Below are 71,524 nucleotides of genomic sequence, written 5' to 3' on the forward strand. Positions count from 1 at the left end.
CCACAGCCACCCTGGGGCGCACTGACAGAGGCGAGGCTGCCGGATACTGGCGCCACCGGGCCCTCTGACCACCACCAGTAGGCAGTAGGTGAAGTGTCTCGCCCAAGGACACAACGACTGAGACTGTCAGAACCGGCAACCTTCCAATTACAAGACGAACTGCCAACTCTTGAGCCACGATCGCCCATTTTACTTTGCAAGTATAGTTTATATTCTATTTCTACTAAGAAAGTATTTTTTTCACATCTGGTTTTAGTTTTTAGTTTAGTTTCAGTTAAGAGAGTTTATGTTTACCCATGGACCCTGAAGGCAGCACCTCTTATGCTCACACAAACACGTGAAACACATCAAGGCCTCAAACAGTGAAGCAGTTAAAGACAGCAGCCTCTTTAAAGGTAAACTGAAGGGTTTCATAGTTTTTCCATCAGTGCTGAAAACAAGGAAACGCAGAGATCGTTAATCGACTCGAGATCACAAACCGAAACCCCCCAAATACCTTCCTGTTTTCTAAAACAACAGTTTGCATCCATGCAGTGTTTATAAGAGACACACAGCCTCTGAGTGACGACCTAGACCTGCATTGTTTGCAACAGCCAGCAGGGGGCTACAATAACACAGAGAAAACCTCAACAATCACGCAACCCCTCTATGAGCAAGCACATGGCCACAGTGGGAAGCAAAAACTCCCCTTTAACAGGAAGAAACCTGGTAATCATCTGCTGTGGCTGGTCAGGAGTGAGAGGAGGACGTCTATGAGACAAGGAGCCTCACCTCAGCTCAGTGAACACTTACCTGATGACTTTGGTCTCAGTGCCTTCAGGTTTGTAGAAGCTATCTGCATTTCTACACCTGTGGTCATGGAAGTGATGGAACACATCCGGATGGTTGAGTGACAGAGTGCGAGCTTTAAAGGACCGACACTTGGAAGCAAAGTCCATGCTGATATTAAGCAGTCAGACTTGGTGTCACGAGGTTCATTTCCAGTCTTTGGGATGACCATTCTCAGAGGAATGCTTTTGTTTGCTTAAACCTCTTAATCCCAATCTATGAATCATTCAAGCATAAAAAGGCTCCCAACTGAAGGGATGAATTGGTGTTGTGTCGACACGTAACAGACAAGTTAGCAAAGAACCTGTTTGAGCTTCAGGCTCTTTGTTACGAGCCGCCTGTCACAGAAACACATCACTGACGGCTAATAAGTTTCTTAATTATTTTGTGGACAAGGTTGCTAGTTTGAGACCTCCGACTCTACCTATTGCTGACCCAGCCATGCATGGTTCTTGCTCAAGTTTGTTCTCTGCTTTTCTACCAATTGTTTTATCTGATTCAGAGAAACTTGTGCTGAATGCTAAACCGTGTGGCTCTCCAAATGACGTTGTTCCTCCCCGTTTTCTTAAAAAGGTATTTCCTATCATCGGACCACACATTCTGAACATTATTAATACTAGTCTTTTGTCTGGTCAGGTACCTAGGTAATTTAAGCATGCAGTCATGCATCCTTTACTTAAGAAACCAGGCTTAGACAGTTCAGTCATGTCAAATTTTAGACCCATCTCTAAGCTTCCCTTTCTTAGTAAGATTCTGGAAAGGATTGTTTATACTCAGTTGATGGACTACTTGAATGACTCTAAATTGTCAGAAATCTTTCAGTCCGGCTTTAAGCCATTCCACAGTACGGAGACAGCCCTCGTAAAAGTTATGAATGACTTCCTGATAGCAACAGACTGTGGTAAATATGCAGTGCTGGTCTTGTTGGATGTGACCGCTGCATTTGACACAGTGGATCACGATTTGCTGATCTCCAGCTTGCAGCACTGTGTGGGAATTTCTGGTTTGGCACTTTTGTGGTTAAAGTCCTATCTCTTAAATGGGACCTTTTGTGTTAATTTGGGGTCGGCTTCATCCTCTGTGGCCCCTCTGCTTTGGGGTGTGCCACAGCGATCTATTCTTGGGCCGTTATTGTTTTCGTTGTACCTTTTGCCTCTTGGCGCGATTTTCCGAAAGCATAAAGTGCCATTCCATCTATACGCAGATGACTGCCAGCTCTACTTACCTCTTAGTCATTCTGATAGTCTCCCAACTGGACCTCTGCTTGACTGCCTTACTGATGTCAAAGCATGGATGGCAAAAAACGTTTTAAATTTTAATGATCGGAAGACAGAAGCAATTTTATTCGGCCCAAATCGTTCTTCTCATACTCCGGATGTTGATCTTGCAGCTTTGACTTCCCAACTAAAGAGTTTGATCACAAATCTCGGAGTTAAAATTCTGCACTTCTGTACAATCAGCATTTTATCAACTCAGACGTTTATCAAAGGTTAAGCCCTTTCTTTCCAAGCGTGACTTGGAAAGTGTTATTCATGCCTTTATTACCTCACGTTTAGATTATTGCAATTCTCTTTTAACAGGGGTTGGGCAGGGCACTTTGTCACGCTTGCAATTAGTGCAAAATGCTGCAGCACGATTTTTATTTGGCAGAAGGAAATTTGATCACATCACTCCGATTTTGGCCTCTTTACACTGGCTTCCTATTGAATTTAGGATCCGTTTTAAAGTCCTTTTATTGGTTTTTAAATCTCTAAAATGGTCTGGCACCTGTTTATTTGTCTGACAGCCCCACGTCCCCACTCGTTCCCTTCGGTCAGCTGAGCAGTTGCTGCTTTCGGTCCCAAAGTCACGGCTGAAACTTAGAGGAGACCGAGCGTTCTCTGTTGCTACACCAATGCTTTGGAATAACCTTCCTCTCCATATTAGACAGGCTGCATCAGTGCCAGTTTTAAGTCTTTGTTAAAAACCTATTTTTATTCCCTGGCTTTTAACTCTGTGGATAACTGATTCATTCTTATTTTTTATTTTATTGCTATGTCTGGTTTTATTACTATGTGCATATTGGCAGCAGCTTCATTTTCAGCATAACAATGCCGTAAAAGCACACCTGGTCTATCGGTCATGGGTCGGCCTCCCCAGAGTCGGACCTCAGCGTTACTGAAGCAGTGTGGGATCATCCTGACAGAGAACAGAAGGAAAGGCAGAAACACCCAAAGAAGAGCTTTGAACATCCTTCAAGAAGCCCTGAGAATAAAGGTGCTACACCAAATATTCGCTTTAAGCTCACCGGAGTCGCGCAAACTCTGATTTTGCCTTTATTTCCATGTGTGTTTGCATGTTTCCCTACAAAATATGAAGAAATGAAATGTGCAGCAATCTTAGCTGAAACACAGACGCTCGTTATAATCATTTTATTTACAAACTGGTTTTTAATTCTTACAGTGACGTCGTTGCTTCAGTACAAATACAATAAAACCTGAATTCTGAGCCAAAGCAGCACTGTCACATGTTTCTTCTTCTACTCTCGACAATCAGCAGTAATCACGAAGCTTCCTGTGCTGCATTGTTTCTGTTTTCCCGCCTTTTTCTCGGCTCGGCCGACACAGTTTCCTGCGCTTCCTGAAGCTTTTCCTGTCCTGTATAAACACTGCAGCAGCTCTGTGGGCAGGAGCTTCTACCCCCAGGCTCTTTATCCTATCATAAAGCTCAGCAGCGCCCTCCAGCAGCTACAGCTAAAATGACTGTAGGCTTTATTGTATTAAAGCTTGCCTCATGATTTCATTTTTAATTGCTTATTTTAGATTTTTCATGTGCGGTTTTTGTTATGAACAGAAGCTTGTTTCAGTACATTTTTGACATCATAAATTCAAAATTTCAGGTTCAGTATCCCCAAATTTTATCTTACTTAGTCAAACTTTTTGGGCAAATTTTGGTTCATAAATGGCAGAAAATCTTTTTTTCTATGATAGAAACAAGCTTCCAGAGTTCAAACAGTGAACCATTTGTTCTAACTATGATATTTTTTACTGTGTTATAGGAAAAGCAACATGTTCAGACATTAAAATATATGCTGCACTTTTGTGCGTGCTGATGAAGACCTCATGACTCAGAGGTCCAAACTGACCCGCTAACCCTGAACCGTCATCCTGGTGACCCTGAATGACCTGGAAGCTGCCGGCTAAAATCATTGGATGTCCTCAGAGCTCAGCTGATGTCAGACAGCGTTATCGAGCAGCTCTCGGTGGAAAATCAATCAGCGGCTGTCAGATCTCTCACACGCCACAAATACATGTTCAGTCTGTTTTTACATGAAGAAGACGCAGCTCACGCCTTTCTTCTTCTTCTTCCGGCTGCTTCCTGTAGTTCCCAACACATGCCTCTAAAATCAGCTGAGGGAGGGCCCCAGAAAGTCAGTGGTTAAGAAGCTGCAGGACAGAAACCGGGGATTCTGGGAAAATGAGTTTCTTTAATCATTTCTGTTACAGACACACTCCTCCTGCGTGGTGAAACAGCGCCCCTCTGGGTTCTAATGGCTGGTACATGCAAGTCAGTTCGTGTGGCCAAAGACGGTACTGCAGCCAGACAGTAACCTCCATGAGATCAAAGTTCTCTGAAGCTCTGAGACCTGAAAAAACCTGAATTAAGGTGGGAGGAAGGAAGAAAAGAAGGAAGTATTCTTTCCGTCCTTGCTTTATTTCCTGCTTCCTTTCATTTACATCATTCTTCTCCTTCCTTCCTGTCATGTGACAGTTTAGATGAAATGTGTTTTTCTGTGACAATAAAATCCACCACAGAAGAAGAAGCATGTCCTACACCTGAGAGTGTCCTGTTTCCTCCTTGGAGCAGGTGGAGGGCAGCAGCTTCTTGTCAGCTCACTCCTTTGACGGCTCCTCTTCCTTCTCCTTCGTCTCCTCCTTCTCCTCCTTCTCCTCCTCCCCCTCTCTCTCCTGCCTTCATCTCCACGGTGAGAACCTCCTCCCCTTTGTGCCGCGGCGTCATCCTGATGATGACCGAGCTGTCGGCTGTTTCTGCCACCGTTTCCTCTCCGTCTTCCGGAGCTGGACTCAGGGGTACCGGAGACCGGCGGTGCATTGGAGAAGGGGGCGGGATTGGAGAAATGGAGGGAGGAGCCTGAAGAACAAAGAAGGAAAGGACAGGATGAAAGATGGAGGACAAAATGACTTTCCTTTGCTGCTGGTCTCTAAGGGCGTCTCCAAAACACACAGGAAAAATCCAAATCCTGAAAAACCCACGATTAATTTTTGATCCCTTTTATCTTCCTTCCTTTCCATCTTTCCTTTACAGTCTTTCTTTTTACTTCCTTCATGCTTTTCTTTATTCCTTCTTTCCTTTCCAACTTTCATTCTCCTGTCCTTCCACCCTTCCTTTCTTCCTTCCATCTTTTCTTTCTTCCTACCCACTCTTCTTTTCTTCTTTTTACCTTCCATCCTTCCTCACTTTCTTCCTTTCTAACTGCTCCTTTCCTTTATTTCCTCTTTCCTTCACAAACATCCTTCCTTCCTCTTTTCCTTCCTCCCTTCTTTCCTTGCTTTCTTTTCTTTCCACCTTTCCTTTCTTCACTTCTTTATTATTTCCTTTCTTCCTTGCACCGTTACTTCCTTCCTCACCTCCTCCTTGCTTTCTTTCATCATTTCTACTTTTTTTCTAAAATTCCTTACCGCCCCCCACTGTTCCTTCCTTCCCTCCTAGTTTGTGCTGTCTCCCAGGTGCTTTGCTCCTCTACAGAACTCCATGGCTAACATTAGCTAACATTAGCTGACATGAGCTAACATTAGCTAATGTTAGCTACCTCTACCTAAGAAATGGAGTCTGCTAATTTGAGAAAACTCTATGTGGGCACAAAAATAAAAGCTGATCCAGGTTCTGAGAGCGTTTAACATTATCAAGTAAGTTAAGGTCAAGCAGTTTTAGTGATTGAGGTGAATGTTTCCCGAAAACAAACGAGCAAATTAGCTTTTATATGAACATTTCTATCAAGGGATGATGTTCTAAATCTGTTTCTTACCAATCAGCACGCATTAGGACATGAATCGTTTCATTTCAGTTTTGACACATTACTGATATTCCTAATATGGCAGTGGACGCAGTAGCCCCTCCCACCTGCTGATCAAACCTTCTGTCCATGAAGAAGACCCAGTCAGAATAAAGCTGGTTTAAAGAGGAGGAGTTAAACAGCTCATTTCAGACAAGGGATAACGTGAGGGCCTCCACAACAGTGCAGCATCAGATTAAGGTGGCTTATTATAAACTGTGAATCATTCAAAGCTGCTCTGGTGGAGTCACTGAATAAAGCACTGAAAAGAACCTTTCAGTCTCCTCACTTTATCTATCTATCCTTCCTTCCCTGCAGCTGCACAGAGGTGATGTGGTGATGCTGGCCTACCTGTGCCTCTCCCGCCTCAGACGGTCTGTATACTTTCTTCAGCTTGGCGAAGGTTCCCTCGATGCCTGCCTGCTCCGTCACCTTCAGGGCGGCCTTGAACATTTCTGGTGTGTCCGGTCGTGGCGGGATGACTGTCTTTGCACCTTTACCCTCCTCCTTCTCCTCCGGCTTCTTGTCCTTCGTCAGCATCTTCCTGCACAAAGACAAACACAGGGCGGCAGTCCAGACAAGCTCAGAAACTGAAAACCTTGCTCCTACATCTCCAAACCTCCACAATCTGACATTCAGCAGCTCCGGCGGCTGCCGCGGCTCCGGCCGGTCTGCTTCAGCGCCATGGCCTGACTGAGCAGATAAAGGAAGGTGGATCACCTCAATGAGCTGACCCGATTCTCAAACACAAACTAGAGCGAGCGCCGTAAGCTGATTAGAGGTGAGTCTAATCCTGTCCCGGACAGAGAGATCAGACAAACGAGAGGAAGGCGAGCTGAGGAAGCAGCAGAAACAATCAGCCTCCTATTAACTGATGGTTGTTATTAGCAAGTGGGGCTGCTTTACTGACATGCTGGATCCGCCTCCAGCCGGATGGTGACCAGAGTCCGGCTGGTTAAAGTACAAATCTGTCCTCAGGTATTCATCTGTAAACTGTGGTAACATAAGTGTGTCTCTACAGACTCTGCAAGGTCATGAATGCAGTGAATCAGTATTTATTAATAATAGTGTTCCTACTGTGACAGGACAACAGGACCTAACCCTTCCAGCTCAGTGTGAGAGTCTTTACTGCTGTTTATAAAACAGAGCTGGTGGGACGCAAACACTAACCTCGTTGTCTCTCCACCCGACGGCCGTGGTTTGGACAACGTGTTGCAGGTTAGCAGGTTCTGTAATAGTTCTCCACCTTAACTTCCCAATAAACCCTGACAATATGCTTTAAAAAATGCCAAGAAGGTTTCTTGGGGTTACGATGGCAGCCATAAACCAGAAGGTTGTAGCTGAAGTCTTTGCTGCTGCGAGAGTAAAGATGCTGACTCGAAGACGAGCTGGTTGTGTTTAAATGTCGTAATTCGGTGTGAAAGGACTCGCATTTGGATTAAAATAATTAAACTGCGTTCCGCTCTAACAGGGTCTCGGTCTTACTTGGCCTTCTTGCGCAGCAGTTTTTCGGACTCGGGGTAATGCACCAGGATCTCTGCCAGGTCATTCTTATCCAGGATGAACAAATTGGCAAATCCGTGGGCCTTCACGTTGGCTGTGCGCCGGTTTCCTCCGCCTCCCGCCAGCAGACTGACCAATCAGAGACCACAGAGAGTTTTTTCAAAACATCCTTTATTATGATTATTGATCATGAAAAACTAATCTACTGACATGATTTCACTTTTTTGAAACATTTAACACCCTGTTGGGTAAATTTCATTCTCCCTCTGTGGTATGAAAGTTGTCTTATTTTTATCATTTTAACAAAACATAATCACAGTATGATGATATATCTATAATATATTTCAGTCTGGCGTGCTGCCCAGCCGCACATCCTGAGAACGATTGAACGTCTTTATTTGCAGCCGCCACGTGCAGGTTTTTAATTGTTTAACAGGATGACGGGAAGCAGCTCTGACCTGATCTCTCCAAACACCGAGCCGGCTCTGATGGTGACGAACACCGTCTGCAGGTCAGGACCGCCCACCACCTGAACCTCGCCCTGCTTGATGATGTACATCTCCCTGCCGATCTCCCCCTGAAACACAAACACACACACACATACATACACACACAGAGTCTGTGTCACCATCAGCTCAGTAACACCTCTGCCGGCTCGACAGGTGCGTTCTTACCTTTTTACAAACAAAGTCTCCGGGCAGGTACACGACAGACTTGAGCCTCATTAGCATGTCAAACACCATCTGCCTGTCACAGCCCTGAGACACACACACACACACACACACACACACACACACACACACACACACACACACACACACACACACACACACACACACACACACACACACACACACACACACACACATTTATGCATTCATGTGTATAAAAATGTTTTTATTTTTTATTCGCCGTTTCTGACCTGAAACAGGGCGACTTTACTGACGATGGCGTAGTTAACGTCCACGGCGATGTCCATCCTCATCTTATCGGGAAGCTGGATCAGAAGCTCCTGCTCATCTGCACACGGGACACCACAATGCTCACTGTTACTTTGAACTCGAGGCGTTCAGGGACCAGGTCTCAGACAGCTTCTCTCAGACATTTCTTACCCAGCATGCCCTGGCTCTTCCAGGTGTAGTCGTACCAGGTCTTGATGCGGTTCTGGACCTCGCGAGGGATGTTGTAGGAGGTCATGTACTTAACCGTGCTGTCCATACAGGCACGGTAGTAGTTCTCCCCGGCAGTCGCCGCTCCAACTACATCCCTCATCTGACACATTGCACCAAAAACCAAAGGGGGCGGAACCACGTTAGGTCATGGATGGCCAAAAAGAAGCAGAGCTGTAAATGGTGGTTTTACCGACCTGACCGATCATGATGGAGAAAGCAAAGACGCCAACAAAGTAATTAATGAGTTGGAAGCAGATTTCAAAGACAGTGGTTGGGTCGGGCAGTCCTCCAATGGTGATCAGCGTCTTCACGGCAAAGTAGTAACAGCGGATGTACCTGCAGGAATGAAAACAGTCCATCGATTCATGAAGAGCTTCAGCTTTAGTTTAGTGGAAATGCACTTTTAAGATATTCTAACCTGATTTGAAGAACCTAGAACATTTTAAAATTCAAACTTCTACTGGGTTTTGATTCCTTCAAGGATTTCAGCAAAATGCAACATAAAGCTGATGAATCTGTGATAGTTAAAATTTAATTATATGGGTAAATTCAATCAATAACCCAGCCACAGCTGTGAGGCCAAACTAACCATCACCTGTGGATCAGAGACACAGTATAACACATTCACATCAGAAATTTCCTGTCAATTACAGTGAATAAAAGGTTTTGTTACAATAAGTCGGTGACCCTGATGTTAGTAGATCTGTCCACTGATGTCTGAGCTACAACTATAACCAAATCAGACACAGTGAAAATGAAGCACGATCACACTGCTCCAGTTTTACAGATGACGTAACTGCCATACAGTCTGTTTGCCCTGTTGAAGAGCAAACAGTTATGGCTCTTCTATATTCAGATTTCCTCTTTCTTCCTCATTCTGACATCCAGAAACAGACAGAATCAGTCTCACATCGTTAACATTGAACCCTTCTTATTGCAAAAATATAAATCTGAATTCTTACGCGTTGCCTTTTCCATTGTAGACCCACTTGGTGGATCCCAGTCCTTCATAATCGGAGCCCCAGTAGAAGAGGCAGGCGTTGATGTGCAGGGAGTACAGCAGGTACATTGAGGTTCGGATCACCCTGACATACAGCGGCAGAAACAAAAATAACATCAAAAATTCAAGAACAGCAACAAGAAAGAGATCTACTGAAATAAATTATATTTAACCTGGGCGTTCCTCAAGGATCCAAACTGGGGCCACTACGAATGCATTTAGGCTTTTTGCAGATGGTACACTGTTTTTGTTGCTCTGGGTAAAAACTCTTTTGGCCATTTTTTGGTGCCTAAATGACAAAACCTTCTCCCATCAAAATAAAACTAAAATGATGACCATTCTTATCAGCTGAAAAAACTGCACCATGTCCCTGAACCCTGCCACTGAAAACTAAACTAAAGTAAAAGAATAAAATAGTTTTTCTGGGTGTGTATTTTATATTTTTATGCTGTTAAATGTAATATTTTACCATTTTTATGTTGCTATTTTCATATTTTCTATGATCTCTGAGGTAAATATTTCTTACAGGGCAGAGTCAAAAAAACATTTATCCTGATCGGAGAAAAGAAGTTCAACGAGGTTTGTGACATCATCACTTGTCAGTTTAGATGTGTGAAGATTCATATAGAGCTAGAGACAAGACTGGCAACCTTCTGGGAACCTCCGGTAATCAGAGATGGGCAGTAATCTGATTACTTTTTTCAAGTCACGAGTAAAGTAAGGGATTACTATTGCAAAAACGGTAAATAGATTACCGTTACTTTCCCGTAGGAGCGCTGCGTTGCTGCGTTACTAAAACCATGATTTTTTTTGCGAGAATGTCTCATGACAGTGACGTAAGCGAGTGCGACGTTCGTGACAACAGCTGTGTGCAGATCAACAGTGGATCATATATCGAGTGCAGGAGAGAGTATGAACGTGCAACGTTTAAAGCGTGGAAGTACTGACCTTACTTTGAGTTTGATTCCATAAAAAGTGACAAAAACATTAGTGTCCGTTGCTCACTGTGTGGGAAGAAAACTTCTTTTTACAGCGAAAAAACCCCCAAACTTCCAAGCAAGCACCGAGTAGCTACGACGTAATGGGAAACTCACAGAGGAACTCGCGGATTAATAATAATAATGGATTGCATTTATATTGGGATACCTCAAAGCGCTTTACAATACCACTATTCATTCACTCTCACATTCACACACTGGTGGAGGCAGCTACAGTTGTAGCCACAGCTGCCCTGGGGCAGACTGACAGAGGCGAGGCTGCCATATCGCGCCATCGGCCCCTCTGGCCAACACCAGTAGGTGGTAGGTGAAGTGTCTTGCCCAAGGACACAACGACCGAGACTGTCAGCCGGGGCTCGAACCAGCAACCTTCCGATTACAAGACGAACACCCAACTCTTGAGCCACGATCACCCCCCCCCGGATTCTTCAACTGACCGCTGCAGCTCACCTGCACCAGGGTAAACCTCCGCCTACCCCACTCCTGCTTTACAGGTGAAAATAGAGCAACAGGACCGCTGAGTCTTTGATTTGATTTATTTTCTGCAGTGTTTTACTTACTTACTTTGAAAGTAAACACAAAAAATATTTTATTTTATGTGCTGGAATGTGCAGAAAATAGGTTTAAATGTTAAACAAATTTCTTCCAGTCAGAGAATGTTGCATATAATTAAATTTTTGCTTGATGCATAAAGTTAAAAGATTAAAACTAATAAAACAAGTTTTAAAAAGAGACTTTTCCATTTGATTACATTTTGTATGATGGATTATGCAGAAAAAGTAGAATTGGGCTGAAAGATCTATCGCTTCATCACCTATTCAGGTTGTAAATCATGTTTTTAAAAAGTAACTAAGTAACTAAGTAATTAATTACTTTTGAAAATAAGTAATCAGTAAAGTAACGGGATTACTTTTTGGGGGAAGTAGTTACTGTTAGTTACTGATTACTTTTTTCAAGTAACTTAACTTAGTAACAAATATAGAATGTGCTTCCCTGACTGGTTTGTGAATAGTTCCTGGTGTTTCCTGGTTATTGCTCACAGTAGGACTGCATGTGTCTGATTGTACACATCTTGGCATTATGGGCTTGGAGGCAAACGTTCTCCATTTCTTGCACTTTTTCAAGTTTCACTGCAGCTAAGAATTCAGTTAGTGTTTACAGACAATTCAGAGTCTTCCATCAAATAACAGACGACCGCAGCAATCCTATGGACGGTTTTGGTGCATCGCACTCTTTGGGACTGATGACATCCAGCAACAGCCAGCAACCACTCACCAGCCAGTCAGGGAATATGCTTTCGGTAAAGACAAAAGGCTGCTGGATGGACTGCAAGCCTGTGTGACTGAGACCTAAACGACTGATAAACCTGCTGAAGGTAAACGGGACAAACTACACCCTCAGCAATGAAGTGAAACACTTCCAGGGTGACCATCGTGCCTGTTACGTGGAGAAATTGAGGGCTTATGTTTACTTACTGCCTCCGGGCGTGTTTGATGCTGTGATGACGATTTCATTATGTCATCAACAACGCCTCAAATTATACGGGACAAGATCTGAAGACCTACAAATTTTGGGTGCGTCTTGGTATTTTGTGCCAGGATGGGTTCAAACATCAAACACAGGAACAGGAACAGGTGGACACCGGTCACTGCTGAGGTCTTTAAAACATTTTCTTTACATTTTCACCTTCACACCTCCAACCTGAACAGTGATCCTGAGTGATGTTATGTCCAGGACAAACAGTGGAGAGTGAGGCTGGAGACCTTCTCACCTATAGATGTACGCTTTCTTCATCACAGATTCCATTCTGTCGTTGAACTCAGAGAAAACCATGTACTGAGAGAGGAAAACAGAGGTCAGCTGTTCATCCCGACCACAAAGATCAGCTGTGAACAAAGCAGAAAAACCTTCTGACCTTCAGCAGGCGAGGGAACCTCAGCAGAGAGTTGACTCCAGTGAAATAGTAAAATACCTCCAAAGGAAACAGGCTGATGATGTCCATCTGCAAAGCACACAGCAAACACTCACCAGGGGGAAACCAAAGGGTTAAAGAAGTTCTAGAGATCTGAATCAATCCGTACTTTATATTCAGAGAACCTGAATATAAAGTACGGAGACAGCTGAGGTTGTGCTGAGTTTAAAAAACTGTGTGCACAATGTAAAGACGCAAAAATATCAAAGATGCAGACTCGTTTGTTTTGTTAGGATTCATGAATCTATAGGATTATAACATCTTTTTTCCAGCAGCGTACACATATTTTAGCATCCACATTATGACCATTACCAGATACATCAGCCATCACTAGAAGCCACATTTTATAAACCGGTTTATATTTATACATCTTATAAACCCACTGGTCCTGTTTTTAAGACTTGTCCATTGGCATCTTAGATTTTTGAAGCCAGACCTCATAAATGTGCTTTATCACTTTTCCCCTGTAATGTGACCATGATTCACAAAATAAAGATCAACTTTAATGTACTAATATTTAAAACTAGAGACTGAGACTATAAACTGTGTTTACTGAGGTCAGACTTTACATTCGCCCCCTGCTGGACGTTAGAGAGAATGCAGGCTTCCACAGAGAGTTATGGTTTTTATATACAACAGCAGATCCTAAACCTCAGATGAATGCAGCAGTTTTAGAAATATGAAAATCTTTTCTATCCCAGCCGAAGCTTTAGTGACAGCTGTGTTTCTTTATTATTATTTTTGATCTCATCATTTTAGTTTTTCCTGCTATTTGAAAAAAGAGAGTTCCGGGTTGAGAAAAGGTCAAAGGGAGAATAACGTTTGTTATTTTAAGTGATTTGATTTGTTTTTTAAAAAGGGAATATTAAAATGTAAACCCAATTAAAACATAATTTTTTTTTAAATTATTCATTGTATTTTCTAACTTCCTGTGGCCCGCTTGCAGTACCTTTACCATCCACCAGGTGGCCCTGGCCCAAAGTTCTCACCTTAAATCTCTCTGTGGTCATGTAGTGCTCCCTCATGTCCTTCTTGTCGCACTGTGGAAAAGAAGTTCCAGATCAAAGGTGTTTGTGAGAGTTTATGAGATAAAATCAAAGTTTTATTTATCGTTTCATTTCTGCTGACCACGATGTCTCCTCCGCGGACGAACTGCAACCTGGGCTGGAAGACGAGGATATCAATGATGTAGATGAAGTCGAAGGTGTAGTCGGCCAGCAGCCACAGGTGGATGTTTTCGGGGGTTTGGTAAGGAAACGCCCAGCGGACGGGGATCAGCCATACGTTCCAGTTCCACGCCGCCACCACGAAGAACAGCCAGATGACGTAGATCAGGTCTATGGGGCAGAAATCCACAGTCAAACGTCTCTCTGACCTCCGTACATGACGGAAAAAGAAGAACCCATAAAAAAACCCTGGTAGCAGAGAGCTGACTATCATTTAACTTCATGTTCTTACTGCAGCGCCACCTGTTTGTGGTGACCTGAACTTCAGATAACCAAGAACCTGATCTTTGTGTAGCGCATCGTAAATTCGTCCCCCCCGGTGACAGTCTGACCCGGGGGGATGACCTCACCTGACGCGTCATGTTTCATCTCAAACCAGCTCAGAAACTTTTTGGCCACCAGCGTGACCTTTGCTCACCAGATTTCACTTCCTCTGACTTCGTCCACGTCCCACAAATAAAAATCAAGTTCAATCAAATTTCGATCCAACCTTAAAACTTTATGGTCAGTGCGTCAAGTGTGACATCATCAGATCCCTGTGACCCCTGATACAGGCACTTACGGTGTTCTGGCCTCTCTGCACCTTCTGAGGTGTCTCCTCCACAGGATACATGAGAGACTGCACAGCTTGTGTTTTACACTTTGCTCCAGAAGGTGCCCTGATGCTGCTGCAGCATCGCCCTCTCACTCGTCTGGGACCCTCTGAGCTCCTCACTGATCTATCTCTGAAAAGATATTAAAGACCGAGCTGCACCTGCTGGGCCAGAGTTTGAAGATCCAGAGGTGCACGACAAGGTGAAAGGACACCAAAGCAAGGTGCGCACTGCCATTCAACGGGGAAACAATCTACTTCTTTGTCTCTTGGCTCCTCCCTTTAGGGGCCACCACACCAGCTCTGTCACACCAACCCCCTGCAGTCCTCCTTCACTACATCCATGAACCTCCACTGAGGTCTTCCTGGCAGCTCCGTCTTCATCCTCCACCCTCCCTCCTCTGCACATGTCCAAACCATCTGAGCCTCTCTGAGCTGTCCCCCTGATGGACGCTCGCTCCCAATAAACATCTGAACATCTTCAGCTCGGCTTCCCGTGTTTGTGTCTGTGCCAACGAATCACAGCAGGTCTCACTGCCATCCTGTAAACCTCCCCTTCCCTTCTGTCACAAATTACCCCTGAAACTCATCTCCACCCAACTCCAGAAGCTGAAGCAGTGGGTGAATATGGCTGTCCTGAAAAGTGCGGTGATGGAGAACTTGATTTCTCACCGGTGAACGGGTCGATGCTCGAGGGGAAGCGGAACTCCAGGATGGCTCGGAGCCAGCCAGGCATCTGGGGAAGTTTGGGCAGATTGGGAATTTTGACCTCATATCCCAGAAGCTCAAATTTAAACTCCTTTTCCTCCTCCTTTTCCTCTTCTCCTTCTCCTGCTGCTGTGTCTTTCTTCTCCTCTCCTGGGGGAGGCGGGGGAGGAGGGGGAGGCGGAGCTTTGCTTGGAGCTGTAGGGATCAGACAGGAAGCGCGAGAACATCATTTTGATGGTTTTACACTGATGCAGCTGAAAATCATTCAGTATTTGATGCAAACTGTTTAATCTCATCATTTATTCAAATCCTTCATGCACGAATATTGTTAAACTCATACAATCACTGAGCAAACCACTGCAGCGGCGTTTTGATGCAGGATTTGGTTCTATCTTATCAAAGCTTCTGACTCGACCTGACTCGTGAAACCGGTTTCTACGTACAGGCTGCGGGACTTTCTTCCTCCGATTCGTCCGGGTCGATCAGCCGTTCTTTCTGCCGCTCCGTCCGACCTTTGAACAGTCTGACGAGCTCGTTGAGGCGGTCCTGGACCACCACGCTGCCGACGCTGGTCGCCGACAGCGGACGTGTCCTGCAGGAGGAAGAACGGGAAGGTAAACATGGTGGACAGACAGATGGAAGCAGGGAGCTCATTGTGAGTCTGTGGGGTTTCTCTCACTCGTCGTCTGCAGACAGGTGGTCTCCCTGAGTGGACCAGACTTTCAAACCGACCCTCAGCAGCTCGGGATCGTCCTCGTCTGCAGACACATCACCTGCAACACTACAGACATCAACACGGACACGTGGAGAGGAAACAATAAGATGTTCCAGCCTGCATTTAGTCCAGATTCAGAATGGCAGAACACATTAAAGCTGTCAGAGACTGATGCTCTTACTGAGGTTAAAGGAAGTCCCTCCATCCAGAACACAGCACGATAAAAAATGCCTCTAAAACGTTAGTGAGCTCAACAAATCAACAACAGCACCAATCACAATACTGAAGAGAGCTCAGTCAAATCAAGAAAGCTCAAACCCAGAAACTGTGAATCATTTTCAACATTTCCAGGAGACGCTTGGTGTTTCAAGGCCCACAGAGAACCCGAAGCTCTTGTGAGTTCAAACACAGACTTCAGACTTGCTTTTATCTTCATCAGACAGGGACCAGACGGGAGTCCGGGACAGAAATTTGTCTGCTCTTTCAACAGAGAGCCAATCGGGATTAAAATTTGCAATATTAGTGGGCGTGGCCTCTCTGACAGAGGGGGATGGTGAACCCTGAACTGGACCTCTGCACCGTGTTTGTGCTGTTGGAGCCTTTTGCAAAATAATTTTACTCCTTAGACTTCCCCTACACACAATATGTTTACTTTTTGTGTCATAGAGGGTTAAAACGGCAAAAAATTTTGCCAGTGGGATTAAATGGGTTAATGACATCATGTGACCAATAATATGGCTGCTTTGAGGTCACAGTACTATTGTACTATAGTGAGAGAAGTTCACCAAAAGCGCAGGTGTCCATATGATGCTCACATACCGTCTGTGGAGACAGACAATCTTAAAGATGTGTTTATCGTGGTCCAACAGAACATTGCATTGGCCCCTGAATCAACTGATGGTTGTCTAACTTGTGTAGTAGAAGCAGAAAAAAAGCTCTTTAAACTGTTGTTAACTGGTCTCAGTGATCAATGACAATAAAGTCAAGACTCTCCACTGACTCATTCAGATAGTAGCCTTAGAATAACTGCCCCAATAACCACCCAAGACGTTACTCACACGGCTGCTGAGCGGCGAGACCAGCTTCTAATTTCGACCAGATTAACAAGTCAGCTTCATTAATGGTTTCAAACACAGTTTCAGATTCACAAAGCTTTTATTCGAGCTCTGTACTCCCCTACATTTACACTGTCAGACTCTCTGAAGCTAATCTTCAGTTGTGGCCACACATCTGAAAGCATATTGATTTGCTCTCCTGATATTTAGACTGAACCACTGTGAAAAGTGATTCTAATTTAATTCTTTGGGTTAAAAACTGCTTTAAAGATTTTGGCTTCGTGTAGCTCTGTTTTATTTTTATTCCACCGAGACGTCATCTGAACATACGACTTACCTCAAAGACCATCGGAGGCCGATACTGCGCAGGAAGATTTGGGATGAAGACCCTTCAAGCAGAGCAACCGTGCATTGCTCTGCTTGTCAATACTGACAAAGTTGTGTATATTGTAGTGTGTATGGACCAGCAGTGTTTGTCACTACTGGTCATTTACAAATATTCTTTGCTCCCATTGGTGCCTGCTTTCATTAAAGTTGCGAGAATATTGACTTGGGACCCGCCCACTGCGTGTTTATTCCGTCTCTTGTTGCTACACGTCGAGGAATTTTATTGATATCTGAAGATTTCTGGTTATCTTTGAGATCAGCAGATACAAAAATACCACCTACTGGCCAATCGGATCTCTGGAAAAGCACGTCTCCATTCCTGTAAAATTCCTTGGATGTTTGTGTGCTGAAGGTTAACTGGGTTAACTTATGGAGCTGAAGACCACCTTCAGGTGACCTCTGACCCTGACAGTGATAACATGGGTATGTCAAACGTCCTTTGGTGTGCAGGCCTCTGAACATGGAGATATGAATCAGTTCAAACAGTTTCAGAAAGGATGGAGCTAAAGAAAGATTTAAGGAAACCATTGATTTTAACTCAGAGTTGTGTTTTTAATCATATTTGGAGCTGTTAGATGTTTCGCTCAGCAACTTTTAGCAGGACAAGAACAACCATGAAAGGATGCAAAGTTGGACATGAAGACAGGATAACACAGACATTAAACATGGATTCTTTCATACATTTACATGTCTTAGCGTGGTAACAGCGCCCCCTGAAGGCCGTGAGCAGCAGCATACACGTTGTGTGTTACCTGAGCTCTGGGGCTGTGAGATTGTTCGGTTCTGGTTCTGGGGTGGTGATAATCTGGGGGATGTTCAGACCTTTCCCTTCCATCACATCCATCGCCTCCACCTTCAGCTCTGAAGCTTCAGCCAAACGTTTACTGCAGTTTTCTGAGGACCAGAAAATAAATGCAGTTGGACCTCAGGCAACGTCTTCCTACACGAATCAACTCGCCCTCAACTGAACCGCATTTCAGGTCGACGTGTTAAACTGCTGTTTCCAAAGCACCAGCGCAACTTTAAACTTCTGCTTTCATTTATTTGTAGATGATAAAATGCTGATTGTTGCCTCTGGACACATCCAGAGGAAAAAGAAAGAAAGAACTGATGAGGTTTTATGGTAAGAAAAATGTGTATTTAAATAAATATATAAATTTTTATACGTTTACGGGCCAAGTGTGTTCTCCAGTTTACAGATGTGTGGTGTTTACAAGAGTTATTCAGCATTAAATATGTAAAACTGTCTGGAAATAACCCCAAATCCACAGAAGCCCCCCTGCATTTAATGTTACCAGCTCGATAAATGGCCTCTCTTATTCTAACAGGTCACAGAAAATATGATGCAGGTAAAGTCACAGAGTTTCTCTTCAGTCTTAAATGAGAATCACAGGACTGAAGTCCAGTTTTGATTTCCTGTGTCCACATAAATGGAGCAAAAACTGATTCATGCTTGCTTAAATATTTCGGCCTCAACAGGAAATCTGCATCACGCTGCTTCATGAAAATCCATCACCAGGGGCAACAACGTGGCAGATAAAGAACTCTTCAGTAACAAATCCCATCACACAGACTATCGCGAGGTAAACATGGAGATTCTGTTGCCCAGTTTTGTTGGTGATTCAGCTCTAAACGACTCATTAAAAACAGCAAAGGGACAAGCACACAGCCTACAGCAGCTCAGACATCCACCTCCTCCTGATTACCTGTGGCGCGCTTAGTTGGCAGCTGATGGTGAAGCACATCAGAGCTGCAGAGCATGATAGGAGTGAGGATGAGGGGGAAATAGGACGTTCGGAGGCACTGGAAGTGTGTTTGTTTGGTTTGGCACTTCAAAGGTTTCGATCTACACAGATTATCTAGTCTATAATCTATAAGGTGTCTCTAGGAGTCTGCTGGAGGGGGGTGGGGGTTACGGCTGCTAAGGATCCTGGGACTTGGAGTTAAGGCCCCTGAAGCGGCTGTAGATGCTCATACAGCACTGCTGCGCCTGCTTGGTGAGCTGCAACAGCTCCTGGGTCAGCTGGGCGAGCTCTGGCGGTGGTGCCGGCACGGACAGCGTGGGAGGGGTGAGGTTATGGTTACGCATCAGCTTTGTGCAGCTCTCCAGGCACTCGGCAGCATGAGGGAATCGAAGCAGAAAGCTCTTTATCGGAGAGCAAATGTCAGGAACTAGACAGAGAAACAGCAGTGAGAAGGGTTAGCGTTAGGGTCCTAAAACCGGACCAGTGAAGGTAACGAAGGGCAAAGAAATCCATGAAGAGAGCAGTCGGAACAAGAGAAACAAGAAGACCAAACAGATAAAACCTGATTTTTCAGTCTCACCTCCACATCCACCTTCTTCTGCTTCTGCTGTGCTGGTCTGAGAATTAAGAAGAAAACAATTATTAAAAACAAGATATAACTGTCAATCCGCCCTGCAGTCACAGGAACATGACATGGTTGAAATTTCCTTAGAAAACCAGTGAGTGATTCTCAAGTAGAGATGCTCTTTTCCAACTGTTTCCAAGGAACCACAGGAATTGGATTTCTCACCGACGTCCACACGAACTAATGACCTTTAACACCAACAGACTGATCTCCACGACAGCTTAGCCAGCTCGGTCCTCTGATGGAGACCACTCAATACACTGAAAGCTCAGGACAAAGTCAAGCAGCTGGAACTCCTTTCTGACATTTTAGGTGAAATATCTGGGATAATCAGAAGAAATTAATCAGAGATTAACTCTTCAAAGTACGTATAATTCAGGTTGTAGAGTGCTGGTTTAGGAAGTGAGAACATACCAAAAAAATTAAGACCAATAAATAACAATGCCAGTGGTATCTGGCACCAGGTCAGCAGATCTTTCAAGTCCAGAACTTTTTCTAATGTGTCCTCCAATAATAAGTTCTTCAAGTTCCTAGATTGTCTCTTTGACTTTCACCAGGTTCTTCCTTTTGCTCTCTGGGAAAGAAGCCACAAAGATTCAGAGCCACTTTGACTCGGTCTTTTGTACATTCCTCCTTACATTCCTCAGGTTCTCAGCTACACCTCCCTCTGTACTCTTCCACCTTCAAGCTCATGGAGGGACACCGATTCATTCCCAACCAGTCGAGAGACAATCTCTCCAGCTTGTGTTGGTTCTACCTCACATGGGGTCTCCTCCTGGTTCGACATGCAGCAGGCATGCAGGAGACATCATGGGCAAATGATGAACCACTGCAGGTGGCTCCTTTTCAGTGTGTAGGAGTCATGGCTGTACTCTAAATGAGTTCCTCCCCTTCCGTCCAGAGTCCCTTCAGGAGAAGCTCTTTTCCACAGGATGTGTCCTCAGTCTCATTCTTTGGGTCACTACCTCATGACTAGGGATGTGTACCGGTATCCGGTGCCATGATGGCACCGGTTCTGACATAAACGGTAGTAACCAGACCGAAAAGCAGCGCACATTTCAGTGCTTTATTTCGGTCCTTTTTTTTTTTTACTGAGATGTCACACACTTTGGATTCTAGCCAATCATTTTACCTTTGCGAGCGTAGTAGGCGGGCCCAGGTACATCCGTTCTTTTAGAGCAGAGCTACAGATTAAAAATGCCCAAGGCGAAGCGGTCAAAGTCTGGCTGTACTTCACAGCAAAAGATGCAAACTCAGCAGCCTGCAACAAGTGCTTTAAGCTGATACTGTGATACTGTGCAAAGGAGGTAACACCTCGAATCTGATGAAACACCTGGCAACGCATAGCATTTTTTTAAAAGCCGAGAAATGCGCCGTATTTGATAGCTTGCTGCGAGACCTCACACCGAGCACATCTACTGCGGGTGTGGTGCCTGTTATCGGACCCGGAGTTAGCAACATCCCCCAAGAACCCAAAGAGGAGAGTCCTGGCCCCTAGCCCTGCCAGTGTAGCAGAAATGATGAGGATGATGATGCAGCAGCAGCCGTTCTTCTCTGCGTGAGTAGCTTAATGTTGTTCGTGTGTAATTTACGTTGAGTAGGCTAACCACGTTATTACATTAATGCATGTAAGGTGAACTAGCAAACACAGACGTAGTTACATGCGGCTGTCTTCTTGTTTGATGGCAGATACTCCCTTCACCCTGGCCAAAAAGGCTAAAATGACCAAAGAAAAAGTGGAAAACAGTTAAACATGAGAGGTTTAGGACAAAGTTTGTGTTTTTTCCATTGTTTAAGCACTGCTTCCAGCCAAGAGTGATACCATATATGCCCCATAGCTGCAGAAAAGGCTAACATTGTTATCTTTTTACAAAAAGACAGCTAAACGAGGTTTTTGGACAAAGTGTGTGTTCTCCATTCTTTAAGCACCAGTTCGAGCACCGTTTAAGCACCAGCACCGTTTCAAAAGTACCGGTTTGGTACTGGTATCGGATAAAACCTAAATGATACCCATCCCTACTCATGACCAAAGGTGAGGGTAGGAAACTAGATCAAACAGCCCTTCTGTCAATCTACCGCTCACCTGTCAACATACTCGAACTCTTCTGCTTGGATCAAACTACCATCTACTGAAGCAGAATCCAGGAGACCATCACCTGATCCGTGGTAGTGGGTGGAGTTTCTGGAGGCAGTGGCTCAGGTTGTTGGGAGACTGGTTCTGCATCTGTTGAAGGAGTGGCTTCCTCTGGTGCTTCAGATTCAGTGGGTGGAGTTGGGGGCTTGTGGGTTTCGTCTGGAGCAGGCTCCACCTTTTCCACTTGAGTTGTTGCTTTGATTTCATCTTCAGCTGGGCAGACGTCTACCATGCACCTGGTGAAGAGGAGCAGCCGTCATTAACATCATAGAAGAGCGAACCAGACCTGCACAAAAGCTGCAGAGCTGATCCTTCCACTGACATCATCTGCACTGACAAGCAACAATTCACAGCAACGTTCATGTCAGAGTTTACAGTGTGAGGTGAATATCTCAGTGAGTTTCCTATGAGAAGCACGTGGGCACAGGAAAACTTACAATTGCAATGTAAGTGGCTTCTGTTTGAGGTATAATCTACTGTGGAAGGATCTGATAGGGAAATACTGACATTTGTACTCTTGGGTCCTGTTTTTCTAAATTATGAGACAAAATGTTTGCAACTGGTCAAACATTCAGACATAAGGTTGTACCCTGAACCCCATGGGGCAAATATCTGAGGTGAGATCTTTTCTCATTTTTGCCGTTCACTGGATAACGTTGTTATTATGGGTAAGTGTGTACAGAGGACACGAATCGCATTTAAACACATCAAATTCTTTCTAGAAATGGTGAGCCAGTTTAGTTTGGTTTATTTTGTTAATTGTTGGCGGTTATATTAGAAATAACAGGATGCTGTCAGCATTATTTGGGAACATCAATATAATCGATTACAATACCTGCCCTGTTCAAGCAACACTGCTAAAGAAGACAACACTGGGCTGTGTCTGGGCCTGTTAGTATTTTTTTGTTCTAAGTAATCAAGGTAATCGATTATACAAAGCAAAATGTGCCCTCTTGGCTGTATCTTGGACTGAATCTTCAACTATAGTTAACCATAATGAAGCCACCAGAAGCAGGTGAAACACAGTAGCTGGCTGACAAAAACAGAACTGCTTTATTCTGTGTGGTTATACCGCCTATAAAAAAATCCAACCTACCTTTTGAGATCTGCCCTGATTCACAGAAGAAAAGTAGGCAAGACGCAGCAGAAAATAAAAGGTAAATGTAATCACTGGAAAAACTGAAAGAAGCAACTTCTACAGGAGTAGTGCATAGTAAACGTCTGGGCATAAAAACTATTTGAACCAAAGTCCTGCCCTGATTTCTGGATAACCATAAACTCTGAAAGCCCCTCTATACATACAACAAAGGAAACATCTAACGACAGAAAGTTAGTTGTTGGAGACCAAAGAGAGCTTTACCAGGAGACTCCACGTGAACCCATCATGCCAGTTTGCTGAAGTCAGGCCTTTGTCAGCGTAACGAAACAAGTACAACATGCAGTGAAAATGTGTTGCGTCCGAGCTGCAGACGTAGCCACACCATTCCAGGGCATTCGTGGCGATCGTGGCTCAAGAGTTGGGAGTTCGCCTTGTAATCGGAAGGTTGCCGGTTCGAGCCCCGGCTCGGACAGTCTCGGTCGTTGTGTCCTTGGGCGAGACACTTCACCCGTTGCCTACTGGTGGTGGTCAGAGGGCCCGGTGGCGCCAGTGTCCGGCAGCCTCGCCTCTGTCAGTGCGCCCCAGGGTGGCTGTGGTTACAATGTAGCTGCCATCACCAGTGTGTGAATGGGTGGATGGACTGGATGTGTAAAGCGCTTTGGGGTCCTTAGGGACTAGAAAAGCGCTATACAAATACAGGCCATTTACCATTCCTTTGGACCTAGCCAGGACCCTTACTGGATACTCGGAAGGAATCAAACTTACCACTACACTATCCAGCTGCCAAAAGCTTGCCCATTGTCTGCTTACCAAACCCCAGGATTAAACCAGGGACCTTTAGATCTACGGTGTAACGCTCTCCCAACTGAGCTACTTCAGCTGGCTGTGTCTGACATTCACCGTTAACAACAGGAATCAGCTTCTTAGGTTAAATCTGTGGTGTGAGGTTGTGTTGTTCAAAGTCTGGCCTGCTGTGCTTTTTGGGGCCGAGCTGTTATGACAGCTGGCTACGCTGGTGCAGATTAGGTTTGAACTTTTTATAAATATGCATTTATGTACAGGTTTCACTGATGTGACACATTTAAAATGTTTTCACAGAAGCACTGTATGGCCAAAACACATGTAGGAAATTAAACAATGTGTAGGCTGGACGTCATCAGTGACCCATCATAGGAAGGGCTGGATTTTGTTTTAACTACATGGCAAATTTTAAAAAAAGTCTCTAACATTCATCTTGGGTATACAGTTTAATTCAATTCAATTTTATTTCTGTAGCACCAAATCACAACACCAGTTACCTCAAGGCGCTGAAAGTTTAGTTTAACAACCGAATGACAACTTGAAGATTTGAAATGACCATTTCTCGTTAGGTCTTATTCATTGGCGCTAGAAAGGAGCCAAATAAAACCGGGTAGTGTTTTATTTGGCCAACCAACTCCTGCAAATACATTGGACTCTTTAGTACCCAGGCAACATTAGTGCTATGGAAAAGTAAACGAGCTGTGAACCAAGTTTGAGGAAAAAGCTATGGGAGAACTGACTGCGCGGCCCTCTGGTTTTATCCTTCAGGATGTTCTCCAAGTGACAAAACTGATTTCAGCTCTTAGTGCAGCGAGTCAAGTTCGAACAAACACCTGTTAAAAAGAAGAGATACCAGCCAGGAACGGGGCAGGACTTCAGTTTGCTCTAAAAAGATGTAAAAGGTTTAAAGCTTCATAAATCTGATAATGCCAGCAGGCACATCAGCCTCTTAGTGCACACTTGTGTGTGCAAACTATTTGAGTATCTTTTAGTTTCTTACTCTACAAGCAGACCAAATTCTATGACCAAACTTACTGATCAGATTTAGTCTCTTCCTCAACAGTGGTCTTGATTTTATCTTCCTCTGTCACTTTATTTTCCTCAGGACTCTGATTCTCTGTGCTGTCTTCACTGTCCTCCTGCAGGTTTTGTAACCTGAACAGCGTGCAGCAAATGTTAAATAAGATGGAGAGTCCCAGTCAGACACCTGAGACAGCTGAGCTCATCTTTCAACCATTCTGAAGCTAAAGGCGGTAGCGACAGAGCTAAGCAGAGAGCAGCGAAGGTGCATGAAGATGAAGCCTGCTGTTAAACTAAAAAGGCTAGACCAGCAGAAACTGTCCACAAACTACACTACTGTTATCCATGGACACATGGATATGCACACAGCAAACCTTTGGAGGCCTTATGTTGAAAATGTTGATAAAATATTTCATAACTCTACAAGAACAGAAACAAGTCGCACAGAGCGACAGCAGCGATCTCAAATCAATTTTCTATCAATTTAAAGAAAAACAGGCTGAATCCAACAATAACGCTTCCTATTCCAACAGCCTGTTCTTTGAATGGGACCTGAATGTATAGTATTTTTACGATTTCGTGCTCTAATTGTTTTAGATGTTCTCATAATTATAACATATAGAAGTTGGAATTTTTCAAGGTTTTATTTTTTTTGACATTTAATAACTAGTCGACTGGTTTGCGGAACCTGACTGATGTGGAAGGTCAGTGTTCAGGGAAGGATCTTACAGATGGCGTGACATAAAAACAGCTGTTATGAATGACACACCGACATCAGGGGTCTGTATGACCTGTATGTCCTGTACAGTGACATTGATGCCATACACCTTGGCTTTGTGTTGTTACATGACTTACTGTTGGCTAAGGTCAGTACAGTATAATGTTACATGTAGTACTAGTTAGTGTTAGCAGTTGTTTTTAACTTAGATGTAGCCAACTAGCCAATAAGCATTTACATTCCAGCGATTTTCTCAAGTAGTAACTTGAGGACACTACGGTTAGCTAGCTAGCTAACTTAGCTTACATAGCTATCTACAGAAATATGTTAGCTGTGTTATTAGCTAAATATAACACTATTAGCTAAATATGTTAGCTAATGTTAGCTGATAAAGTAACTTAGAAAAAACTAATTTATCTGCACAAACAGCCTTGGGAGTGAGGTGTGTGAGGTAGCTTACAAATCTTTAAGACTAACAAGTAAGCTAGTGTTTGCTTATATTAGCCAAGATTGACAGCTTTCAATCAAAGAGCCCCCATCAATAAAATGCTCTGCTGACGATAATCCTCATTTCCCCACACTTCAATTTGGCTAGACAGCATTCATTAGATGAAAAAGATTTTTTTCTAGTTATTGTTATCTAATGTTGCTAGCTAATGTGGCATCCTTTGATTTGAGTGCAATCAAAGATGAGAGAAACCAGCCTGTTGTTAAAGGCATCAAAGAGAGCTGGGAAATTTCTCTTTTCATGAAAGCGTACATGTTGCTGATAGGAGTTCAGCAGTAGCATGTAAGTTATTTAACACACTGTTCAACCCAACACTTGGAATATAAAGTGCTATGTGGATTGTGTTTGAGATAAGAACATTGTCTCACCTGTCCCATCACTTTCAGGTGATATAAAAGCTGCAGCAGCCTAAGCTAGTAGCACAAAAGCAGCATGTAAGACCCACAGCATTGTTATTTGGGCTTCACCAAAGGAAACTTACTCTGGATCATCCTCATTTTCTTCTTCCAGGATATTGGGCAGCCTGTTCAAAGCAAACAGGAGCAATTCGAGGTTTCAGGTCACGTTGGACTGTTTTCTGTTTACCATACTACTGCTCAGATGTTTGAGATACAACAAGGATCTTTTTTGATAAATCCCAATAAGCTCATAGGTTAGAGCACTTTGCCATGGCGCTGCTCATGCGTGATGTTTTGAATTGATGTTACTTACTGTTCATTGGACTCTGGTAGTGTTTCTATTACAATCTTAGCTGAATGCTCCACCTCGAGCTGGCGGACTGCCTCCTCCGCTGCCTTTCTGGCCATCTCCTCGGCCACACGAGCTGCCTCCAGACGCTCCTGCTGCAGCCTGTAACAAGATCAATCAATAGTCATGGATAGAAGAATTTATGTGACTTAAATAACAAAGACATCTTGCTAAAATTGCTCCCCAAGAACGCCCAAGAGACATCATCATCATCCTTATTGCACATATGAGACAAAAGACTGAGGCTAACCTTTCCTCCATGTGAGCTAGGACTGCCTCTCCAGCCTCCTTTTTGATGCTGTCAATCAGTGGACTCAACTCATCCACCTGTGATTCTGCATCTCCAGTCTGCAACCAGCCATGATTTTAGTTACTTAGCAACAGTTCACTCGAGCAGTCATCAGTCACCTAATGAACTCTGGTAGCACCATGATAACATTTACACAAGGCCTTTGTTAGTATTACCTTATCCTTCCCCATAGTGCTGAGACTGGAGTCTGATTCTGAAAACATTGTCAGACATAAACCGGTCCATGGCGCAAAAAAGGTTGGGGACTGCTGTCATATATCACACTATTTACCACAGTGTTTACAGTTCTCCTGCCATTTCACTTTTGCCATGGTACTGGAATACTGGTATCCTGGGTCTGCAAAACATACTATGGTACAACCAGTACTACAGTGGTATTTGAAGTGCTGCAGTACCTAAAGTGCTTACTAAATAACTTATTCTGGTAGTACTAGTTTCCCACTGAAAGTGTTAATTCAAAAATGACCGTGGTAACATTTAGATGGCCACAGTACCAGCACTGGTATTAACACTTATCCTTCCAAATGCCACTGGGGTTATTGGACCCTTGTTCTTAAGGACAAAAGTTTATACACCATCTACAATCTTTACTACAGTGGTAATAGAAGTGCTGCCATTACTTTGGTGCTACCATAGTAGAGTGCCCTGTAGTTACTGTGAAACCATAATACCAAACATGGTACCATATAAATAGACACAGTGCCTACACTGGTACTACCATGTTGATTGTCCCATGGCATTGGGATACTGATATCCTGAAGGACATGTACTGGTAACTGAAGTACTGTCATGCCTTTCTGGGACTACGACTGCAGAGCTGCTACCATACCATTCTTCCACATGGGTTAGTACCATGTTAGTACCATGTTACCTGTGGCAGAACTACAATTTGATTTAAAATACTTATGTTCATAGTGAGCATATTACACTGGTGTGGCTCAGAGCTGTGTGTTACAATCATGCGGTCAGGTCAGGCTCACCTCCTTTTTGGATGGCTTCACATCCTCTTTCTTCTCCAGCTGTGGCTCTTCCTTCACCTCCGGCTTTGTTTCCTTGACTTCTTCCTGTTCAATGTCCTCCAGCACCAGGTCTGTGTTCTTCTGTATGATACTGACTGAATGGCACATGGCAGGAAGAACAGGGCTGAAGACTTTCTCTATATTTATGTGTTTAGAAGTCTCCAAGAAGGTGCAGTAAAAGCTGGAGTATTCATTTAAAAGGTTGTAATAAGAAACATACATCAATCTAGTAATCCTAACAGATGGCTAGTATGAAACTTTTGCTTTAAAAAGGTTAAAGTAAAGAAATGGACTGTGTTTGGGGTAATTCAGGTAATTCATACTGAGTAACTGCATTTTCATTTGTTTTAGATGTGCGGGTTTAATTATTAGAACGTCTAGATTTTCAAACGGCTCCTTTTGATCCATATTGTGAAGTATTTAAGCACCTGCTACTTAACTGGCATGTCTGAAATAAATATTTTAATTGAAGAATTTAGAAATAAATGTGCTTTGAGTCCTAAAAAAGCTTAAGTTGCTAGAAATGATTAGATTTTTGAACAGTTGATAACTGATTGATTGGTTGGTTGATTGATAGGTCTATTGCCCTTTTCAGGTTTATAACAACAACACAACAGACACCTTTTTTTCCAAATAATGTCTTTATTATAATGAATATTAAGCAAAAGGCTTCCTTTGTAGTCGTCTGCAATGATTTAGCAAAAACCTTCAAAGGGGACCAGTTGTGCTTTACCTCAGTTTCTGGCTGGTATCATTTTAATATGAATAAACATATTTATGTTTATTTGTATTCAAAGTTTCAAAGACTACGCAGAAGTCACTTGCTACAGGAACAGCACCCTCATGACGTACAGGCAGTACATCTCAAAAACACAAGGTGCTGCCCCTCTGTAGGCTTCCATAAGTCAGGCAATCAGAAGGCATTGGGCTTTTAGAGATGGGTACCTTGAAGAGACGGGAGCTAAAGCAGCTAGTTTCAGACAGGAAACTACATAAAGGGGCAATATACGATAAATAAGAATTATTTTCACCTGAGAATCTTGCCAAGTTACTCTGGTTAAGTTCCAGGATTAAAAGATTAAAGAGCTGGAAATGAGAACAACTGGTCCCCTTTACCAAGCAAGCAGTTGACGTGGACTACCAGCAATCCAGAGTTCCCAGTATGAAGGGGCACCAAAGGCTTGGACTTTAAACAGAGCATAGCAATAAAGACTTCCTAATCATAACTGGTGTTCATTAAAGGGGACATATTCTGCTTTTTGTTTGTTTTCCTTCAAATATCTCCTGTTCAGATGGTGGAAGTTCATATTAAACATGGGCAAAGAGTGAGATTAACCCTAATATGGTCATCTCAGACACGGATGCCCCGCCCACCTTATAAAGGGCAGCTTATCATAAGAAAGGGGGAGGAGCTAACATAATGTTTTAGACAAAGAAAGAACTTTGTGAATGAACAACGACCCGGTGTGAGACAAAGGATTATTTTGGACTTTGAATCATGCAAAGCTACTCTGTTAGAGTCAAACAATCAAAACAGGGAGCAGAAGCAGAATGAGTCCCCTTGAATAAAATCATACAATTGTGCCCCTTTTCTAAGTTTAAGTTCCGCACGATGGCTGTGCAAAACAAAAGCAGTGCAGCTTTGTGAGCGCTACAGGACTGAATCTTGCCGTAGCTGTGCGCAAACAGCTCTGAGTGTCCGTCAGTCAGTTAAAGTGTCTGCTGCTGTCAGTGTCAGTGTGAGCGACTCTGTCCCGCTCTTCCTTCTCCTTTTATTTTAAGGGGCTCTGTCCGCCTTTCCCCCCTGAAACAGAAGGAGAAGAGCAGCCCAGTTACAGTCTGCCTCATCACTGACACCAGCCCCTGACCTACCACTAACCAATCAATCAATTCGCCAGTGCACGTGTCACAGAATAATATAAATGGGGTCTTCTAAAAAAATAGATGTAGTAAGAAAATTACTTTTTAATTGACTTAAATCTGTAGCTCGGTTTAGGGTGTTTGTCATCGAAAAGTTTGGTTGTAACAATGAAACGCGAGAAATTTCCCACCTCACTTCTATTAAATCAGTAAATGTTTTTATATAGAACTTTAGTATATTTAATGAAGGCATCCAAACAACCAAATGCATTTTACACCCACTCCAAGAGTCACAGTGTAAGGATGAACCAGGTTTTCAGTCAGCATGATTTCTATAACCAACTTTCAGCCAACTTCAGAAAGTCTATATTGGGATCTTCATGTGTCAGTGGTGGCTGCTCAAAACAAGCTACAGCATATAAAAAGTCTCCTTTTCACGTGCATTTATATCGGATCATCGAGCTGCGTTTCCTGTTGTATTGTTCCCTTTGGGATGGATGGATGTAAATTATCTGTATCTCAGTATTTTCTGTCCAAGCTGCTCATCGTACAATTGGCCACTAATAAACTCACAACTGAGTGTGATGCAACTCTGATGTTGGTTTGTTGTTGTACTTACTGGTCTGCACCTCGTCATTTCCTGCATCCTGTATGAAGGAAACAGATGACACCTTCAGGTCACCTGACCTAACTGGAATTTTATGGCATGTTTGCGAGAGCTGAGCGTCGTGTAACAGCAACTCACCGACTTCTGCACGGGCTGAGGCAACATGCGACCGATCCCATTGACGATCCAGCCCATCATGCTGGAAGAACAACAAGAAGAGTTGACTACAGTCAACATCCGCATAGAATCATGGAGGTATGGTTTGTTTGGTTTTCAGGACCAAACCTGACGCTGAACTGCTTTTCTTCTGTCTGGACTAACGCTAGCTTCCCTGCTAACAAGGACAAAATACTTTTCTATCTCAACATAAATATGTTTCCACTTACTTTGGTGGCTCCTCGGCTTCCTTGGTGGACCTGTGAGGACAAAAGTAGGAGAGACCTGAGCTTCCAGCTTTGAAAAATCAAGCAAAGCTGCCTTAAACCTGCATTCTTCCTAATAACCAGCAGGGGGCGACTCCTCTGGCATGATTTTGTAGAAGGCTGTGAGAAAATGTACTTCCTGCTCACCTGATCTCTGAGCTAAGTAACACCTTCCGGTGAGTTTATGGTCTCAATCACTAGTTTTAAATCTTACCGAATGAAACATGATGCTCATTTTGTAAATTATGGTCCAATTTAGAGTAAAATAGATCATTCCGCAGGGCCTGATTCCCTTTTAAAGACTTTAAAACAGGACACAACACCGTGACAAAGGTTTGACTCACTTCTCGGTCTCTGGGGCTGGTTTGGGGACAGGTGGAGGAGCTGGAGGCGGAGCTTCAGCTGTTTAAAAGGGGAGGAGCAAATCATATTAGCACAATTTTACAAAACGGCACCACTGAATCCTAAAGTTTTACATGTCCAAGAAAAGGCATCTGGCAGAAAGAGGCTAAGTAGAATTACAGATGTTGGACGCAGCTTACACTGCTGTTAGCAACTGCATTTATAGTTAAAAAAAAATCAGAAAGCTGTCATCAGTTCGTAAAGATTTTCTTGCTGAATAATATCTAAACATGTATTTCCATAAAATGCTGATTCTATTGGTTTTTGTGAAGGTTATCTACAACTATGCTGACCTCTGTGTTTTCAACCAGGACCAAATATCACAAAAGTACAGCCAGTCGAAGGTGATTAAATGTCCAAATGTTTGTTTTAGAAAGAATAAGTACTCTCTTTTCTCCAGCTGTCAGCAGAACATGATGTTTCAGGTGAGCTCAACCAAGCAAAGCAGTTCAAATCAAACATTTACCACCACAACATGAAAGAAAATCTCTGAGCTAAATAGGTCTATAATGATGATTTGTGGCTGAATGAGAAGTAAAGATACCTTTAGCTGGAGCTGGAGCTTCAGCCTCCGTTTTTGAGCGAACATGGATCTCTGGCTGAGGAACCACCTTCTCGATGCCCTGTTTGATCCAGTCTATCATGCTGTGAGTAAGAACACAGGCAGATTGAAATATCACATGAACAGTTAGCTCCTGTGAGGTGGCTGAGTTCTGTTTCTTTGTGTTAACCTTCTGTTTATGTCTTGTTTGTCTCATTTTCTCCTCTGTCTATCTCAAGTTTTACTTCTTGTTTTGCTTAATTATCTTCACCTGAGTCTCATTTACCCATCCATCTCTCACCTCTAACATCTGATGCAGCGGTCCACAACCTTTTATGCCAGACAATATTTTCACGGACCGGCCTTTAAGGTGTCAAAGATAAATACAACAAAATAAAACCAGAACCAGTACCACAAAAAAGAAGATTTATTCATAACACAAGGAAAAGACCTGGGGAAACAGAGTTAACAATAAAGACATTTAAAAAATAAAATTAAAAAACGATAAAAATCTTGAAAACCATGAATTTCACACCTGAGCCTCAGCCCTAGTGGCCCGGTACCAAATGGCCCGGGGGTTGGGGACCGCTGATCTAATGTATAAATAGTTCTGTCCGCCCCTGCATCTTAATAAAACACAGACGCTTATTTAAAGGAAAGATAATGTTGTAAAACAGGACGCTGACCTCGGTGGCTTGTTTTCAGTTTTGTCATCTCGGTCCGGTTTCACCTCCACCACAGTAACCGGAGGCTCTGCAGCTGAAAGACAAGGAAACTGATGATTGACTGAGCAGCAGCTAAAATCCAGTCCGTGTCTGCAAACATATTCAGGTCTGTTCTCACCTGGAGCAGGTGCAGCCTGACGCACCTGAGGAGAAACAAGCATGTAACCAAGGCAGGAATATTTTTGGTAAAAGCTAAAAATATGATCATGGAGATGGAAACACTGCAGAATCTGTAATCAATGATTTCCCAATGTTTAAGATTACTTTTAGCTTTCCACACACTGTTGGGGTTTCAGATTGTGTTCAGGATTTCTTTAAATGATTGTGGTGGATGTTGGACTTTAGCAGAACTTTTAAAAAAAGAACTATTAATGATCTAAACACTCCAGAGTCAGATGTGTGTTTTTGTTTAAAATAAAATTGAAATCAGAGATGTAAATTAGCTTTAATAACTTTAGCTGACAGTCGATGGCCGGGTTTGGTCAGATACTTAAAACAAACACTATTTACAACAACAGTGAGACCTTCAAAATATGCTGACTGCTTAGGTGCAATTAAGGACTGGCCAGGAGTAACTTGGCCGAGACATGAACAGCTTTCAGATGAAGCTGCTGGAGTCCATCAGTCAGTGCTGGCGTACCTCTGCCGGCTGCTCAGCTGTGGGCGGCTCTTTGCTCTTCAACTCAGGCTGAGGAACAACCTTCTCCAGACCCTGAGATATCCAGGCAATCATCCCTTTGCTAAGGAAGAAACATGCATTAATAACTGTGAGAGGGATTTTACGGGACACTAGGAGGCGCTGCGGAAGATCCAGCGAAGCTTAATGAAGGATTAAACAGCAGCTCGCTATCTGGCATCTGATCTATTGGTGCTTTTCGTAAAGAATCTCGATCTCTGGCATCCTGCCTTTGATAAGCTGCTCACTATTTGGCATTCCGCTCATTGATAGGCTTTTCAAGCTGCTCACTATTTGGCAATATGCCTGCTGATCGGCTTATGAATCAGATTAGTATTTAGTTTTTATTATGGTGGTTACTCACTCGTCTTCGGGTTTACTGTCAGGGCAGAAAATGCAAAGTCCATTACTGAGTCTAACAGTTCTGACGTTTCCGGCTTCTACACAAATATCACGAGACTGAACACAGAGCTGTTTCACACACAGCTGTTTACCTGGCTGGTTCAACTTCCTCCTGTGAGTAGGCAGCATGAGTGAAAAGAGAAGGAAACACTATGAGAACAATAAAAGAGCTGGACCTGAAAGAACTGCTGGATCCAGCTGCAGCAGATGTTCAAACCGATCAGTCCAAGACTCGTAAAAACATCAGCGTTTTCTGAATCACAAACTAACTTCTCAAACTGGCCCTACGAGCGCTTTCAGAGAGACATCAAGCAGGTGTGGGGTTCAGATGAAGCTTTCAGGAAGGACTACAGGTATAATCCTGGGAAACTGTTATGGTGAGATTGTTAGCCAATTATAAAGATAGTGAGCATTCAGGGTCAGGTCAGGTCTGGACACTAGAAGAGTCGATCATGCTTGGAGAATATAAGTCAGCAGAAGAAATGGGCAAAGAGATCAGTTTCTGACTGTAAGTGGTCTCTTTGTGTCTCTGCTTCTGTTTATTTTTGTCTTTTTGTGACTCCTATTATTAAAAGAAGGAACAGTTTATGTTCTGGAAGGTTCACAGCACACTTAAACCACTAGTGAGATTTTAAAAAGTATCATTATTATGCAAGACTTCCGTTTGCTGATTTCTCCTCTGCTTTTAACAAGATGCAGCCTCATATTTGTGCGAGAGCGCGAGTCTGTCCAGGTCCTTGTTAACGGACAAATGTCCAGTGGGATTGTGTGAAGCTCTGGTTCACCTCAGGGCTTTGTTCTGGCACATCTTCTTTTTATTATGTACACCGACATCTGCAGGACGTCTTATGAGAACAGAGCACTGTGATCCCGTTTTACCTGAATTTGTAAAGTGGTGTGATGATAACTATCTGGAGTTAAATGTGTCAATAACAAAGAAAATGATTATGTAGTTGATCATTTTTAGACATTTCTCCTTGTATTCTAGTTTTTATCTTACTTTTAATGTATTTATTTATTTATTGACCTCATTGTTGTCGATCTCTACCTTGACATGCAACAGTGTTTGTGACTAGTGGCTCTGTGTGTGTAAGCTGCGATCAATTTTCTGTTTTTTGAAAATCTAAATCTGAAAAACTGAAAAACTGACTAAGGGCTAAAATCAGGACTGCCACCTTGTAAACCAACAGAGATTTCATCTGATGTTTATGAAAACCTCACAGACTTATCTTTTTGAAAAATGAAGCTTGAGTCTGACTCTGCGTCAGACCCAGGGTCGTTTATCAGGACCTCACCTTGGCAGTGGAGTTTGCTCGGCTCATTTTCGGTGAGACTGCGGGTTGAGGCAAAGCGCCGCTGATCCACGTCAGCATGCCGCTCTGAGACCCAGCTGCTGGGCTGAGGATGTAAACGTTTAAATTCAGGCTTTTTATTCACTCTCCTGGAACAAAGCAAAGATTTTTTTTCCCTTCTAAAGTAACACTGAACCGAAATATAATCAGGGCTCAAAATCAAAAATGCTACTGAAATTATGCAGCTTGTTTAAAGGCTGAAAAACATAAAGAGATATTTAATCTTTAGTGTGTACAAGGAAAATGTCCCTGGTTACTTCCCTCACTGGAGTCAGAGGTAAGAAAAAAGGTACTAAAATCATTAAGAAGGGAAAAGTCTCTTAGCAAGCTAATGGTGCATTCTCCAGGGGAGTATTATCACAGATAAAATTAAACTATGAGACATTCACAGTGAAGAATCCATCATTAACATCATGTTTCCATCGTGTAGTACTGTATTTTTGGACCATAAGGCACACCGGATTATAAGGAGCAAAACAAAACACTTTACTCAACTAGTTCTTCTTGCTTCCTCCACTTCTGTACCAATGATTCATTAATATTGAATTCTCTCACAGCTGCTCTATTCCCATGTTATTGCAGTATATTAAAGACTAACTCGTATTGTGGATGGATTATCTCAGTTGTTCTCCTGACTGAAGTTTGGCATTTGTCCCTAATGATCGGGAACCCTCACGTTAACTTTTATTGAATGGAAAAAAGTTAGTGTTTATCCACCAGCTTCACGGTGTTTATGTTATGCTAACATAGCTGTGCCGCTAGCCACCACATAGCACATCATTATATACCAGCTAGCCCAACTTCAGTAACCCTACAAACGTCACTACTGTTTAGTTTTCTGTCTTCATTTATGTTGGAAGTGATAGCAGAGCTGTACGTTTGAATTGTTTCAGAAATCTCTCAGTCAGAACATGCTATATCATGCTCAGGTGGAAGCTAGCGAGCTAACTTCCTGCTAACTTCTAACTCTGTTAAATTTAATAAATCCTGTTTTCATGGATGCCTGGATTTTAAACTTAATTGTTACACCTGGTAAAGCAGCAACGCTGATCATTTTATTACAGATGAAAGAATTTAGACAGTTTGTAACTCTCAGTGATGCTGCAGTGTTCGTTTGACTTTGGGACCTGAAGCGGACGGAGTTTTGGATCCAGATTACTCTGCGAGGCTCCTGACTATGGCAGCCGTAATGCTCCAACAATCCATCAAGCGGTGCGGCTTCATAGCTTACCAAAGTCGTACTAAAACATTTTTTTGAAAGATTTTTGAGCGCCGTGTAGCACATAAAATCAGTTCGAGGTCAGTAAGCACAACCAGAATTCTTATATAAGGCGCACCGGATTATAAGGGGCACTGTTGATTTTTGAGAAAATTAAAGGATTTTAAGTGCGCCTTATAGGCCGAAAAATACGGTAACTGTTAATAAAGTCTAACAGCTGAATGAAACAGGAATTTTAGAGCTATTAGTACTCATTAGTAAATCTGTATAATATTAGGTTTTAGGATTAATAAAACCTTTAAGTTAGGTTTTACTGAAAAATAATAATAAAAATAAAAACAATAAAAAAAACATTTTATAAAATGTCATAAATATCCAGCTATTTTTTCTATAGAAGTATTAAGAAAATTCAGAGGAAAATTAGTTTTTCAGTTATCTTTGAAGGACTAGGTTAGCATTAGATTTCAACTAATTTAGCAGCAGTTTAGGCTAATGTAGCTATCAGCCATAGCTTGAACTGGGAACTCAGAGTTGTATATTTATCAGTTGTACCATAATGTTTGTTATAATACTGTTCATGTGTACTTTTCCAAACAAATAAACTCATTTGGAAAAATATTTGTCCTTATAAATAAAACCAGTGTGTGTTGGGATTTGCTGGAAATACAGTTGTAACTTGCGTATAAATAACAACTAATTTTTATGCAACTATGAGGAAAGGTTTCAGGAAATAAGGAGGAAAATATGAGCTGCACTGCTGGCTCCTTTTGTATAGTTTAGGTTTAACATTGTGTTTAAGTTTAAACATTGTGTCTTGTGTGGTATATTTGCAGGTTATAACTTACCCATTCTCCGCTCCTGTCTGAGGTTCCTGCATTGGTTTTTCAGCTTTTGGTGCTGTCAGTCAAACATTGATATATGTTTAATATTTTTAAAAAACAAAGATGCCGACTGAGCTACACAAAGTTAAACGATTTGCATGTGAATGATCTTACTTTCACTTTTGACTTCATCTTGAAACTTCACTTTCTTCTCCTGTTTAACACACAAAGTCATCTTATATATATTTAACTAAAATAATGCATAAAAAGTAACAGTGCAAATACTACTTCTGGATAAAAGTATTAGTATCATGATGGACATTTAGCACACACACTTCAACACCATAGTTTACAGAATCATGATAGTCCATATGGATTTGACAGTGACCGTAGTGAATTTCCTGTTCATTTTCTCTGATCAGTTTCAGAAAAAAGAGTTTTAAGCCTTGAAACAAGCCAATTAGCTCCAAGCTGAATCAAGATTATTAAAAAAAATATTTGATTTTGATGATGAGTTTCAGGTTCAAATAATGGGTCTCAACATTTCCATAGTAACGGTAACCTCCGCCAATCACCAACATTGTTGTTTCAGTTTAATATTAGACATTGTTAATAACATGTGTTTTTGTTAAAGTGTGGCGGTACCACACAGACTTGTGGTTTCCAGAACAGCACAAAAATTTGAGTTATTAAGGCAAACAACCCATTCTGCCTCACAATGCTCCGTAAACATGACACAATAAAACATTTTTTAGTTGGGCAAAGCTTACAGTAACTGGAGGCGGAGCAGCTGCAGGGGGCGGGGCAGGAGCAGGGGGCGGGGCAGCATCCTTCTGTTCTTCTGATTTTTTGGGCTCAGGCGGCTGGGGAACAACTTTGACCACCCAGCTCAACATCCTCAAAGAAGAAGAACAGACACTGTCAGCCATTACAGTGTGAACCTATTACTAAATATTATCGTCTTCTTCATGTCAGGGCAGGCTCTGTGTTTACAATCACTACGGAAACGCCTGTGGATATGAGGACACATGGAAACCAAACACAATTAGCTTCCCGCTGCACTTAACGGTGTTTAGATCATGTCTGGCTGAGTGTCAGTCCGAATTAGATCAGACCGATGCTGACCCTAATCCTCCACAGGAGGCCTGGCAGCACAAAACGGCTTTTCACTGCAGCCATACGTTCATTTACACTGGTCTCCAGTTTGGCACTTTTACTTTCTAATTGGGGTATGTGCCAATTAACCAGTTGGGAAGCTGACTAATTTGTTAGTCAGTTTTCCTTTTTTCCAGTTCTAAAAAAGGAAAGCCAACATGGAAAGATGTGAACATGTTATATTTATATTCTAAAACACTGCATTTGATAATGAAATACAACAACATTACCATAAATTTAACACTGAAGTATATTGTGTTTACGTTATTAGTCTCTATCTGGCTTGTTTTCAACCACAGAACAAAGTTGACGCGTTAACTGGTAAAGCTGCATGATTATTGTGATAAAATGCAACGTTAGCATTATGCAATGTGTTTTTAGGGTACAGATGTTACCATTTTAGGGCTGTCCCACAAAAACCACCGACTGACTCATGATGACCTGGCATCAGGATCAAGGCGCAGCAATGTGAAAGTATGTTGCGTGCATTGAAATAATGGACTCATCTAACAGCCTGAAGTCTCTTTGTTTTTCTGGAGTTTAAAGGTTGGTCGACTAAAAATGTCTTTTTCAGTGTTTAGTTGGACTAAGTCACACTAAAGAATCAGCTGTTTATTTTTTATATTTATATTTAGTTTTAATATATTTAGCTAGGTTAGCTAGCCTGGTTTCATATGCTACAATTAGCATCTTGATTACCGTCGCAAAGCTAATCAAGCCGGGTTGTATTAGCAGATAACATCACAGACTCACCTTTTTTTTTTTTTTTTTTAAATATACGCAAGTCTAGCTTTAAAAAGTAAAACTTAAGGATTCATCTGTCTGTGTCTTCATGGTGTCTGTGTCTCTCTCACTTTTTGTTTTTGTCTATAAAGTAGCTGCTAAGCTAGTTGGCTCTTTCGCCAGGTGAGCGAATCAGCTGGTTTAGGAAAGCAGTAGAGCTTTTCGAATTGACTGGTTATTCTTTTTAGACTTTCAGATAACTGCCAAAAGAGAGAGCTTCCTAACTGATCGAACCCTCAGGTTAAACCAGATTTATCAAAACTAATCTGGACCATTGTTTTCATCCTGTAAAGTAACTAAGTATATTTTTTAAGTTACTTTCATTTTATGCTTCTTTATGCATCATCACCTCCTTATTTATGAGGTAAATATTCTACCTTTTGTTGCATAATGATGCGATACACAAACCGTAAACTTAACCAACGAACCATATAAAGAGATATTATTATATTTCAGGAGTGTAATATTTAAAAACAGAACACTTACACATTGAATTAGTGCATAAATGATATTTTTACTTTTGCACTTTATATTTTGGGTTAATTAATACTTTCACATAAGTATATTTTTAATATAGGCTGATTTTTTGGATTTTAAAATTAGTGTAGTGCCACTTTTTACTAAAAGATTCGATTTTTGTTTCCACACACTGCAGCTCATTATTTGTGTTAAGTCAGTTTTAACTCTGTCATCCCAAATTACAAATTGCTCTCAAAGGATTTCAGAGTCACCAACACCCTCCAGCTTCAGTTCAGGTAAAGAAAAACTCACAGAAGAGCACCTCTGGTGAGTTTACAGCAGACATAACTCGGAGTTTTAAACCATTTTGACTTCATGAGCTCAAAGTTACTTAAATATACCCCTCACCCGGTTCAATTTTGCGACTTTGGGAGCTCTCCTGTTGATGCTTATGCTAAAATGTTAAAAAAGAAAAACATCTTTTGAAAATTCAACAGAAACCACGTTTAATTAATCTCTGCCTCAGTTAGACCTCCACAAGACCCAAAACTGGGGATCAATATCAAACAAATGAGTGTGTGTTAGCAGAAGTTCACGGCATCAGCAGCAATCAAGTTTATCAAATTTACAGGACAACCTGATAAAACCACAGACCAAGAAGAAAACAATAGTTATGGTTCAGCCTTGTGTCTCCTGCCCTGATTCGTTGGTTCAGGAAGCTCAAATTGAACTATAAGTATAAACAAAATTAAAGAGTACAAATCACCAGCTACTACCATTCGAAACCAGGGCATGCACCTGAACTGTAAGCGAAACAAGGCACCTAATCGACTTTATTTCATTGTTCTCAAAGCTACGCAGCATCCATGGAGGTGTCAGTGGTCAAAGTGTTGGGCGTCTCTTGTCCTACCTGAGTTGCTCAGTTGGGGTCCAGCAGCATCCCACAGAGCTGCGGGGAATAAGCCGTGTAGACCTGCAGGGATCTGAACACTGTGGGAGGATTACGCAGGAACTCTGCTAACAAGATTACTAAGCCGATGAAAGGCAGAGCAGGGCAAGACATGGAATCAGGTTACACTTTCAGAAGCTGAACCATGAAGGGAACCACAGTCCTCAAACCAAACCACAATGGTTTATCAATAAAGTTCAGATCTATCCAGCAATCGGACACCAAATAAACAACTGAAAAACAATCTTCCGATGGAAACCTTGGGTACCATCGATGTAAACATTATCCCCGACCAAGAACATCCCCTCTGTGCAAATGGCAACAGCCGACCCCTAGTCAGTCACTCTTTGCTAAGGAAGAGCTCACTGAGCAACAAAGAGCCCGAAGTGCTGATGGGACTGGGGATGATCAGTCTATGTTCCTGCCTCACCTATGGCCACGAGAAACAAGCTTCCTCTGGGCTTAGAGGGCTGAGGAGGTGCAGACCTGCTACTCCTCTATATCGAAAGGAGCCAGTTAAGGCGGCTTGACCATCTGACTGGGACACGTCCTGAATGACTCCTAGTTGAGGTGTTTTGGGCATAGAACAGACAAGGGGCAGAAAATGAAAAAGCTTTCTTTTGAGGTTCTGTTTTTAATGAAACGATCCACTGATTTATTTCTCTGTTGTTAGAATCCCACCTGCTCCATATGACTGAATCTACGTCAGGGAAAAAGCTTCCAGGTCCAACGGTGACTAACATGTCAAGTTCAGTACCATCTCTGTCGCTGACTTGTTGTAATAAAGCTGTTAATAACTCTAATTTACAGGTTTGATTCCACAAGTCAGAGGCCTCGTTTGTCCTCAGAGCCGTGGACGTTTCACTGCCTTTTTTGTCTCTGGTTTGGATAAAGGTGGTTTGGTAAGGGCCTGGTTTTGGTTCTGGAGCTTGTTTACAGCTCTGGGCTGCAGCACACTGTGGCGACTCCGTGTTAAAGCTGTTAATGTGGCCCTGAGGATTAGCTGCTAACGAGGTTAAGTCCAGTGTCAGCAAAACAGAGGATGAGGCACTGCAGATACCTGAGCGCCATCTCAGAGTGCACCTTAAATAAGGGTCGGACATTTTTCTGTCCTTCCTTCCTTCTTCTCTGCTTCTTTTGCTTTTCCCGTCTCCATTCTGTTTTTAATGTAATCTTCTCTTCTGTCCTTCCCTTGTCTCCTTTCCTGCACCTGGCAGATGTTTGACCTTCAGTTCTGCTGCATCATAAAAATTTCATCCTGTTTGCTTCATTTTTCTTTGTGTTGTGTCATGAAGTGTAATAACAGTCACACAATGAGCCTTTATGCTCTGCAGTGGACTCGGGTGAACTGGGCCTTTGCTGCCCTCTTGTGGATGATCTGTGTCGTCCTCAGTTCCACACACGGAGCAGACCTGGCTCTCGTTTCTCAGCTCTCATATCTCTGACGACATTGAGTTTCTGATTGTGTTATCAGCGCCACGCAGACAGCCCTCATTTTCTTTTTCTGCCCCTCAGAGTTCAGCTCGTCCCTTCGAGGGCAGCTTGAACTCAGCTTGCATTCCTCTGCATTACACCACTGTGTAAAGCTCCTCACCTCCCAGCAAGTAAACACCCTTCATCAGGACTCTTCACTTTTAGAGAACAGCTTTCAAAGGAGGAATCACATGTTTACATTTTTCTAGAACAAGTAATATTCAGAGACGTTGTTTATCCAAACAAAATATATCTGCAGCCAAAAAAAGGGGAGTTTTACACCTGCACAGATTACTGTAGATAAAACGCACGCAGCGGTATGAAACCTTTAAAGAAAGAAATCTTTTGCACAACTTATTCAGAGAAGCTAATCTCACTCATGACCCCATACTGCACACCTCGTTTTTATAGCCCCAATACACAGAAGCCAAACCCTGTACCATGAATCCAGTCCAGCATTCCCAGGATATCTTTTTCTTATCTGACTTGTCACATCCCAACAACATTGTCAGGATCATCAGGGTGGTTCAGTAAATCATCCCAGGGTTTCCCAATCAAGCACTGACTCATGGCTTTGAGTCTGGATTTTATCCAGCAGCTGTGGAGAAAGCCGAGGGTGGTGTCATCACCGTGCAGGTCAACCTGCCTGTGCTATGCACAAAATTACAAGCCATACAGATTTCAACAGAAAGGGATAAACTAAAAGGATCGACCACAGACTGTGAAACTGCTTACAGCATGAAGCTCTGTGGGCTTTGTGTCTGTTTTTTCTTTTATTAACTTTTCTCACATAAAAGCTTTTTATAAAAGAGAAGCAGATAAAAAGGAAGAGAAAACTTTAGCTTCTTTTTCAGGTGTTACTCTGGTGTCATTAACGAGGTCTACAATCAAGAGTTTATAACGAGGTGCAAGCCACGGATTACACTCAAGAACAGGAAGTCGAAAAAATCTAGAAGAGCCAACACAGCGCTGAAAAAAAAATTGTTTGGTGGAGGAAACCAAGATGAACTTTTACCAGGATAATGAGAAGAGAAAAGTATGCAGAAGGAGAGAAACACCTCATGATCTAGAAGCATCCATATCATGTGTCTAACATGGTGGAGGGGTGAGAGAAGGAAGAGAGATTAATAACAGGTATGATTCAGTGCAGAGAGGTCTATTAACACATAGTGAGTGAAGAAGAAACACCCAGTGCATCATGGGAATCTTCCAGCACCTTAGACCTATTGCAGCATAATTCAGGTAACCCTGAATCCTCCCTGAATCCTGGTCACCTTTTCCAGCTGTTAACTGTTCTCCAGGAGGGTTTCCTGCTGATCCTGCTCCAGCTGTGACCGTCTGTGGTAACGATGAATGTGCCTGTTTCTGTTCATGCAGGGAAGATTAAAACTGTTGGGATCAGAAAGGCTGACTCATGGATGACTGCTGAATGAGTGTGACGACTCGCTCAGCATCACCATAGCAGCTCGTTTAGACCATCTAACCTGTCAAGGCCCCGATTTCTCTGGCCACCATCACCCCCTCCCTCCACAGGGAGGTCACTTCCTGCTGGGACACACCTGAGACCATGTGGCCCTGTTACGATCAATAAAACTCCGTCACTGTCCCGCTCCACCCCGCCGCACCTGCTTTATCACACACTGTCTGGATAAATATTAGCAGGGCTGAACCACGCTGTCTCACTCGGGCCGTAGAAACTGTCAGTGAACCTGTCGATAAACTTCAGAAGAGGACAGAAAAGGGAAGTGTCACTGCTGAAGAGTGATCATGACATACAGTCTCTTAAATCTGATCTGACACCACTGTAAAAAAAACTCATAATTAAAAGTGTGCAAGTATAAATTGATTTTGTTTTTAAAGGCGACCCATTCTGCTCAGTTTGAGTTTAGTATTTTTATTGTGGGAGTGCATCAGAGCAGCTTTGCATAATAACACGATAAAAAAAAAAGATTTTAAAAAAATCTTTAAGTTCCTTAATTCATCATCTCCATGAAACAAGCTGTTTTATCTCCTGTCTCTTCAAGGTCCATCAATCAGAAGATAGATGGACCCTGGATGTTTTAGAAGCATGCACATGAGTTAGAGGTCACTACTGGACCTTGAGTACTGCTCTTCTTGTTCCTCCTTGCACAAAGAAGATGATACCTGTGCTGCTGGGCTGAGAGACACAGCAAACCTACTTCTGATGACACTTGGATGTGGATGTGCCATCACAGAGGAGCAGGACTACCTGCACAGCCTGAGTGGGCTGGCTGGTAGCCCTGGTAGGATTCAAAATCCTACGTCACCTTGTTCTCAAGTTAGTGCATTCAGAAGACTTTTAGAAAACCTGACCTCTGACCTTGAGGTTTTTAGCAGATGCATCTATGGTATCAATCTGAAAATCCTAGGTGACTTCCTTCTCGAGTTATTGCATTTAAAGCTTAGGTGTTCACATCTTCTGCCCACCAGCCCGACGGGGTGACGACAAAGATAACAAGCTAAAGTCGGTGACCTCCTGTGGACCCCGCTCTGCCACGACACTTGAGAAAGGCAGACTGACTCTGTGGTTATATAACCAACTTGTTAGGCCCATCGGATGATATAAAACTAGCAGCCTGACTTCACCTGACTGATCACCGAGCAGAAACCTTTCTGAATCGCCCTCATTCACTTTGCTTTGTTTCATGAACTTGACTCACAGACGATGCAGGAAGGAGTTAAATCATGAGCTCAGATTGAATTTAAGAAAAAATTTGTATCTAACTTTTAAAGCCTCCCACCAGCCAGCCAGCCAATAAGAATCGAGTGTTTTCTCGGCCCCTGGCGAGGCGATTTGAGCCTCGCTGAGGAATTTCTGCCCATGTGTCCAGCCTGATGTGTAAAACTCAGTGAGTCATGCAGGCAGTCAGAAGGCAGAGTGTGTGTGTGTGCGTGTGTGTGTGAGTCAGCCTGTATTTAAACACCACACCCAGCCTCGTCCTGGCTCATAACGGAGCTGCTGCTGCGTCTCTAAAGGTAAGAACTCATCAGAGTGAGCGGGGATATCGGGATATCAGAGAGCTTTAGCAGCAGGAACGATTTACGACTTTTCTTCTTTTTTCTACTTCAAAGAGTCAAAAAAGAACGAATCGTGTTTGTTTCCTTACTTAGCAATGACTGGAGGCTTTTATTTTGAAGCCTAGAGGATGGAGAAGTAGTTTCACTTACTTTTAAAGTATTTTTTAACCAAACATTCAGAAACAAAACCATCAATTCAAGTGTTTGTTTGTAATTTTTTAAGCAGCATGAGCAGTTTTTACAAACGCTTCCTCTAAAATCCGCCAAAATAAGAGTGAAATGAGTGAAACCTAAAGCCACCGGTGATTAATGCTGGACAGAGAAGCTGCAAACAACAGTGATTTTATAAAGCTGAAGTGCTTTGTTGATGTAAAATGTCTGCAGGGTTATAAAGCTCAAAGTCCGCTGCAGATGGAGTCGTTCTGTCGTGCATGGAGCCGAGCCGCCGCCTCGGAGCGATAAATGAGGACTGGCTGCAGTTCGCTGTGCTTTCATGTCGCCTTTCATTCTTCAAGCTGCTCAACTTATGTTAGCAACTAAAGTGAGTGCGTGGGCTCATTTCTGACTCTGAGTTTGGTTCAACAGGTAGTTTTAGGTTCTTCCAGATGTTTGGAAGTAAAAACAGCTTCACAGGGAAACATCGCTGTGACCATCATCTCCACACTGCTCTTTATCTATGACAGATGTACCCTCAGGCTCAGGGAAGCTCTTATTTTACACTTGGGTCGTAGAAACTACAGCTTGTTTTACAACAATATAAACCTGTAAAATATCTAAAAATCTGAGCTATATCTGTTGTATCTAAGGTGAAAACAACATTTCTCCCAGGACATTTACTTTTTCTGCAGCCCCAAAGAGCCCCAATCATTTTGGACCAGCTCAAGAGCACCCCCTATGGGACAGGCTTTCCAGACAGTGGGAGCTCCTGAAGACTAAATTAAGCTGGTAAACTTAAAGACACAGGAGTGAAAAAGGGTTAAAATGATATGGACTTTAAACATGACAGCAGTCCTACATACAGTACAGTAAAGAGACTACAGTATCAGAGAGAAAATCCACCAATCAGAGAGGAAGAAACCTCCAACGTAACCAGGCTGATGAAGCGGTAACCATCTGCAACGACTGGCTGAGGGTGAGGGGAGAAAAAGAGGAAACCATGAATAACAAACAAGAAAAAACTGAGGGACAGAAAAGACCAAAATCTAAAGAACACAAATAAGGAGAAGTTCTCAGCGTATCACTGGAAGTCCCCCTGAGCCTATCGCTCCACTAAGCAGAGGTTCAGGGCCATCGGGGTCAGCTGATCCAGCTCTAACTATACGCTTTATCAAAAAGGAAAGCTTAAAACTAGCGGCATTGTTTTCTCTATCCAAACTGGGAGCTGGTTTCCAGCTGAAGGCTCTCCCAGTCTGAGAGCAAAGTGCTCTTTTGGGGTGATAGGTCACTATGAGGTCATTAAGATAAGATGGGGCCTGATTATTTAAGACCTTGTATGTGAGGAGCAGGATTTTGAATTCTGGATTTAACAGGAAGCCAAAACAGGAGAAATCTGCTCTCTCTTTCTAGTCCCTGTCAGGACTCTTGCTGCAGCATTTTGGATCAGCTGAAGGCTTTTCAGGGACTTTTGAGTATTTGAGGATAATAATGATTGATCAACTAGTTTTGGATGTTGAGTTGAAGGAGACTCTGGAAATATAATTATGACTCTGTAAACAACCATAATATTGTTTCTTCATGTAAAGATGCTTTTGCCATGTTGGGCCATTAGACACCAGCAGAAACAGAAATCACTACGAGTTTTAGAAATACTAAAAAAACTATACAAATATTTACAAACCACCCCCAAATTTCAATGCACTGATCGGTAAAACACTGCCCCCTGGTGGTGAATGTCTTAGTTACATATGGCGATGAGATCTACAAAAAGTACCTTTAATAAATACATTTTTGTGTGAAGTGATAGAAAAAAAACTTATTATTATTATTGGTGTCTCTTAGACGCTGCTATAGAAAACTGGGAAAGTAGAAATTGTCAGATTGTTGTAAATTAATTTCTCTTCAACTATTAATCTGGTTGGTTCCCTGAGGAGGTTAATCGGGACGTGTTCTCTCTGTGCTCCGTGATTTATTTCGATATGTGGAATTCCTCTTTGAACGGAAGCAAGCAGACGACGGGACGAGCCGAGACTTCAGGACTGTTTGTAGCAGCTGCGAGATGAAATGCTGGCAGAGTCTGTAAGAGGGTCAAAGGTGGAGGAAACTCTGCAGTAATCACTTTAGAGCTTCAGCTTCACCGTGTTACACAACACACTCGAGATTCCTGCAGATCTGTTTGATTCATGCTCCTTATCTGCACACACGCCCTCCGCTGGCACATCCCGCTCAATAAATCAAACACCCCTCCAGCGTATGAGTGTTTACAGCCTGCTGGAGTCTGAAGGCCATTGTTGGTCTGTTTTTAGACAGTCAGAGGAGGAAACCCAGTGTTTCCACTCAAAGGTTAAAGAGGACATATCACAGCTCCAGAGACTCCTCCAGAGAAGCTCGACTGCCAGCAGGCTGCAGACTTTCTGATCCTGAACCTTCTCTCACTGCCTTTTTCTTAACTATCAAGTAAGCGATAACAGAAACTGTACGACTGCAGAAAATGATGTAAACTCACCTTTAAGCTGCTTGAACTGTGTGTTGCAGGTGAATCCATCATGGCGCTGGTGTCTGAGTTTCTGGGTCAGCTGACGCTGTCGTACAGTGGGGTGAGTCACCGATAACACAGCAATCACCATAAATGACTTTGATATATCAGGTTATTCCTCCAATTACTGATGAACCCAACTGTGCCCTAATTAGAGCAGCATTACATCACACTACTGGTACTGTACCATAACACAGGTCTCAGGTACTGGAGGCATTTCTGTGTTATTCAATGTTTTCTGCACACCTGAAAAAATCCAAACAAAAACAAAGCAGTGAACTGACATATTTTCACCACCTCAGATTCATTAAATTAACACAAGAATAATGAAGTCAACAATAAACAGAGAACAAGAGTCGTTCTCCACCTGGAGTTCATCTGTACAGTTAGAAAGCAGATAAACTGATGACTGATCAGTGCTTCATTCAGAATTACTCCAACCTCAGAAAGCTGCCTGATGGAGAACTCCTCCCGTACCCCTGCGTGTGTCTCTAACAGTCTGTTGGGCATTACGAGGTTAAATCACAGCATCAGCGTCTCGTCCGGTGCTTTCTGTCAAGCAGCTAACAGGAGCTAATGGTCAGTTTCTGTCCTCTGTAGGAACCAGAGGCCAAATACCCCACCGTGGTGCCGGCCCGAGACTTCGACCCGGCCCGTGATGCTGCCAGGATCGACACGGCCATTAAAACCAAAGGTGAGCGAGTCCAGGAAAACTTCCTCCCTGATATTTCCCTGCCAAGCCCACCGGTCAGGAAGTTTCCACTGAGTTATGTAACTGTGATCCCACCACTTCTCTCTCCGAGTTTAACTGTTCAACTGTGCACAGGAAACACAGTGTCCACGACTCGGACATCACCGACACTGCAGCAACAGAGTTTTCTGATGGTGTTTCAGCTTCTTAACCGGTTTTTAGCAATTAACGGATTACAAAAAGAGGAAAAGATATCGGTATAGCCAACAGTCAGGGGTTCAGAGCTTTGCTCAAGCGGATACTAGCTACTGTTTTACTGGTATTGTAATGGGCCTAATGGTTTATTAATGCTATGGTAACGAGTTTTAAGGAGATTTCACCATAACCAACCATGAGAAGAAAAAAAGTAGGCACTTTAAATCATGACCTTAAAGCTGCACATTTTATATATCTTTTTATTTAAAAGTTATTTTAAAAAGTGGTTTTTGGTTGTTGTTGTTTTTTAAGTTATTTAAATAAAAACCTTTATTTTGAAATGTTTATTTTTTGCTAGCTTAATGCTAGCTTTCCTGCAAACATAAATCAACTTAAAGCTATCTCAGGAAAATGGTGTCTAGAATAGATCTGAGTGACTAATTCAACCAAACTGATCTAGTAACTTAGCTGCTCATTTTCAGATTAGTTTATCAGCTAACGTTAGCTAGCTTGCCAAATTTATTCAGCAGCTAATATGACCCATAATGCTAATTGGTGCAAATTCATGCACAATGTGAAACGGTAGTGATTTTAATGATCAATAAATGTGTACAGGTAGAAAGCAAAATGCATAATGTATAATATGTAGCTTCTACAGTAACATCCAACATGCCTACAGCTATAACTGAGCCACACATCATGAATCAGACACAGGTAGCCTCATCACGTCCACGTCAGCTTCGGAGTCATTACACTGTCAATATGCTCATTACAGTAAATGCAAAGGAGTGTTTGTCTTGTTAATAACAAATTTGTTCTGAGGTTAATTATTGTAGTATTTACAAAAACAGCAAAAAGGTTGAGCAACAAAAAAAAAATCCTGATGGAAAGAGGAAGGAAGAACACGGGGACATAAAATCCGAACAAATAAAAGCTCCCAGCACTCTGAATCACAGGGTAACACATCTGTTCACATCTGTCCTCTTCAAAGTACAACATAATTTCATCTGCCTGGAAAGTGACTCACTCAGACGCTGCAGAGGACTTGCTGAGCGAGGCTCGGCCTCCATTTTCCAGCTTCCTTTGTGAGAGCTGCTGGAAAAGCAGGATGTCCCTCGGCAGAGAGACTTCCAGCATCAGAACAAAAGAAACTGCTGGAGATAATCAGAGGAACAGTTTATCAGGGTCAAAGTCACTTGTAATGATGACGGATACCTGAACCGTCACCATTCTCACTGGCCCTGTGAGAATGTGTGATCTCTGATTCTTTAGAAAAATAATAAAGACATGTATGCAATCAACAGGCGAAAGTTGTTTTGACGTCTGTATATGGTATTTGGTAGTTGAAAACAGTAAGTAACTTAGTTTCTTTGACAAATTTGCAGGTGTGGACGAACAGACCATCATCGACATCCTGACGAGACGGAGCTGCGAGCAGCGCAGAGAGATCGCCTTTGAATACGAACGATTTGCCAAGAAGGTCAGAGATGCTTCGCTGTTAACGAACAAAAATGAACCTTTAACGTATACGTTACTTTCATTATTTCAATCAATCAATATACAGAAACTAATCAGGGCCATCAGTTAATCACATTTTAATTTAAATCTTGGCTTCCAGTGATTATTAAAACCAGATAACTGAGGTCAAATTATTTCTGTTGCATTTTGTTCACTGTGAGTGAAAATGTTATATAATCATTGACCAAATAGCTTAGAATTTTTAAGGGTAGTCTTATAGAATAATTAAAAAATAATCACCAAAATGTTTCTGGTAATTTCCCTAAATATGAAAAATAAACGTAAAAATTTGTTGTTTTTTTCCCAGTTTTTACTCAGTAACGTTTAAATATAAATTAAACAATAAATCATTCAAAATAAATCGACCCTGATTGATTGATAATAACAATGATCTTGGATAATAACTTATAAGGATAAAAATAAGGAAATAAAAGAAACATCAAAAAGAAATTTGCTAAACATGATCTAGAGATTATCGCACAGATCAATCAACTGGATGATGTAATTTACATTCATTTTAATATAAAAACAAATCACGACTGCCACTACTTTTAATTTTTGGCAAACTTATAATTTCATAAATTATCTTCAGAGTTTTTCATGAACCGACAAACTTTTGGTGGACAACAAAAGTCAGCAACACTGAGATTATTTTTTAAATCTTGTTTTAATAAATGGGATATTATTATTATCATGAATAAAATAGCGATTTCTGTAATGACAGGAAAATAACTGTACACAAACCAAACTTGCATAAACCTGAAGTCCACAGACAACCCTCCATTTGGAGCCTGATGTAAACCCAAAGGCCGTGAAGCAGCCATGGTGGTAATCCAGCCAACAGCTAACATCTCATGCTTCGAATCATGAGCCAAAAATAGAACCTTTACTCTGAAGGTCGATGGAAAATGAAGGAAACTGACAAACAGAAAAGGCAGTGAGAAATACAACAGATCCTGAACTTTTTGCTTTTGTACAAATGATTATTTCTAAAGTGATTTTTAACCCTGTGTCTGTGGTTGTGTCAGGATCTGGTCAGTGCCCTGAAGGGGGCGCTATCCGGTTCTCTGGAGGCTCTGATTTTGGGTCTGATGAAAAGCACCGCTCAGTATGACGCCTCGGAGCTCAAAGCCTCCATGAAGGTCAGTGTCACGCTAAAGACCAAATGAACATGGCTCACCGGGTATCTGAACGTTCCAGAAAAGACTCACTCTGATAGCTGAGAGCTGCTGTTGGATGTTTCACACAGTTTGGGGTTTTTTCATGCAGGGACTGGGGACCGACGAGGAGACCTTAATCGAGATCGTCTGCTCCAGGAACAATGAAGAACTAGCTGAGATCAAGAGGGTTTATAGAGACAGTGAGTCACGTTTCAGGAACCTGAAAATACTAAATAAATATATAACAGAGGTTTTCATGAGCTAAAGGCAAAAAGTGAGAGAATGTGACTTTGACTTTCTCTGCAGTGTTTAAGAAGGACTTAGAGAAAGACGTCGCAGGAGACACGTCGGGAAACTTTGCTAAACTGCTGCTGGCTCTGGTTCAGGTAGGACTTCATTTATCTTCACAAAGCAGGAAATATAAGAACTCTGACAGGTTCCCATAAAATCCTAAAAATGATGTTTCACATACAACACAGGAAATGTTATTGTGAGTATCGGGTCTGTGTTTAACTGCAATAACACATCTGACTTCATTTTGACTTTAGTGGATTTGGTAAAAATATTTCAGAGAACTAAATATTTTCTAAGAACAGTTAAATATTCAGACAGATATGAAAAAACCTACAGAAACTACTTTCACAATATTTAATAATAAGTTGATAGACTTTGTCAGACAGTGTCAGTTACACTGGTTTCTCACCGACACTCTGAAAACACGAATGCTTTTCTAGGATATTTATAGTTTTGATGCTTGGATAAGAAAATGAGCTTTGATTTATTTTAGTCGACAAAAACCTGTTTTTATTTAATCTGTTCTTTTTTTCACAGACGAGACGAGATGAACCTTCGAATGTCGTCGACTATGAAAAGATTGATGAGGATGCCAGAGTAGGTCAAAATATACTTTTTTTTTTCTTTAAAGGTACTTTTTGTAAATTCACGTGACTTAAAAATGCTTTGAAACCTTCTAAGAGTTAAAGTTATCAAAAGAATATGAAAAAACAAAAGAAAGTGACCGTTATTGAACGGGGTAGAAGAGTAATCATTGTTACAGCGATGGCGTGAAATAAACGGGGGTGGACCAAAAATAATGATGAAACTTTGAAGCAACGTGTCTGAAAACATCTCGGTGCCCCCTGGTGGTGAAAGTTAAAACTCACAGGACATGATTACAAAAAGCACCTTTAAAGACTTGAAACGAGGTTTGGTGTCCTCTGAGGGGATAATCTATTCAGAGGTATAACTGTTAGTTTTGTACATGTGCTTTTTCTCTTTTTTATGTAAACCTGACCTTTTTTTTCACAATTTCTTCATTAAACCGTCCTCCTGTGTGAACCTCCCAGGCTCTGTATGAAGCCGGAGTGAAGAGGAAGGGAACCGACGTGGTGACCTGGATTGAAATCATGTCTCAGAGAAGCGTCCCCCACCTGCAGAAAGGTGAACTGCATCCTCAACACTGATGCAACAAAGCTTTATTTATACAGACAGCACATTACAGTGCTAATGTAAAACTCAGTCAATAACTAAGAGCAATAAAAACAAAACAAAAAGGCAAACGACACCAACAATAGGCCAGAAAACACGAGAACTATAAATATAAGCAGGACAGATGAAATGAAATACTAAACAACAGGAAATGTAATGAAACCTACAAAATAAGACCCATGAAACCAACAAATGTACAAATAATATGGAATTATAGTTGTATACTTGAAAGAAACCAGTGCTGTGAAAAAGCATAGCTTGTGTTTGAAGCAAAGTCTCACGTTTAATGTGTGTGTTGTGTGTCAGTGTTTGAGAGGTATAAGAGCTACAGCCCCTACGACATGAAGGAGAGCATCAGGAAGGAGGTGAAGGGGGATCTGGAGAAATCCTTCCTCACTCTGGGTACGTCTAAGAAACATCAAATATTCAAGTCACAGATTTAGACCCGGTTTAACGGGGAAACCGAGCACGAGGGCAAGTCTCGTTTTCATTTTCAGCCACACGTTAAAAGAAATAGACGCCATCAGAACAAAGTAAGAGTGAAATTCTACTTCACGGTGACAGGACACATTAAGCAGGTGTGTATCGTTTGTCCACAGTGGAGTGCTTTGAAAACAGGCAGCTGTACTTCGCCAGCAGACTCAACGAAGCCATGAAGGTGAGTTTCCCACGTTTCTGTCCAACGTTTCCACCTGGAACTAAATATAACACCTCCTCCTTCTCCGTCCATGCTGACATTTTGTGTCTCAGAGTAAAGGAGCGAAGGAGAAGGTGGTGACCAGGATCATCGTTTCTCGCTGTGAAGTCGACCTGATCAAGATCAGAACAGAGTTCAAGAAGCATTTCAAGAGGTCGCTGTACCAGACCATCACTGTGAGTCCTACAATATCCCACACACACGGAGGGCATCGAACACACCACGGAGAGGGCATGTTTGTGTTTATTGCCGATGGATAATTTTGTGTGTGCGTTTGTGTTTAGGAGCACACTAAAGGAGACTACCAGAAAGCTCTGCTCAGTCTGTGCGGAGGAGACGACTGAAACTACATTTCCCAGAGGGCCGCAGGGCCTTCAACCATCAGATGAAATCCTTCACGGTGCTCAGATTAACCCTCTCAGGCTCAAATTAAGTTTTTGTTGCTAATGCACAAAAGAATACCTGCAGTGGTACTTCTGAGTAAAAAAACTCATAAAATATGTATGTGGGGTAATCGGGTTGTTAGTTTTTAACTGTTGCAAATCGGCAACGCCTGCCTCGAGAGGGTTAAACATGTTTGTCTCTGTGATCGACGTCAGTTTGTGGAATAAAAAACGGGAAAAGAAATGATTTGTCTTTGTGTTGTTTGAGTGAAAGAACACCAGGGGGCAGCAGAGGCATGTTTAACACTGCGCAGGCCGCAGTACAGGAAACCACAAAGGATCAAACTCCGTGTTAAACACACACAGATGGCCTCGTTTACAAGAATCACATTGAGAATAAAATCTAAAAAAAATAAAAGTTTAACTAAAAACGCCAAAAATAAAAAACAGAAAATTATTTTTTCTAATAAAAATTAGAAAAAAAATCACTTCCTTTTAAGTCCATCTCTTAGTTCTCAAATCAGGTTATGGATTAAACTGTTCTTATACTCTGACATGCTGATTTTTTGTCACTGAAATAAAGACATCAGATAATTACTGCCATTTTATTTTTTTAAAAATTCCATTTGACTCTTTTTCTGGAAAGGGGACCAAAGTGTATGACCTTTATTCTGGAGCCACGTTTATCAGATCTGATTTATGCAGTTATTCATATTCAGGTTTTATAGACAATAAAATTACAGTCACTGCTTTTCGTCTTCGTGTAAATCAGCGCTGGCTCGTTCGTGGTTGTCTGCCGTGTGGAGAGACTTGATGTGCAGCAGGTTTAAGTTAACCACTGAGCCATAAACATCCTGAATGATTCTTTAACTCACAGAGCAGGATAACTCTGAGCTGTTTTCGCTGTTATTATGCGGTTTGGTCCACGAACACGTTGGTTTGGATTCTGTCAGGCTGCCGCGCTGAAAATAAAATCCGAAGCTGGCTCTCCTGACGATTGATCAGTGTTTGTAGGATCAAAGTCTGTATTTGATGTCAAAATATTGGTTATTAATTAGTCCCCGGCAGACTGACGTAGACACATATTTGTGGTGTGTGTTTGTGTTTGTACGGCTCCGCTGCTCCTGCGGCTTGTTTTTCCTTTAATCGTTCGTAGGTTTTCTGTTGTTTGTTTGCTGCTAATTTTTTAATTAAAGATGCTGATTTTACCTCGAGCAACACTCGCCGATTTGCATTTGTGGAGCTGAGGAAAAAAAGCTTTTGCTGTGTAAAGAGAGAGGAAGAAGAGGAGGAAGAAAGAGAGAGCAGAGAGCTGAGAAAAAGATTTGAATCTCCATGTTCACTGTGAAGAAATCTGACCTGAACTAAGAAGTCAAACAGTTCAACTTCCAACTTCCATTCCAAGGAATATAATTTAGCATCTAAGCTATAATGATATTCTTTTTTTGTTTATGCACCTATAGCTGCAGTTCCTCTAATGTCCACTGGAAGCTCCAGCAGTGAGTCAGTGTCCACAGACTGCAATGTTAAAATGTCATAATTAGCAGAAATCTCCGAATTATGATTCCTGGACCTCTGCACTGTGTTTGTGCTGTTGGAGCCTTTGGGGGCATTTGTAAGGATATCATGTGACCAATAATATGGCTGCTGTGAGGTCACCGTACTGTCCGAGAAGGCGGAGCATGATGTCACTGAGCATTAACAAGCTCTCAGACAGTCTGTGGTTGCTAACCAAGCTTGCTAGCATTAGCTCCATTAGATCTAAAAACCAAGATGGCGGACATACAAATTATAAAGGCTTTTTATAGGTTTTGCTGTTACGGTTTGTGTGTTTTATTAATATGCTCGGACATTTTATCAGAGCCTCTGGCGTCTCACATTCATGCACACGGAGTCACTTTCTTTAAGAGTAATTAATAATTTAATAGCATGACCTGTTTCTAACCAGCAGGTGATGCTGGTGTGAGAATGATCAAATTTAAGTGAATAGTAAACTGCTTGTAGAGGCTACGCTTGAAGCCACTGAGGTGTTTGAGGCGGCGTTGACGCGATGCCACCGTTATGAATGAAACTACAGAGGAAGTCCAATAACTCCAGCCGCACTTATCTGGTCCGTTTAACACATTTATTGCTCACCATCGGTTGCATTAGTTGTTCGACAGTTTCTCTAAGCGTCCAACATGAATCACAACTGTCACAAACTCGTTGCTCCTTCCAACCAACAACACTTGACGCTAATGAAATCTGCCTACCTTAAATATCAGTGTTTACAAACACTAAAAGTGACCCCTAGTGCCACACATAAGGTAATAAATGCAAAAATGACTCTTACGCTGCTTTTAATTAAGGCACACCTTTCCTCCCACAGGTAAATGTGGAGGAAAAGGTGGTTTAGGGATTCTTAGGCAGCACCTGGCTGAGAATCCCAAGGTTTTAATGCTTTCTTCAGTACTGCAGTGGGGGTTGTTGAACGTTCACTGGCTCATCACAGTCAGAGCTGCTAACACAGATTCTCCAACCTGTGAAAAGCCACGAGCTACAGTAACAGCTCACAGGTGTCACTTTCCACTCTTAGATCACCTCTTCGTTCAGACGTGGATCAAAGTCGTGGGGAGATTTTGTGATAATGAAGTCGGCAGCAGCTCTACAGACTGAGTGTCGCTCTGCTGACCTCTGCGAGCATTATTTGTTTAGAGCCCGGCTAATCCTCGATTGTCACGCTCCTCTAATCCCATCGCTGGCCTTCCTTCTGAATCCCACCGCCTCCCCCCTTTCTCCTCACACACAGACTTCAGAAATCACCACGACCGCCACTCCAGCATGAACCAAATGTCAGCCTCAAATTATAGCCGCCGCTCTACCATAGGTCACAGCTCATCAAATGTATGTGGAGGACTGAGGAGGGGAAACTAGCAGAGGAACAATAAAAAACAAACAACCTGTGCTGAGATTAAAGAAAGATGGTGACCATGTTTAACCACTTCTGTTTCTACCTCTGACCTTTAATTTTGGTCCAGAGTGAAAAATTAAAAGTAAAAACTCTTAGACCAACACACCTTCTACCTTTACTGTCCAACAGCGGCTGTCCTGTGGCGATGGTTGGGTTAACGGGTAAACTAGAAACAGGAGGCAGAACTAAAAGATCAGCAAACAGCAAAACAACGAAACTAAAAGTAAAACTCAGTCTAAGGGAGCTCTGGCTAAAATCATCAAGATTCTGTCCACTTTCACTCGCCTACTCTTAAACAGGAAGTGGTTATTCGTTGTTGGTAACCTAAACTACAACAGGAAAATCCACCTGTTAGCCTTAACGTGGAGATTTGTAGATAATAGTGCGATGTGGAGGACAACCTGTCTGTGACAAGATCATCAGACAAGATCAAGTGTACCAAAGCAGAGACGGAGTGAAAGTGGACATCTTTGGTCTTTCAACATAAAACTCAGACGGGGCAGTACAAAATAAACGCCGCTTAGACTGCTTGGCTAACATAAACTAATGTAAATCTATCTATCATCTGTTTATAACCCGGTGATGTCATGTTCTGGACTGACACAAGACGGCGTTAAACATCTCGAGTCAGTGCAGTGGACGGTATCATTATACATGTGGTGTTTCATGTGCATTTTAAAGATACGTTGTGTAGTTGAAAACTTTGACGACATTTTACCGACGAGTGTTTTCGATGTGTGCAGCTGGTTTTAATGTTTAATGTTTCTTTTACTCATCTTTCCTTTTCCCAGGCTCTACCCTTAACAGGAAACTGTACTCAGTGTAAATATGTACTTTGCCTGGTTAACTCACTGCACCATCGTGTGGTACAAACTGGTATTACATGAAAGTACAGCCCCTGCTCTGATTCAGCTCAAGCCAATATCTCTTAAACACATTCAAAGATGACGTAAAGTCATGAGGTCATAGCCATTGTTCCTTCATCTTCTAATTATATAATTAGATAATTGTTCAGATGACAGTCTTCAGATAATTTCTGAAAGAAAAATGTATTTGAATTTATTCTGTTTAAATATTTATTTTTGATATTTTTCTTGTATGTCTGTGGAAGCAGCTGAATGAATAATGTTTGAATGATGATTTGAGGTGTTTTCAATCATCTGTTTTTCAGTCATAACCCTGATTCACAAGGAGCCGCTCTCTGCTGGGGGGCGGGTTTACCTCGGACTCCCCTCGGTCGTGGTCCCGCCGCAGGTTTGGTTTTAATGGTGGCGTTGCTCTCGGCTGCTTCGTCTCAGACCGGTCTCTCCTGGATTTCTTTTTTATTGTCACTGAGCAACCAAAATGTTCCCAGATTAGAAAAAAAAAGGTGGACACCTGAGTCGTTCTTCCAGCTGTGAACGTGGATAATTTACAGGAAGAAGCAATTACAGAAGATTTGAGAGATAAAAAGACAAACGATTCATGCATAATGCAGAGCAGCAGATTTCACTGAAACCATTTAGTGTCTTTTCAGCTCGAATCAAAGCTTCAAGTCCTGAATTCTGATGAGCGCACCAGGCGGCCGCGATCTGGAAAATGAACAATTAAGAAGCGCGTTGCTAATTAAGCGCAGAGATCAAGCGCCTTTCTCTCCCCGCCCTCGAGGAGCTTCTTCCACCGGGCCCACTTTGATCAAAGCGAGGCCCCGAGCGGCGATCGAGCCCCGCGACGGCGCGTTTCCCCCGCTGGCTAAACGCGGATTAGCACTCAGAAGAGAGAGGAGCAAAAACCGACAGAGGCAGAAAACACAACAAATATTTCCTGCTGAAGGATCCATGAAAGCCGCGGCTTGTTGAATCATCATGAGTGAAAACAAAGAGGCCCGCTGCTCTCTGCAACTCTGCTCTCCGAAGCCAAATGCAAATGGAGCAGCTGTAAAAGTTTGATTCGCGCATGTTTAATGTTCCTCATTCCTTTTCTTCTGCTCTTGTTCTTGGGGAACATGCAAAGTTTATCAGCAGGGCCTGCGTCCCGGCTTTCATGTCGGGCCTCAGCACGTCGACGGCGCCGCTGACAGAGATTGAGGAGTCAGGTAGGAGCAGAGTTCGCCTGCAGGGCCGCGTGACGCCCGTGTCTGCTAATCGGCGCTGACGTGCTCCTGATGGCAGCCCTTCATTAGAAGCTCCGACCTTCTGCGGGACCCGGCGCCCGCCTGTGTTGGCCTTTGATTCCCGCGCCTCCGCCGCTTTCAGCTCGTCATAATGACAGCGCCGCTGACAGCTCCTCGTCACGCGCCTCTTGTCGTCTTTTGTGGGAAGTTTTGCAACAATTAGCATAAATATTTGATCTCCTTCCGCCCTGATGCTGCTGCTGCTGCTGAAATGGGATCCGGCTGAAAGGCTGCCGGAAAACGGCAAACCTTTGTAAAGTGTACTTTTCTCCCCGTTAACATACAAAGATGAAGCGAGGGAGGCAAACAGCCAAACATATGTACCCTTTGTGGAATCTTTTATTGAACATATTTGGGAGCAAAGAGAGCAGAGTTTGATTACGAGGCAAATGCAAATCTCCCCACACTTGTACGCGTTATGTATTTCACACCAACTTATTTACATTCTAGATGGAAAGCAATCGGCTGGAAGTTTACCGAGGGAATCGCGGCTCCCCTGCCGACAGAGAGTCAAGAAACTTTCAGGTAAGTAGTGCAGAAAACTCACAGAGCAACTTTTCCATCAGTTGTTGGCGGCGAGAAAACGAAGACAGGAACGTGATAAGGCCACATTATGTTGTGCCAATTAATTTCTGTGTCTGCGAGCGCCCGCAGCCACCAGCAGCAAAATTAAATATATACTCACATGTGATTTCAAAGGGGGTGGAAACCCGGTGCCCACTGTGGAAGACTTTACTTAAGCTGGAGGAAGAGCATCATTAAAATTAAAGGCAGGCACAGAATTTTACCAGTCGCCGCCGCCGGCTACCGCTCAGCACTTCAAAACAAACCGCGCGGCCCGCCGACTCCAGTCAAACGCTCTTCGTTCACTATTTGATGCCGTCTGTTGGATCGGAGCTGATTATCTCCCCAGTGAAACATTCACCGAAAGAAAACGAGAAGAAAAAGGCGAAAACTCGAGAGAAACACGCAGCCTGAGATACGACCGGAGGCCCCGATTTGTTTGGACTAATCCAGTTTATCGAGGCTCATCGTGTGACCCAGAGAAATCCCACGAGTGCAGAAACCAGAACGTCGGTGTCCCGCCACGAGGCAGGAGCAATACTCCAGAATCATAGACTGGATATAAAAGATGGCTGTAGCCTGTAGGAATTGGCATTTTAACCAAATACACAGAGTGATATACACCGTGAGCGGTTCTGTGTATTTTTAACAATTACCCAGCTCACTATTAGTAGCTACAGCCACCTGTCAGTCACAGGCCACGCCCCTAATAATCCCTAAAACGATATGCCTTAAAACAGTTTAAACTGGTGTGTTATTAACTGCTCCCTAAACGTAAACATATTCATGATATAAGGTTATAACATGAGTCTATGGGGTCTGACTCACTGCTGGAGCCTCTGGTGTAGAGGTCTGCGCGGGAATGTTTTTTTAGTCCCGCTCCCGCCCGCTCCCGCAAGGTTTTGTACCGCACCCGACCGCTCCCGCTGTATATTCAGTCTTTGTTCACCCGCTGCCCGCTTAGAATAATTTTCTACCCGACCCGACCGTTCCCGCTAAATTTAGATCTGGTTTCCAAAATCTCACATTTAAATGGGGTACCACCAAAAAATAGAGATAACAGATAAAACTGCAGGTTGTGCAATGATTGTATTTATTTTTCTTAAACAAGATGCATTTATCTGTCAACATGCAACATTTATCTTTTAACATGGAAAACGTGTTGCAAAAATAAAATAAATAAAAACGAATACAGCATTGTGGCCTACTGCAAAAAGCACTGATCCATGCGCTCAGTGCGTGTAACAGGCGTGAGCACTGGCTGTACCAGTGCTCAATTAGAATGAGGAAATCACAGATATGCTGTTCCGAAAAAATGTCGGGCACGCTATATTTTCAGACCGCCCGCTCCCGTTCAAATTACACCAGAGTTACCGACCGCTACCGCATTTTATTTGGAAATTTATTCCCGCGCCGCAAGAAATCTGGTCGGGTCCCGCGGCTCCCGCGGGACAGCCGCGGGAATGCAGACCTCTACTCTGGTGGACATTAGAGGAACTGCAGCTTTTAGCACTCGAGCTTGCTGCCACCACACAGATAAAACTTGTGAAGCCCTGCCATGCATAACAGTGTGAATGGTTGATATGATTCCAGCTTTGGCTGTTGATTGGTTCTTTGGGGAAAGTGGTGGAACAACAACCGCCTTCACAGAGTCATCGATCGATTTCATCTCAGGACTCTTAGAGTGGCACGATGGAGGCTGGTGATCAGTAACAACAAACCAAAAAATATACTGTAAGACAAGGAAGAGTTTTACAAACTATTTTGATCTAACAAATAGATTATTTATATTTCTAAATCATGACCATCCCCAGTAGTCACTGTGACGTCAACCAACGGTTTGAGACATCCTGCTTTAAAAACCCAGCACGAGCATTTTTCCATCTTGGCCTTTTGATGTGATGAGTGATTACTGGTGACTACAACCAGAGACACCGCCCCCGCTGGACATTAAAAGAATGCAGGTTTATGACACTTACATTAGGAATCACACAGTAACTTCAGCACTGTTGACTGTTTCTGGTCTTCTTTAATGTTTCATTATTAAAACCTTTGAACAGAAGTGTTGGTAACGATCAGTCCCGAAGGCCTCCCTGTGTCCGTGGGCCTTCTTCTTCATGGATTATGAAACACGGTGTCGCTATCTGACAAATGCAGAATGTAAAGTTAAACAAAGGCATCATCATCACAGCATGATGGCTAACGGGAGTGTCACCGTGCGGCCACTTTAAAGAAGAAACGGGTAATGATGTGATTCAGAGCTGAGCTTTGATCCGACTCTGTTGGCAGTTTTCACCTCCTCGTCACAGTTCTCACTTTTGTTTTGTATATACTTTGTATGTCCAGCCCATCTCCACAGAAGATGGCGATTCTCTCCCACGTGCTCGCTCTTCAGTCTCTGAGAAACAGCTTTTCACTCCAAGACCCTCATCGTCATCTGTCACTGAACTACCTAACAAAGCCGTCATGTAAATGGACTCAGTCAGCTGTGTCCTCCATCTCTGATCCTCCTCTCCTATATATATATCATCAGCATAATAACCCTCATCCACCCTCACCCGCCCCTGGGTGACCACAGGACTCCACCCACCTTCAGGCACTGGCAGCACCACTGGGATTTATTACCAAAGGCATGGAGGGGATCCAGCACAGGCTTCATTACAGGATGTCACTAACCCACGTCGACGACGTAAGATTCTGACATCTCGGCCAGCTCTGCTTCTTTGATTTAAGATTAGTTTATTTGGTGTAGTGTTGAGGAAAAAGGTCAGAGGACTCGCAGCAGCTCATCCATTATTTCTTACCAAATTTAAATTTCGCGGTACAAAGAAAAAAACACAGGGTATACTAAACTATTCTGTTAAAAAACAGCATGTAAATAACGGAACTAACCACAGTGTTTACCAGACTTTATTTCGGGGTTTTTTAGCTCTACAATCTTGATGGTTTACGAGACTCTCCTGGTCTCGCCGCCTGCTGGGACGCCATCTCGTCCCTGGCGCTCTTCAGGCTGAGCCAGGCCCCAATGAGTTATTATTACATCCTGAGAATATGCAAATTGAGGCAGAGCGACGGTGTGTATTTTTGATGGAAGAATACAAATCACTCCAGACATGACACTTTTTTAATTTTCCTGATGAATGTAAGTCCTCAGAAAGAGGAAGGATTGATGACGGGGCGTAATGAACTCTTTAGCACGTGGAAGCTCGCAGGCTTTTCATTACACCGTCCTGAGCGAAGACGCTCGGGATCCACGGATCTGTCCTGACCGGCTCACCGATGAACCTCGGGTCCAGGTCCAGGTCTGCACGGGGAGAAGAGTCTGTTTATATACACACATGTGATCGTGTTTTTACGAGCTCCATCAGTGCGAGGGGAGAGAAAAGGCGATGTATGTATCTTTGTGTCAACTGTTGCCTCTTCTTCCTTATCTCCCTCCCTCTCACTCTATCCCAGCATCCTCCTCTGTCACGCCAACCCTCTGCATGTCCTCTGTCACTACATCCATGAATCTTCTCAGAGGTCTTCTTTTTCTCCTGGCTGGCAGCTCCATCTTCATCATCCTTTTTTTTTTTATCTACTCTCCCTCTCTGCACATGTCCAAACCATCTCAGCCTTGCCTCCATAACTTTGACTCCCACACTCAGAACAGCAAAGATTATAAACTGTATTTGAATCAGAGACTTTGCAAACATAATTGTACATCACCTAAATAAGAATAATATCTTGTATTTAAATAGGAATTTAATAACAATAAATATACTTTTACAGCTCGTAAAAACACAGAAACAGACAAATAAATATTCTCTAAAGCATTTAAAACTTAAATACTGACAAATGAGACCCACGCAGCATTTTTCACATCCTGACATAACGGTCAGAATAATTAGTGAAGTTGAGATTTGTCTATGTTTTCTTTAAAGGTATAGTGTGCACCGTCTTTATTACTAGATGTCAGTAGATTGCAGTAACTGAGCTCTGTTTTCTATCCCCCCCCAATTCAAGCATAACCCTACAGTGTCGCCTAGAGGACAAACATGTTTCAGTCAGCCAAGAGAAATCAAAAACATTTAGACTGCACCCCGAAATGACCGCGACACCAGACTTTTTCCCCATCCGTGTCAGTCTGCTGTTTACCTCAGCTGTTTTCACTTGGCTGTAAAACTGTGTGAAAGGAGTGCGATATGAGTCGATGTGTCAGTGATGTTTGCTGAGGATATGCTGAACTGCTGGTAAGCTCTGCTGTTAGCCTCTGTTAGTAACTTTGTTGGACTCTGATGCTTGTATGTAATCAAACTGCTGTTTATGAGAGGGAAAGTTAGCCTAACGTTAGCTGGCATAATGTTGATTTACTTTTGGGCGGGCAATAACAATAATGATAATGTGCAATAAACATTCACTCATTCTTTTATTTATTTTTGCTCATATCTTTCTTGCACTTAAAAAACCCCCAAACAATTTAAGTTACTGTGTTTCGTGTTTAGTTGTGCCTAGTGCCTGCTGTTGTACTAGGCATCACTGTGCAATGACAATAAACTGTTGTCTTATCTCTATAACCAGCTTTTGTTGTTTGTTTAGCTCTTGTAGGCTGTTCAGAGACTGGAGGGTCACGCATCTGTGGGAATAAGTAATTGTGATATTATTGGGAATAAATAATCATGTTTATGCATCTTTCCATGTATTAGAGTCCTGACTGCAGTTTATGAGATGCAGCTTGAGGTGAGGAGGAAGAGGATTATGATCATTTTCGTTTCTTTGGTAAAGGGAACCGCTTCTTCAACAATAAAATATAGGTACGATCTTTCGTATGTTGAGCCTGAAGGTGCAGCCATGAATTTAAATGTCACGCCACGTGAAACCCTGTGATTTCTCTTCTGCTCAGCCTGTGTCATACATATGTGGCTGGTCTCTAGGTACATACGCAAACTGCGATTAGTTGGAAGACCGAACATGACGGCTACCACAAACTGCAATCTCGCGCTTATGTACTTTAAATAGTTTCATTGTTAGTTAACTGGAATTCAGTTCATTTTAAGATGTAATTACGCACTAACAAGTGCATATTCATGAGTACAGTATTATTTTTTTCTGTTAAGTAACCTCAAAAATGAATGACTGTACCTTTTAGTGTCGTGTTACCTTTGGCTCTTCAGCAACAGAATTGGTATCCGCCCACCGCTATCCAGTCGGCGAGTGGTTGCGGAAGCTTGCTGTTGCTAGGTAAAATCGGTCATTCTCTTTATGACTGATTTGTTCCTGCTTTTGGTACAAGATCTGACGCAAAACCCTTTATGAATCATGGGAGTAGTAGTCTCTACAGTTTGGCTTCATTTTTGTATTTCAGTCATCTCGACCACTCAGTGTAACGTTACAGGTTTCACCAACAACTTTGTGTTTAATGTTTTCTTGGATCTCAGACTGAAAGCCTTCGGTTGGCTTTGTGCTGCTGCTCTGTGTGTGTCTGTGTGTGTGGTTTCAGTAGAGTAATGGCCTCTATTCATTATGAGGCCAGTTGATTTTCATTTACTCTCTGGGCTTCAACAATTAAAAGGAGCAGCTGAGGAGGTGATGGAGGGACCGGGACACCCAGAGGTCGACCACCACTTTAAGTGATAAATTAAATACTATTATCAGGACTCCTCCCCCACCTTTTTCTCCTCACTCATTTCAGCTTCATCGCTACACAGGAAAACCGAACACGCCAGCACTTATCATGACCACAAGCCAGGCGAGCATTTCACATGTGGGAGTGATTTCTACGTAACTGCAGAATTTTGACTTTGTTCTTCACAAGTAACTTTTTTAAAGATCTGGCCTGAAAAATCACAACAACTTCTTGTCACGGACTCGAGCTCCTAGCCATGCAGTCTGCCTTTAAAACCACGTGTTCGAATTTTTTCAATTCAATTCAATTTTATTTATATATCGCCAAATCACAACAACAGTCCCCTGTGAGTCGCGGCAGATGGCCCCGCCCCTCTCTGTGCCTGGTTCTTCTTCAGAGGTTTCTTCCTATTAAAAGGGAGTTTTTCCTTCCTACTGTCACCAAAGTGCTTGCTCATAAGGGGATATATGATTGTTGGGTTTTTCTCTGTATGTATTACTGTACTTTATACCTTACAATATAAAGCGCCTTGAGGCGATTGTTGCTGTCATTTGGTGCTGTATAAATAAAATTGAATGACAGGCCCTTGTACCAAGTCATTTTTAGCACCTACTCTATCGGGGTTCCAATGAATGCTGTGAATGTGATGTCAACAGACTGCATGCCACTGATTGGTCAGGGAGTGGCATCACTGGATGAGTCATGAGAGCGACTCCTTCACAAGAGTCCAACCCGACATTCCTGACACCCACAATGAGGTGAAAGGCAGCACACAAACCAACGCCATGGTCCAATACCAAGGTGCAGACACTTACCTCAGTTTAGCAGCAGGTACACCGTTGTTTGGATGTCCTCCATTGTTGTGTTGTGTTTATTTTGCATACAAATGACATTACGAGACTTTTGTCCCACGTTGCTATAACAACCCCGTGCACATTGAGGTGGAATACCACTGTAATGGAAAACAACCAAAACGAGTCGAGTCGAATCAAGACAAATATGTGTATATACGAGACATAAAACCATCTTTTTATTCCATATTTAAAAGCCATGGGGACAATAGTTGATTTAGTTGATAATCAGTAGACTTAAAAGTAGCCACTCCAGTATTCGTCTATTTTATTGTTTCTTTAAGTACTCCAATTTAGCTCTTTTTGTTACCGTCCCAGGACTCAGAGATGTCACTACCTGCACATAGAGCTGATGAGGAACATAAAACCCCCGTAGCGCTACGTTCTGCAGAATAAATTCTGCAGCTGAGCTTCTATTTTCTGTTGGATCGTCCTGATGCAGACCAGGCCAACCAACAATCATCCTTGAACAGCCTCCGAATCAGGTCGTCTGCTTCACCAAAGCTCACTTTTTCTTGTAACTCTCATTCTGTGAACTGTACAGGGTGTACAGCGAATAAAGCTTTGATTGATTGATTGATTGTTATCTGTAATTATTCATGTTTTCATTTTGCTTTAAATTACGGGCTTTTTAAATAGCATTTTCTTGATTGTTGTGCTGCTCTTTGGTGTGCTTAAAAGTGCCATTTAAATCAACGTGACTATTGGCCACCGAGCTAATATTTATAGAATAGGAAAACGGGCTTTAATTCAAGTTAGATTGTGAAACTTGTGAAGCACTCTGATGGAAAACCTGGTTTTAGTTTTTCTCCCGAACCCTCTTGTGGCTCGCTGTGTCTTTTGAGCGTCCATCCTCTGGTTTGGCGTTTTTCTCTGAAACTTTTCCTTCTCGCTTTTCTTCCCGTCCTGTTGTCGAACCCGAAGCCTTGGATGGTGCTCAGAGTCCGGCAGCACCTCTTCCACAACAAAACACATATTAGCATTAGAGAGCAAACTAACACATTAGTGTGCGGCTCATCTGATGGGACGGGCCGCTCGAAGTGATCAGTCATCCGGCGGGGGGACAAACACAATTACAGCGAAGCAATAAGAGAGGAAAAAAACCCAGTGAGAAACTCCTGACCTCTGCATCTCAGCTCCATTTAAATGTTTGATGTCTCATTGAATTAGTATCACAGTGTGAAAGACAAAGCTAATGGAAATGAGCCACAGACAGGCCATACTGCTGATTGGGCCGGATATAATTAGAATAATATCACGTCCGGCGTTAATAACAAGGAAAGGAAATAAATAACGGGCAGATCAGTTAATAGCTGCCGCGCTAAACTGGCTGCGTTTAAATATGCCGAGGCCAGCGCTTCTTCCTGTTTACTCATGGGCCGCTGATCGTCTGAATATTGATGTGGCGGAGCGATCGGCAGTGAAGGATCCTCCACTCTCAGCTCCTGGGCTTGGGTGGTGGTGGTGGGGGGATATTTCATCCTGATTATTCATCTTGATAAATACATAAGGACGGTCAAAATTATGGCTGTTTTTCAGCCAGCACTGCTTCATCCTGGGTGCGAATTAGCTCTGCTGATAGATGGGAGACGCAGCCCGGCCGCTAAACTCCTCGCCGGATCCTTGGGTTTATTTTCTGCCTCCACAAATATTAATTTACCGACTGACAGGAGTGAAGATGTGGTTTTGTTTTGAACAGCTTTAATTGTTTTCCCTCCCTGGGGAAATTATTATTTGTCATTTTTAGGAAATTATCAGGAAACAGCAGCAGCAGAAAAGAAACTAATAAAAGCGTCCGCATAGATTAGAAGGAACTCTCATTTCTTAAAGCTTAAAACCATCGATATAAATCAACCGGTTATAGAGTTAGATGTTATTTGACAGTCAAAGAGTTTTAGTTGTTATTAAATTCTAGACTTGTAGTCAAGACCGCCTAAACCAAGACCAAGACAATACCAAGACCAGAGGCTATCGAGACCAAGACAGACCGAGTCAAGACCAAGACAAGAGAGTCTTTAAACTGCAGCCACCAATTTACTCACATGGAGTCTACGAACCTATCAGAAGCTTCTTCAGCTCAGAATGGAATCGTCCAGAGTTTTCTTATTAATTAACAATAAACTTAGTGTACATGTAAACCTAAATTTGATGAAAGTGGTCAAAATAGACAGCTCTCTCTCTCTTTATTCTGACATTTAACTAATTCAAAAGACATTTCAATATTTATTTATCTAAAACAAACAAGTTTACTCTAAATTGATGTTCAACAGTAAAAAAAAAAAAAAATGTTGTTTTTTCCCTAAAGTGTAAATATCTGGTTTCAGCTGTGAATATACTGCTGTGTATTGAAGTTCCTCTTGTTTTGCATAGAAATATACTGAACAACATACAAAGCATAATATATAAAATAACATCTACCAGAGTTTTTTCTTTGAAAGAAGATCCTTATGTCCATTGTTGTGTTCACCAGTACATAACTGAAACCGATTTAGAGAGTTTTGTTCAGCCGTGGAGGGAAACAACTGAAAATATGAAACAAACACATGTGAGCTAAGACTCAAAAAAACAGCATTGTTGTTGTTCGGCTTTTCATTTCGCCTTTTGTTGATTCACTCGAAGAGCAAGTAACGTAATATGGGTCAAGTGATCACCGCTCCGCCGATGGTTGAATCCAAATCTCCCGAACACTATGTCGATCTGAGACAGCGAGACCGAGACAGCAAGACGAAAACAAGACCAAGACCAAAGTCCGCCGAGACCAAGACAAGACCAAGACCAAAGTGGTCTCTAGACATCCAACTCAATTAAATTCTCCAATCAGTTCAGGTTTAGTTTCACATCTCTTCCCCTGGAGTTACATATCAGGTTTTTAGAGTAGCATTTGTGTACATAAGAGGAAAAATAATCAATTATACATCAAACCATCCACAAAAGAAAATCGATTTCACAGATATGTCAAGTTTTTTTCTATCAGTGACACCAACACAGAAATGGATGTACTTCTAAAGTAAGTATACTCTGTGTCTGCAGCATTTATGCTCTCTGGACTCTCCAGCAGGACGAAAAAAACGAACTCAAACGTGACCGTTTGTACCCAGAAGCACGAGTTCGTGATTCTTTGCTGTGTTGGATTATTGGCCCAGTCTCTGCTCCTCTCAACATATAAATTCAATACAAATTTCCTAAACACCAACAGTTCTAGTTTATGGCTTTTCACCTTCTTTGAGTTTGCACACAGAAGAAGATGAATCCTGACGTGGTCAACACCAGCAGCTCATTAGTGACTCGTCCAAGGTTGGGTTTTGATTCACCCAGGAAATCAGTGCTACACAGAGTGTATATAAAAAGACGATTGGAGCTAATCTGACATCAAACAACATCGCTCTGAAGCCTGAACTTCGGCCTCTGTGATCGTTTTAATTATAGCACGAAAAAATACTAGCATTTCTCAGAAACGTAGGTTAGATTACAGCTAATGCTAACCTGATGACTGGACAGACGTCAGGCTGTTAAACATAAAAACCTTTGTGTGTTGTTGCTGTTTGGGGATTTCCTCTATCTTTCAACTCGAGACTCGAGGTGGAGAGATTGAACCAAATATCGATAATATCGATACTGGCATGAACAGATGTAGCCCACTGAGTGGGTTAAATACGTTTTTTTTTTTTTAAATGAAACATTGCCATGGAAAGTGTCTGAACCTTTTTGTGTTGACTGTTACATCTGTTTTGTTTATAGCACATTTGACCCAGAGTGCTTCAGAGGCGGGCACAATTACATTCCAGCTCTCCTAAAAAACTAAATATATAAAAAGCTGAAAGGCGTATTTTATTATATTAACTATAGGGCTGTGTATCATCACTGATTTCTTGAATCAATTCAATTCAAATGGATTTGAATCTGGGAAATTTTGCCTCAGACAGTCAGAAATATTATAATTCTGATCACTAATCAGTACATATACATATTTTACATATATAAAAAGAAAGCTGACATTTGTGAGACTTTATCAGAGCTGTGAGCATCACAGCAGATGCCTTTGTGTCAAAGTAACTGAGGATAAAACAGAAAAACATGAAGGAAATTTTCCTGGTCTGGCTTTTTCTAACAGATAACCTTAAAAATATTCTGCAGACGAACAGAAACGGAAGAAAACCATGAATCAACATCTGAACATTACCTGATGCTGCTGAAGTGAAGCAGAGCAAAGTTAAAGAAGTTTCTATTAGAGATACAGTTAAACATTTTGCATAATTTAAAAAGTTGAGCCTAGATAGCTAGCTAGCCTGGATAGATTTGAAAACGCGTCCACACTAGTGTTTTCAATCGTTTTCACAGAGTTGTGCGTCCACATTGAAACAGCCGAAAACACTTACGGTTCCAGTCCTGCGCATGTGTAAAATGCAAGAAGATTCGACCTGCCTCATTTCTGTCTGCCGCTTATTTACTTTCCGGCTCTTTGAAACGTCGCAGCAAAATGTTGAGGAAAAGCAGCGAGTTTTTTAAATGGACTAACAATGAGGTGGAGTTGTTGCTCCGAGTAACACAAAAGTACAAAGTTGCCAAAGCGAGTGAGAATTACAGAATTTGAAAAAAATAGTTCGGCTCACTAAAAAGAGCCGGCTCTTTCGGCTCCGAACCGGCTCTTCAGGTTGTTTTGTTGCTTTAGTTAATTTATTATTAACAATAATATAAAATTATGCACAAAAGGAATTACTAACGTAAAAAAAAGTGGTTTTATTTATATATAAATATATGCGGTGGCCCCTAGAGACAAAACACGTACAAACTCCAAAACACATTTCTAGCATGAACTGAACTTCCAAAGCAGAGCTACTAGATCACTTAAATTACACAATTGAAAGCATGTGTGTATTTGTGTATTTATACACAGGCACTCATATATATTCAAATAATTAAAAAAAAAAAAAGTTCATTTACCTGTTACTACCACACACCAAATCCGGTCGTTGGTACTTGCTGGCTTGTGTAGCCAGTAGGTAACAAAAGCTCAACACTGCGCCTAGCATCCTGGAGCACTTGTTGATTTTGTACGTGTTTTGAGTTTTTATGTGCTCCTGAGTTTTTACGTGCTTCAGAGTTTGTACGTGTTTTGGAGTTTGTACGTGTTTTTACGTGTTTTGGAGTTTGCACGTGCTTCAGGGTTTGTACGTGTTTTTGAGTTTGTACGTGCTTCAGGGTTTGTACGTGCTTCAGAGTTCGTACGTGTTTTGGAGTTTTTACGTGCTTTGTCTCTAGGGGCCACCGTAAATATACTTTTATTTATTCACTCCACATAAAATGTAATAAATAAATCATAATACAAAAATCAACTATTCACATTTCAACTTTTAACTATTTAAATTTTCAGCTTTTTCCTTTTACAAATTTAAAGTGAAACAACACAAAACACCGCAAACCACAACACAATTAAATATAACTTATAATATGAAAACAAAAAGAACATGCATATTCTCTGTCATGCATGAACTTTCTGAATCCTTTATCATCTGCAACTGAATATAGTTGTGGATGATTACTATACCTTTCTAATGTGACGTTGTTGTCCCTGGCTCTCTTTCTCTCTGTCTCCCTCCCGCTCTGTTCCTGTGCTACTCAGTGTTGCCAACTCCTCAGTAAGGAAAATCGCTATTGGTTGTCCTAAAAGTCGCTAGAAGTCGCTAAATGACGTCATCGCCTAATTTGCATAATTGGTCATGCTAATCTAATTGTAACCTATGTTGTTGGAGAGAGAAAT

At 42.3% G+C, this 71,524-nt stretch overlaps 2 protein-coding genes across 12 annotated transcripts; one reads left to right on the top strand and one right to left on the bottom strand.

Annotated features, from left to right (window-relative positions):
* Positions 1–3,224: 3,224 nt before the first annotated feature.
* Positions 3,225–40,629, bottom strand: cngb1a (cyclic nucleotide gated channel subunit beta 1a). 9 transcript variants are annotated; one of them, XM_026176534.2, is made up of 40 exons: positions 40,270–40,620; positions 37,733–37,859; positions 37,137–37,176; positions 36,987–37,038; positions 34,866–34,968; positions 33,663–33,682; positions 33,533–33,547; positions 33,133–33,232; positions 32,611–32,635; positions 32,454–32,526; positions 31,771–31,871; positions 31,169–31,226; positions 30,789–30,818; positions 30,541–30,601; positions 30,415–30,442; positions 27,897–28,030; positions 26,857–26,954; positions 26,571–26,708; positions 26,341–26,382; positions 24,649–24,768; positions 22,810–22,824; positions 21,736–21,949; positions 19,535–19,571; positions 17,962–18,103; positions 15,732–15,833; positions 15,496–15,644; positions 15,017–15,247; positions 13,655–13,863; positions 13,516–13,566; positions 12,470–12,556; positions 12,326–12,390; positions 9,519–9,641; positions 8,751–8,892; positions 8,497–8,656; positions 8,307–8,404; positions 8,059–8,142; positions 7,843–7,961; positions 7,367–7,513; positions 6,233–6,425; positions 3,225–4,959 (listed from the first exon to the last, which is right to left on the bottom strand). In XM_026176534.2, exons 2-40 carry the CDS (start codon positions 37,856–37,858, stop codon positions 4,696–4,698), a joined length of 3,996 nt encoding a protein of 1,331 aa, XP_026032319.2. In that variant the 5' UTR covers position 37,859; positions 40,270–40,620; the 3' UTR covers positions 3,225–4,695. The 9 variants fall into 9 exon arrangements, with proteins under 9 accessions (XP_026032319.2, XP_080156983.1, XP_080156998.1 ...); XM_080300857.1 differs by lacking the exon at positions 40,270–40,620 and adding an exon at positions 39,768–39,788; XM_080300872.1 differs by lacking the exon at positions 7,367–7,513 and having other exon boundaries at positions 40,270–40,629.
* Positions 40,630–44,585: 3,956 nt separating this feature from the next.
* LOC113027104 (annexin A2) lies at positions 44,586–53,888 on the top strand. Of its 3 annotated transcripts, XM_080300835.1 has the most exons (14): positions 44,642–44,778; positions 45,205–45,361; positions 47,512–47,573; positions 48,113–48,206; positions 49,784–49,878; positions 50,945–51,058; positions 51,186–51,276; positions 51,383–51,462; positions 51,908–51,967; positions 52,423–52,516; positions 52,871–52,966; positions 53,164–53,222; positions 53,315–53,437; positions 53,546–53,888. In XM_080300835.1, exons 3-14 carry the CDS (start codon positions 47,523–47,525, stop codon positions 53,603–53,605), a joined length of 1,017 nt encoding a protein of 338 aa, XP_080156961.1. In that variant the 5' UTR covers positions 44,642–44,778; positions 45,205–45,361; positions 47,512–47,522; the 3' UTR covers positions 53,606–53,888. The 3 variants fall into 3 exon arrangements, with proteins under 3 accessions (XP_026032381.1, XP_080156961.1, XP_026032391.1); XM_026176596.2 differs by lacking the exon at positions 45,205–45,361 and having other exon boundaries at positions 44,586–44,778; XM_026176606.2 differs by lacking the exons at positions 44,642–44,778; positions 45,205–45,361 and adding an exon at positions 47,201–47,433.
* The last annotated feature ends 17,636 nt before the right edge of the window (positions 53,889–71,524 follow it).

This window comes from Astatotilapia calliptera, chromosome 1 (assembly GCF_964374335.1).
Source record: "Astatotilapia calliptera chromosome 1, fAstCal68.1, whole genome shotgun sequence".
Taxonomy (NCBI): Eukaryota; Metazoa; Chordata; class Actinopteri; order Cichliformes; family Cichlidae; genus Astatotilapia; species Astatotilapia calliptera.

Coding starts and splice junctions, on each gene's coding strand:
- LOC113027104 (XM_026176596.2), top strand. CDS start 47,523: ATGGCGCTGGTGTCTGAGTTTCTGGGTCAGCTGACGCTGTCGTACAGT. Junction 53,223..53,314: donor GACTCAACGAAGCCATGAAG/GTGAGTTTCCCA, acceptor TTTGTGTCTCAG/AGTAAAGGAGCGAAGGAGAA. Junction 53,438..53,545: donor CGCTGTACCAGACCATCACT/GTGAGTCCTACA, acceptor GTTTGTGTTTAG/GAGCACACTAAAGGAGACTA.
- cngb1a (XM_026176534.2), bottom strand. CDS start 37,858: ATGTTGAGCTGGGTGGTCAAAGTTGTTCCCCAGCCGCCTGAGCCCAAA. Junction 33,683..34,865: donor GAGCAAACTCCACTGCCAAG/GTGAGGTCCTGA, acceptor GCCTACTCACAG/GAGGAAGTTGAACCAGCCAG. Junction 8,657..8,750: donor TCTCCATCATGATCGGTCAG/GTCGGTAAAACC, acceptor GCAATGTGTCAG/ATGAGGGATGTAGTTGGAGC.